At 47.9% G+C, this 70,875-nt stretch overlaps 1 protein-coding gene across 5 annotated transcripts; it reads left to right on the plus strand.

Annotated features, from left to right (window-relative positions):
- The first annotated feature begins 26,079 nt into the window (after positions 1-26,079).
- Smox (spermine oxidase) lies at positions 26,080-59,722 on the plus strand. 5 transcript variants are annotated; one of them, XR_007830523.1, is made up of 8 exons: positions 26,080-26,208; positions 45,511-45,744; positions 50,462-50,688; positions 54,598-54,771; positions 54,899-55,658; positions 56,574-56,734; positions 58,531-58,782; positions 59,213-59,271. XR_007830523.1 is itself a non-coding variant. In XM_051144665.1 (8 exons), exons 2-8 carry the CDS (start codon positions 45,537-45,539, stop codon positions 59,348-59,350), a joined length of 1,233 nt encoding a protein of 410 aa, XP_051000622.1. In that variant the 5' UTR covers positions 26,080-26,208; positions 45,511-45,536; the 3' UTR covers positions 59,351-59,722. The 5 variants fall into 5 exon arrangements, 4 of the variants coding, with proteins under 4 accessions (XP_051000622.1, XP_051000618.1, XP_051000621.1 ...); XM_051144665.1 differs by having other exon boundaries at positions 54,899-55,133; positions 58,693-58,782; positions 59,213-59,722; XM_051144661.1 differs by having other exon boundaries at positions 58,693-58,782; positions 59,213-59,717.
- Positions 59,723-70,875: the final 11,153 nt, after the last annotated feature.

Below are 70,875 nucleotides of genomic sequence, written 5' to 3' on the forward strand. Positions count from 1 at the left end.
CATTTTAATAGTATCTGTATCTAAAAGACACCTGAATCCCTGCAAAACTGAATCCAGTGACCAGGGGGAGGGACCAGAGCTATCAGCGAACAAAGAACACTTAGAGATAAAAAAATTTTTGAAGTCCCGGCAATAGGCAGAGGACACTGCAGGAGGGAGCTGAGATGCACCAGCCAGAGAGGCACCTGTGTGCTGAGTGCGTGCATTCTGCGGCTTGCCTTCTCCTTCACTTTTTCCACCACTTGCTCAGTCTAGCTCCTGGCTCCCACATCTGAAATGAACTTACGAAAACACCAGAACACACATATCCACCAAACTGTAACTTAAAAGGACAGAGCCGCCATGCAGTCAGAGGGGATCAGACAAAAACAAACATCTGGTGGCCACCTTCATTCATACACCCAACAGCTGGTTTTCACCTCTGCTTGGGAATTAGTGCCGTATTCAGCTTTCCAAGAGTCGCACAAATGCATGCAGCAGACAAACAGGATGCTTACTTAAACCTCCACAGGGTTTTTTTTTTTTCTTTCTTTCACCATCTAGGTACTGAGAACCTGGTGAAGTTCCCTCCAAACTCTGGGCTTATCTGGTTTCTTTGTTCTGAATATGCCAGTGGCCTCCAGGGTCCCAAGGATGGCCAGAAAAAGATGGTGGATATGGCTGAATACCCACAGCCCTCAAATGTTAGGTGTCTGGGGTCATCTAGAAACCTACCAGTATGATCATGAATAAATTTTAACAAAAGGGAGGCATTTATTCATATGTTGGAACCAGGGCAGCACATAGGACTCAGATCCCAAACACAGCACCTTAGCAAGAGGTTTATAAGGGCAAAGAACATGACGTTACATTCTGTTCTCAAGCAAGCAGAAGGTTCTGTTCAGAAAAACAAGCTTGTTTACAGAAGCAGAAACAACAGTGGAAGATTAACCCTTAACAGTCCTTAACATTTGGAAGTCTGACTTTTGTTTTGTAGTTCTCTTAAGCACAGAGATTTTAAACTTTTAAACATGAAGTTAGCCCTCAACATCAAGTTAGTCATCACATCTTCTCCTTAAGTTAGATCCTGAGTCAAACTCTGGACGCTTGGAGAGTACCATCAGCTTAATAGCTCCTAGGTGGGAATTTATTTATCTGGTTAAGGCACTGCTGATGCAGGGGCCAACTGTAATCAGCAGGCGCAGGAGAGCTAAGGGCTCTGTGACAGTCGATGGCAGATTAACTAAACCAGGAAGAGCCTGAGAATAAGAAGGGAACCATTTTTGTTTGTTTGTTTCTTTTCTTTCCTTTTCAGGCCTTCTCCCTTTCTTCAAGCTTTTTGTTTGTTTGTTTGTTTTGTTTTGTTTTTTCTGGAGCACAGTCAACTCTCTGCATTGAAGATGAAGTCATTACTGAGAGAGGGCTCTGTATAATATTTTAAAGGCTATGTCTGCTCCGTGTGCTATGTTAAGCAAAAGCTAGTGGCTTAGTTTCCTCTTGGGTTATCAGAGGAAGGTTATACAAAGAAGAACAGACAGGTAAGCCCTTAATTGTTTGGGTACCACCTGTCCTTCCCAAAGCTAGTGTCTGCCTTTCCTGAGATCTTGGATTATGGAGTCTCTTGATATTTTAATGACAGCAGTTATCTTGTTAAACCCATTAGCCAAGCACACACAGAGCGGCCCATTTCTTTCTGTTCTAAGATAAGCTTATGCCTAACTTTGGAAAATAAATTTTGGAGCTATGTCTATAGCATCAGAAAGTTAAGTGTTTCAGCTGCTTAGCTGCAGAATGCTCCTCCCGCCCTCTTAAATGCTTAGGTTCTTGGCTGGTCTCCACAAGTTATGCTTCTGAGTTAAAACTCAGAGAGGCAGGCAGGCTTAATAGTGAAGGTCTCTCTTAACCAATTGCATTGAAGGAGCATGTCCCACTTAGAATCTGTCACTTGACACAGCCTAGAATCGCTTGAAAAAACTGTATTAATTGAGTAATTATCTTTATCAGGTTGGTCTATGGATAGTTTGTGAGGGATTATATTAAAAAAAAAAGATTTATTTAATTTTATGTGTATAAATGTTTTACACACACACACACACACACACACACTTGAAGCCATGTCTGTTAGCATATAAGCAGCCCTAATAGCCTGCCTCTAGGTTGCTTAGCAACCTCTGGCATCATCACCTGCTGCCACTGCCAGCCCATCTCTCTTTTACAATCCTTTCTCTCTTGCAACTCTCTCTCTCTCTCTCTCTCTCTCTCTCTCTCTCTCTCTCTCTCTCTCTCTCACACACACACACACACACACACACACACAATCTGCCTCTCTCTCCCCTCATGGCCCACCCAGGCCCTAACTCCTCTCCTTCCCTTCCCCCAAATAAATCTCTCCATATCATATCGGTTGTGTGGCATATAATTCTTTATGATAACATTTGGTGTATTGCCCAGGAAGGGCTCCTCCAGTACTGTCTAGGCACACCAGAACCTCTTCTACCCGCCACATTGCCCACAACAATTTCTGTTCCATGGATCGCTAGGTGCCACTGATCAACTCGGTATGTTTTTCCTTCCTGGTCAGTGTAAACTGCAACAGATGGCTGTTTCTGTTGACCTCCACTTGGACACCGTCCCTGGGTGAGACTTCCTTCTCCTACCAGCACGGTTGTCTTTCCCTCTTTCTCGCATGCCAAAAATCCTGGCTGTGTATATATGATTCAACCCTGGTTCAAACGTTTTTGTTTTTTGTTTTTAAAGATTTATTTATTTATTTATTATACAGTGCTCTGCCTGTGTGTGTATTGGCAGTCCAGAAAGGGGCATCAAATCACATTGTAGATGGTTGTGAGCCACCATGTGGTTGCTGGGAATTGAACTCAGGACCTCTGGAATAACAGTCAGTGCTCTTAACCTCTGAACCATCTCTCCAGCCCTTCAAAATTAATGGAAACATTTTTGGTTTTTTTTTTTTTTTTTTTTTTGGGACAGGGTTTCTCTGTGTAGCCTTGGCCATCCTGGACTCACTTTGTAGACCAGGCTGGCCTCGAACTCACAGCGATCCGCCTGCCTCTGCCTCCCGAGTGCTGGGATTAAAGGCATGTGCCACCACGCCCGGTGGAAACATTTTAAGGTTATAAAGGTGTATTGAGATAAACAAGCTAATTTAAAATATATGTCTAACCACCTACGTCTTCTCTAGTTCTTAGATGCATGGATGAAATGCTGTTTCTCCCACCACAAGCTGCTCTGGGTTCACCTGCAGGATTCCTGGCCAATGGGTTTGATATAATAAATTCAAATGCAATTTAAAAATGGTTCTATAATGTTCTACTATATTGCTAGCCCTGGAAACTGTGATATATTAATTCTAGAGACATTCACTTGTTTACAATGTTACAACTTGGTTATTATGTTCTACTTTTATTCTCAAAAGCTTAAAATCACTGCCTTGTAAATGTTTATCCTTGTTTTCTGAATATGACAGTGTTATTAACCTATAATTATATCATCATTTTTATAAGTGATGGGCTTTTTATAAACTAAATCATACAGGAAACTGTTCTGATCTCCTGCTCTCTCTCTCTCTCTCTTTTTGGTTTTTCGAGACAGGGAGAGAACTGTGTAGCCTTGGCTGTCTTGGACTCATTTTGTAGGCCAGGCTGGCCTTGAATCACAGCGATCCACCAGCCTCTGCTTCCTGAGTGCTGGGATTAAAGGTGTGCGCCACCACGCCCAGCGCTGCTCTCTCTTTATGGTCTATGGTTATGATTTTTAAGGCTCCAATTTAACAGGGATTAAATTTAAAGTCCTAGTATTTAATGATTAAGATCTCATAAATGATAAAATCCTTTAACATGTTCAAAAATATATTTTTAGTCATACTAAGAACCAATGTGATTGATTACAAGATTGAGCTTTATTTAGACTCCTATACATATTTTCAAAGTCAAACATAAAAGAAAATCATGCTTACAAGATGTAGCTTAGAGCAGATAACTAAATGCAGACAAAAATTGCTTAACTCAAATATGCCAACCTTCAAGCTTGTCAGAGATCTGCTGAACATGGCATTTAACAGGTATAAACTTATTAAGATAGATAGAGAGACTCAGATTCTAATAGTTGATCCCCAAGGTCTCTGAGAAGATTTGGGCACAACAGCAGATGACTTCAACCCCAGATTGTGGTGTGTTAACCATTGGTCAAGACTGCTTTACTCCCTGCACTCTGGCTAGGGCCCAGCCAGAGCTGTGGACAAACTGGACACCTGGAGAGTTATTGTCTCATGTTACTGAAAACAAGGTAAGGTCAGACTCTTCCAAGTTCTTCCACAGAAAAACCTCCTGTCCTCTGTGCCCGATGGCCAGACTGCCTCTGCCCATAATGCCAAGGAAACCACAGGAGCCTAGGACAACTGTCTAGGTAGGTAGGTAGACATCTCTGTCATTTTGGTTGATACATAGAATCAGTTAGGTTACAATTTATCCTTCTTGGGCCTCTGGTCACACTGACCGCTAAGCTTGTTAGCTTGATAGCCAGAGAACAGGCAATTAGCTCCTTGGCCAAAAGTAATCCCCCATGTTAGTTCATTAGTCAATTCATTAGCTAGTTAAAACTACTAGATACTAAATCTGTTATTAAAAGGGCAAACAGGTTTGCCTTACTCACAGACCTCAGGTTAAAGATGAACAGGCTTGAGACATTTTCTCAGTCCTTTTTGTATGCAGGGGACCAGGCCTAAAGCATCACTCCTAGAGATACTATTGTCAGGTCTAGGATAGCCTATCTTGTAACCAGACTCAAAAACCAGGTCTCAGATACAACCTTCACCACTCTTTAGCTAAAAGGGCAGTGACTGCTCATAGCAATTTCACCTGTGTCTCATGGTAAATAATTAGATAAGGATACAGAAGTTTAAATTAAAATGAAAGCTTCTAAGAAAGTATTTGAGGGTCTAAGAAGGCATTTTAAGGTTGGTAAATGCAAGTTATGAATGTTAGAGGGTCTAAGAGATGATTTAGGGTATCTAAATAGATAAAAATGGTTCAGATTGCTTCCTGTTGCTATGCTACTGTTGTATTGAGACTGCCTAGAGCTTTGACATTAATCGGCGGGGCTCTGATTTATTAATAATCTAGTTATGGTAAAAAATAAAAAAGTATTCCACTACATGATTCACTATCATAGCTCAAGATTTTAAATTTCCTTTGGTTTGCCTTTTAAGTACAGACACAATATTTCTCATTGTAGTAAATTTTTATATACATCCAGTATTCTGGACAAAGAGAAGAAGCCCCTCTTTCATGGTGTGTACTGATGCTGAACATTACGACCAAGTGAGCTTTTGCCCCCTCCACTTCAGGGAAGGCTTCTGCTTTTCCTGAGCTCGCCTTAAAGAGTGCTTATGCTGTTAATAGGTTATGTGTGCCTACTGCCGTTTCAACAATCTATCTTTCACTGCAAATTGCAAACAGTGGTGATGCTAACATGCCTGAAACTTATTTCCTTTTGTAAACCTAAAAGGATTCTTGTAAGCTACAGGAAATCCATCTCTCAGGTCAAACAGACTCCAGGTAAGTACTGCCAACCAACAGCCTAAACTTCCCACCTGCTGCCTTTCTCAGAGGGTGGGACTCCTCCCTCCTTCCCTGGTTTTGGCATTCCCCTCCACCAACTACCAAAGCCATGGGTCCAAAAGTGGCTCATTTCCTGGTAACACAACCCTACATTCCTACATCCAACACAGGCTTGATTGATCAGTTCCTCTTCCCACTCACCATAAACGCTTCTCTGGGTCCTAGAGACTGACTGGTATCTCTCTGGCACCTTTCAAGGTGGAGGTACCTCCAGTCACAGACTTTAACATCCTTCTCGCTCACCTTCAGTTAGGATCTTCTTCCTTGGGTGAGGTCTCCTCCTGCTGGAACAGACTGCACTGATCTCATTGAGTCAAACATCTTCTTGGGATGCCTTGACAGGTCACTGATCCACTCTTCCCATGGGAATAGTCCATTCATCTTCCCTCCAGGCTCCCCTCTGGGATGTCTTCTAAAGAATTTCAAATCCCTACACCCGCATTAAGGGCTGCTGAGTTTACACAACTCGGCAGCCAAACTTGGCCTTAATATTCCTTAAATGACAGATCCAAAGTTCCAAAACAGAACTTTTAACTACTGCCAGCAATTGGGTACATGCAAGGAGGCTCCCTAGGTTCAAGCCTCTTCTCTGCTCACTCTCCCAAATGGTTCGAATGTACACCTAAAGGGAATGTTCTCCATCACTTACTTAACTTTGTCGTCTGCCCATGAGCATGTTCCAGTATCCTGCCAAATTTCTTCCATCCAAGAAAGAGCCAAAGCAGCTACCCACAGGTCCCCCAGTCCAACCTCACAGATTGTGCCAGCTGGACCTGCATAGTCCCTCCCAGCCACAGGCGTTCTCAGATCCTGGGCAGCAAATACAACAGCTGGCTCTTCCTGGACTTGGCCAACATTTCAGCACTTTGGCCCTCTATCGCCTCCCCAATATCAGCAGGAAGTTGTATGCTCAATTTTCTTAGCAAATATATTTTATTACGAAGTTATTAGCCGAGAGTACCTCACTTATAACCAGACTAACCTAAACAATAGGAAAAGAAGATTAAAGAATACAATAATGAAACAGTAAGGATATCAGTTCTGAGGAACAATTCTCCTGGCATAGTCAGCGGGATTTCTTCTGCTGGAACCTGGAGCAACCAGAACCCAGAACCTCAGCCAGAGCCCAGAGCCCCAGCAGCCTTCCCTCGAGCGGGTCTCTCTAGGAGTGCCTTGAAGTGGAGTGATGAATAGCCAAAACTATCCCAAGTCTCCAAAGGTCCCACCTCTTGTTTTTGGTTCATTTTATACCTCCTCTCAGAATTTGTTCAAGGATGTTTTTCAGCTGGTTAATAACCAATCTCCTCCACATGGTGGTTTGACTTCTAAGGAGATAAACATCACCTGCTCTCTCACAAGTCTTTTCTCATCCCCCACTTGTGATCTAAACAAAAAACATGTTTATCTCTCCTTCAGGAAGTAGCCAAAGATGATTGATTTCTTTAATCCATATCCATATATTATTAACAAAAGGTTGGAATGGTGTGCTTCAGATCCAGGATATACAGCTCCAGGTTCTCCCAGCATTCCTCAGTCTCTATCTGCTCCAGGGCATGGCTGATTTACCCTACCCTCTACCTGAACTTCCCAGGACAGGGACTTTTCCTTCCCCTTCATTATATAATCCAGACATTTTGTTGCTCTTGCCTCTCCCCCACCACCTTGCATGGCAGCCAAGAGCTGCCTCCAATGAAGCTACATTTATATACCTTAACTTGCCTTACATGAGAACAGTCTAACAACCTCATTTCTATCACTCCTCCCTAGCTCCTCATCTTTTTTTTTTTTTTTAGATTATAGGAAAAGGGAGGAATTTAGCATATAAGCAGATCTACTAGCCTGTCTCTAGGTTGCTTAGCAACCTCTGATATTATCACCTGCTGCCACCGCCAGGGGCCCAGGATAAAAAGGACAAACCTGCCACCCGTCTGTCTCTTGCACTCCTCTCTTTTTTATTTATTTATTTCTTTATTTTTTATTTTTATTTTTTATTTTGCACTCCTCTCTTACCTCCCCATCCCCTTGCACTCTATCTAAGGGGCACCCTCTTTCCTTCTCTCTCTCTCTCTCTCTCTCTTTCTCTCTCCCCCCCCCCCCCCCACACACACACTGTCTCTGTCTCTCTCTCTCTATCCTCATGGCCCACTCAGGCCCTAATTCCTCTCTCCTTCCCTTCCCCCAAACAAATCTCTCCATATCATATCAGTTGTGTGGCTCAGATTACATCTGGATTAAAGATCCGGATTTAAGGTGTATCTTCCTACCTCAAGATCCAGATTAAAGTCAAGTCTTTTTCCAGCTCAAATGATTTGGATTAAACGTGTATTTCCTACATCAAAGATCTAAGTTAGATGTAGTCAAGTTGCAGCCATCACAGGCCTTGTCTGTGGGTGGTGAGTTGCTACATCTGTGCTGGGAACTGGACCCTGGTCCTCTATGGGCAGTGAGCACTCTTAACCTGCAACTATCTCTCAATCACCTATAGTATTTTTGTTAACTTCATATTTGTAGGAATTTATGATTGTATAAATTTTTCTTTACTCCATATCTGATTTAGCGACACATTAAAATAAGCATGACAACAATTTAAGTTACCTTTCTGAAGATTTTCAGAGACAGGATCTCATTTTATGGGCCTGGTTGGCCTGGAACTTACAGAGACCCACGTGTTTTTGCCTCCTAAACACTGAGATTAAGGGTATACACCTCCACATTTAGCCAAAAAAGTTATTTATTGTATATATTTTTTAATTAAAATATCATTTTATGTGTATGACTGTTATGCCAGCATGTATGTTTGTAGACCACATGCATGCAGTGCCTGTGGAGGATGGGAGAAGCTGGCAGATCTCCTGAAACTGGAGTTACAGCTGCTGGAGGGCTGCCAAGTGTGTGCTAGGAATGGAACCTGGCGCCTCTGCAAGACCAGCCAGTGCAGAATTACCGAGCTCTCTGCAGCCCTAATTCAATTGTTTTCTACCCAGAGAACACATTTGGTGCCTGTTCCTTGCTACTGGCTGTAAATTGCTCTCTAGTCAATTAATGTGGTTAATTATGTGGTCATCATGAAAAAATGACTTTTTTCTTTTCATGGCTACAAATTTCTACATATTTCTTTCAGTTCAAGTGTATTGACTGAACTATTCAAATAACCTATGTTCTTTAGCCATGCTTACTCTGCTGTCTCAATTGTTAAGTCATTTGTTGTATGTTTATTCTTAGAGAAATCCTGAATTTGTTTTCTTGCTGTCATTTTGCTTTTATGTTTTTTATCAATTTAAACATTACATTATTAATTATTTGTGTGTGTGTGTGTGTGTATGTGTGTATCACAGCTTAGAGAAGAGAAGTCTGGTCTCTCCTTCTATGAGAGGTCTGGGGACCAAACTCAGGTTCTGAAGCATTTCAGCAAGTTCCCTTATCTGCTGAGATATCTCACTGGTCCTATTTTATCAATTCTTCTGTTGTTGTTGTTTCGTTTTTGTTTTTGTTTTGTTTTGTTTTGTTTTTTGAGACGGCGTTTCTCTGTGTAGCCTTTGGCTGTCCTGGACTCACTTTGTAGATCAGGTTGGCCTTGAACTCACAGGGACTGACCTGCCTCTGCCTCCTGGAGTGTTGGGATTATACAGGCATGTGCCACCCTGCCTGGCATTTATTTGATCAATTCTTTTTTTTTTTTCCAGACAAGGTCTCTCTGTGTAGCCTTGGCTGTCCTAGACTCACTCTGTAGACCAGGCTGGCCTTGAACTCACAGCAATCTGCCTGCCTCTGCCTCCCAAGTGCTGGGATTAAAGGCATGTGCCACCACACCCGGCCCTATTTGATCAGTTCTTAAGAGCAAGCAGTTAGTTCATGTTGAGGAGACAGAGACATTTTAATTAGATAGCAGTGGAAATACGAAGACAGTGAGAATAGTGTTTTCAGTGTCGGGGCCGGGGGGGGGGGGGGGCACGTCTGCAGCATTTCATACCTTGCTGAGACATCTTTGAAGAAAGATGAGATAAAGTCATACAAATGTTTCTCCTGAAGAACTTCATTAGAAGTAAAGTGAACCCAAATGGAGATGTGGCGCCAAGTGGTGTGTGGGAAGAGCCCAGTCGTGTTTGTCCCTGGTCATCTCTTACTGTTGCACACACACACACCCCCTTACAGATTTGCTACTTGCTCGACTCTTGGACGTTTCTGCAGATCAAAATGAAGCAACCGCTCCACACGCCTGAGATAAAAGGCCTTTAAAGGCCAGAACACCTGTTGTTATTAGAAAGACGATTTTAAAATTTGTGATAGACACTAACGTGAGAAAGATACAGCCTAAAGGGACTAAATGATAGACTCATTTCTTGGCTCTTCCATTTAGAAACTCTGAGATGTGAGAAGGAATTATTAAAATTCAACGATAAGAAGCCATTCCACTAAAAAAGTAGATAAAAGTTTTACTAGATAATTCACTGGTGGAGGTATAGGAAGACAACAGGGACGTGCCTGGGTGCTCCACGTCACTTGCCACTTTGGGATTACAAATTAAGTAACCAATGAGGGGGGAAAGGGGTTGACAGGGCAGGAGGTAGGACAGATGGATGACAGTGAACAGAAAGCATTTTCTACATGCATGGGATGTCAAGGCACAATTTTAATTAATGAAAGAAAATACATCTAGCTGGAGTTTTAGACAGAGACTCGTGACCTATTTATGGAATTTTAAACTCAATTTAGCAACAGTGCCTAGAATTAAAAAATAATGTATCCTAGGAAAATACTAGAATTTATATATGTGATTACATGTGAAACTAGGTTAGGTTATATGTATCTCTTGACATGAGCCATTGCCCAAATAGTTTGAAATTTACTACATAAAAGCCGACCTGATGGTCTCAAGATTATTAATGAGTGCTTGATATATAATTTATATTTTCATGTAAGAACTGTAAGATTAACTCCTAGGATTCATCCCAGTGAAATAAAAACGTACCGTGAGTGTGCACAGCTGTAATGCTGGCATTTGGAATGTGGGTGCAGGAGGATCAGGAGTTCAAGACTAGACTCAGCTACCTAGTAAATTCCAGACCAGCCTGGATTAAATGAGACCCTCTCCCCAATACCAAAACAACAAAAGCCAGTAACAACAACCATAGCAACCACCCTTGCTATCCTACATAATTTATGCCTAAGTATTTAGTGATTTCATTCTTTATCTTACAATACCCGTGAGCGGACGAATGGCTGTGCATCTGGCTAACTGAATGCTGTTTTGCAACCTCCGCAGACGCAGCTCAGTGGTAGAATACTTGCCCATCTCGCACAAAGCACTGGGTTCCATCCTCAGCACTACCCAGGGAAGGCCAAGAACTCTCGACAGACACATCATCATAGGTGACTCTCCAATGCATCTTCTAAGTGAAAGAGGTCGGATTCTAAAGGCATCCGCTGCGCAGCACCATTATGGTCTCAGCGATCTCTGGGGTGTGGAGTGGTGACAAAGGGAACTCTTTTGTGTGGTGATGGAACTTCTGTATATGGCTTGTGTTGGTAATTATACAACTGTGTGATGTGCCAAGGGCTGTGGAACTCAGCACTGAAAGGGTGAGTCACTAGGTGTAAGTGATACCTTAACAAAAGAGGGAAAAAAGCCAAGAAGATGGAGTCTTCAGGTCTCATGCAACCCCAGTCTCTGACATAAAAGCACACATATTCTGTCAGAGAGATGCCGAGTCACACACAGACAACAATACATCAGTTCCACATCTGCTCAATTTATTTTATGATTCATCCCCCCTCCCACATACACACCTTCACCCCACACCGGGTACATTTGTGGCTGCGGAGTGGAATTCCCAGGACGGTTGCTTTCAGGCTTCTTCCTTCAGTAGCTGATGAGTTTTCCACCTGCTTTGCTAAGTCCTGGATCAGATGAACACATATGACCCTCCTCTCCAACTTCCTCCCGTATCCATACGAGGATACAAGATAATCCCCAAGCAACTGGGGAAGTCTGCATTCCAGTGTGGAAAATAACTTTAAAAACCATAGAAAAGTACAGTAAGTTTAACAACACGTTATGACTTGGTAGGATGAGCAGACAAGGATAGTGGAGGATTATGTAAGGACTATGTAACCATTTTGAGGCTAAATGTGAGAAGCCAGGTAGACAGGCAACATGATCTAACCTTTGTGACATTATGAAAAAGGCACAGATATAGAGACAGCGACATAGGGTTTCTAAAGGAGGGAGAGATGCCGGGTGGAGCGCAGCGGACTTTTAGAACAGCAAAACTATTATTCTGTAAGATCTACAGTTAGGGTTTCCACTGCTGTGATGAGGCTGGGGAGGAAAAGATTATTCTGCTTGTAGGCCGGGCATGGTGGTGCATGCCTTTTATCCCAGCACTCGGGAGGCAGAGGCAGGCGGATCACTGTGAGTTCGAGGCCAGCCTGGTCTACAAAGCGAGTCCAGGACAGCCAAGGCTACACAGAGAGACCCTGTCTTGAAAAACGAAAAAAAGAAAAAGAAAAAAAAAAAAAAGATTATTCCGCTTACATTTCCATATTGTTCATCATCAGAGGAAGTCATGACAGGTACTCAACAGGGCAGGAACCTGGAGGCAGGAGTGATGCAGAGGCCATGGAGGGGAGCTGCTTATGGGTTTGTTCCTTATGGCTTCTGCAGCCTGCTTTCTTAAAGAATCCTGGGATCACCAGTCCAAGGGTAGCACCACCCACAATGGGCTGGGCCCTCCCTCATCAATTACTAATTTTAAAAAATGGCTTGCAGCTGGGGCCTTATGGAGGCATTTTCTCAATTGCGGTTCAGATAATTCTAGCTGTGTCAAGTTGACATAAGACTAGTCAGCACACTGGATGTCTGTTAGTTGTGTTTGTCAACACTCATAAAACACACAATATAAAGAATAAGCTCTAACAGGAACTGGACTCAGTAACCAGCCTGCCTCACGAGCTTTAACAGATGTAGCCACTATAACATAGATGACCACTTTACTTTTGACTTGTTTTTACCCAAAACTTTTTTTTTAAAGCCTAAAAAAGCAAAAACAAACAAAAACCAAACCAAAAACCTCTTTTTTTTTTTAAATCTCTGAAGTGAGGCTGCATATAAAATTGGAAGGCATTTTAGATTTAGGCTTGTATTTTTTGAGGCACAACTGTTTAAGTAAGTATAAAAATGTTCTTTCATGAGATAAAAGACTAAGCTTAGTAAGTGTCACCTCATGGGCCTGTGAAGAGGCTCAGCAGCTTACCCGAGTTCTGTCCCCAGAAGCAACAACATCAGGGAGGGAGAGGACTGACTCCCCTGAGCTGTCTTCCTGCCTCCACACCAATCCCGAGGCACTCACGTGCATACATGTACACTCACATGCTCAGACTAAATAGATAAATAAAGACAGTGCGGTGTCATGATTTCAGTGGCAACATTAAAAAAAAAATTATTGTCATGTATTTTAACAATTGTTTATTTCCAAGAACTGTGTGTATATGTGTGTGTTCACATGTTACTCAAGTCATCTTGTTGGTCCACTATTTTTCTTTTCAACAGGCCTCAAAATAATGACACATCTTGTATCATAAAATCAATCAGGTTAGATGAAATGGGGTAGCCGGGCAGTGGTGGCTCATGCCTTTAATCCCAGCAGAGGCAGGTAGATCACTGTGAGTTCAAGGCCAGCCTGGTCTACAAAGCCATTCCAGGACAGCCAAGGCTACACAGAGAAACCCTGTCTCAAAAAAAAAAAAAAAAAAAAAAAAAAAAAAAAAAAAGAAAGAAAGAAAGATTAAATCATAAAGTAAATTGAACAGATGCAGGACTGATGTGTTTTCTGTGTGTGACTTTGCATCACTGTGACAGAATGCATGATGCAAACAATGTAAAGGGAGAAAGAGTTCTTTGCATGTGGTTTCAGTCCACCATGGTGGGAGATGCCTTGGTGGGAAGCACACATCACATCATCACACAGGAAGTGGAGTAGATTCTTGACAGGACCGGCCTCAGCAAGATACAGTCCCCCAGGGACATGCCCCAGTGACCTTCTTTCTGCAACTCAGGCCTGCTTTCCATAGCTTTACCACCTGCAGATAGTCTATTGAAATGACTAGGCAGGGCTAGCGAGGTGGCAAATGCACTTGCCATCAAGCCTGACGACTTCAGCTAGAGCCCCAGGATTCTCACATGACTTCTGGTCTCTACTCGCATTTACGGAAACCCCCAAACAATGCACACAGAGGAAATATACAAGGGGGTTTGGCATAACCTGTTCCTTCCTTCCCAACCTGCTCCAACATGGCTTCCATTGAAGCATGCTAATAAAATATCAAATACCCTTACATGGCCAAATGTAGGAGTGGTCGCCTCTCTCAGTCAGTCCCTTGGAAAACTTCAGTACACTGACTGCTGCCTCCCATGGGGCAGGCTTTCTGCTTGTGGCTAATTTGACCCTATACTCTCTTAATGACCTGGACACCAGTGGCTCCATTCTGTGGGTAGATCCTGGCCTCTATCCTTCCCTCCTTTCCTATATTGCCATAAAAAAATCTTAAATACAGACAGGGCAAATGATACAACATTTACCAATGATTAAGCCTGACAGTGGCTATATGTCTTTCTAGGCAATTCTTTTCTTTTTTCATTAAAAATTTAAAAGTAGAGCCGGGCGTGGTGGCACACGCCTTTAATCCCAGCACTCGGGAGGCAGAGGCAGGCGGATCACTGTGAGTTCGAGGCCAGCCTGGTCTACAAAGTGAGTCCAGGATGGCCAAGGCTACACAGAGAAACCCTGTCTCGAAAAAAAAAAAATTAAAAGTATTTGCGTGTGCATGCACCTGTGAGGGCAGGTGTCCATGGAGGCCAGAAGAGGGCGTCAGATCTTTTAGAGCTCGAGTTATAGGAAACTGTGTGTTGCCACATGTGGGTGCTGGGAACAGAGCCCTGGTCTTTTACAAGAGTTCTTAACTGCTGAGCCATCTCTCTAGCTCTTTACTTTTTTATTTAAAGATTTAAAGCAATGGCATAGAAACTAATGAAAAAAAAAATTGGAACAACAACAGCCCAGAAATTTCCTTAGAGCAGCTAAGTTTCTTGTCTGGGGAAGTGTTCTGGGACAGCTGGGGGATGGTAGAACTTGACAGAGTTAAAAGTCAGGCAGGCTGACACAGAAACAGAGCCCACATGGTTCCAGTTTTATGAGCTGCCCACAGTTGTGAGATTTAATGAGACAGAAAGCAGAATTGCAGTTGCCAGAGGCTGAGGCAAGACTGGGCTTAGTTTTTAATGGATACAGGTTTAGTTTAGGACAACAGAGAGTTCTGGATGTGGGTAGAGATCATAGCTACCCAAACCATGAATATATTCAATGCTATTGAACTGTACACTTGAAATGATATATCTACTGTGGTGTTACCTACTTACTTATTTATTATTATTATTATTATTATTATTATTATTATTATTATTATTATTATTATTATGGATGGTGTTAATATATACCACGGTGTGTGTTTATCAGTCAGACAGCTTTGTGGCATTGGTTCTCTTCTTCTGCCTTCACATGTGTCCTGAGGATGTAATGCAGGTCCTTAGGTCTCACAGCTAGTCCATCTCATCTGCCCCAATACGGCATACACACATAGAAAGGGAATAAAGTCTGATTTGGGAGTATGATAAGATTAAGATGCTGAGGTAGCTGGGCCAGAGAGTGATCTAGGCTGTCAATAAAGATTTAGCAGGTACCATATTGGAGCCATGAGGCCAGAAAGAATGTAGGGAAGAGATGGTGGTGGTCAGGGTCTTAACTGGTGTCCAGTAAGGTAAGAGAGAAGACAAGAAAGTATAGGGTCAAAATTAGCCACCGGCAGAAAGCCTGTCCTGTGGGAGGCAGCGGTCAGTGTACTGAAGTCTTCCGAGGGACTTGAGAGAGGTGACAACTACCAGATGTGGCCATGTGAGAGTGTTTGGTGTTTCACTAGAGTGCTTCCAGAGGAAGCCAGGGAGAAGCAGGCTGGGAAGGAAGGAATGGTTGGTGGGAAGCCCTCACAACACTGAATTAGTTCTGCTGTGGCAGCTAGAGGCTAGTGAGGAGGTTCAGGGTGGTCTCAGGTATATTTTGTTGCTTCGCATTCCTTGTGCATGCTAGGTAGGTGCTCTACTGCTGAGCTATACTGCCCCCTCGGTTATTTTTAGATGGGATTTTGTGCATGGGGAGCGGCTTACTGGAGAAGGAATGGTGGGGTAAACAGGAGAGGGGGGATTGAAGGAGGGATGTGAGTGATGTAAGGACCTTTGGTGGAAGCAGGACACCTCCACCCCTGCACCTTCCAGAAGAGACCATGGTCCTGACACGACACCCCTTGCACCTTCTAGAAGAGACTGCGGTCCTCACATGGGTGAGGTCAGAGACGTGCTGATGAGAAGACTATGTCTGTGCTGGTTGTTTTTTTTTTTTTTTTTTTTTTTTTTTTTTTTTTGTCAACTTGACACAAACCAAGACCTGCCTGAGAAGAGGTGACTTCAGTTGAGAACATGGCTTCATCAGATTGGCCTCTGGGCAAGCCTGTGGGACATTTTCTTGATAAGTGACTCATGTGGGAGAGTCTAGCTCACTGCGGATGATGGCACCCTTGGGTGCATGGTCCCGAGTTGTATAAGAAAGCAGGTTGAACGTGCTATGGGGGAGTGTTCCGCCGTGACTTGTGCATCAGTTTCTGCCCTTAGGTTCCTGCTGTGAGTTCCTGACTTCCCTTAGTGAGTGTAACCTCAGAGTTACAAGATGAAACAAGCCCCCTCTTCCCAAAGTTGCCTTTGGTCATGGTGTTTAGCGCTGCAATAAAAAAATGCTAACAGTGGCTTCTGTTTTCCTCAGTGAGGTATGAAGCTGGGTCACCAGATGGGCTGGTTAGGGGGTGCAAACACTTCAGAAAGTAAAAAGAAGTCACAGAGACCGAGAAAGGCAACTTCTAGGGGAAGAGCAGTGGGCTGACAAGGCAGTGCTCTGAGAAGCCTTGTGGCCTGGATAAAAAAACCTCTCTAGTCCTTTGAGGGGTATGTGAGGAGCGCGTAGGCGGAAGTCACTTACACTTGAGGTCTAGCAGCACCAGTGGCACCTGGGAACTCAGAAACGCAGAACACAGGCCCCTCCCCCACCCACTGAAGCAGAAACTGTGGGCTGAGGCCTGGTCTGTTTAGTTTCTCACAAGCCCTTCAGTGTGTCTAAAGGCTTAGAAGCACAGAGTGAGGGGGAAGGCACCAAGGGCACATGCACAGGCAAGTCCAGGCGAGCAGAGGAGCCGTCCTCCCAGGCAGAAGTTCCTAGTGCTCTGGGCTCTGGGGAAGCTTCCATGGGGAATGCAGGGCCATTTAAAGGAACTCTCAAATGTCTCTAATAAAGTATTAAAAATATATGTATATATGTAGCAAGGTATAACTATATAAATATATGTATATAGTTATATAATATACATATGTTAGTAATAGAAAATTCTACTTGCCTATTTATATATACTAGAGATGCCTTTCTCCTGGGAGTTGTCTTTTTCAGTCTCTATGACTTCTTTTTTACTTTTTCTCTTTTTAGGGGCTTTCTTTAAAAAAAATTTTTTTTAACAATATCTTTTTCCTTTTTTAGATTTATTTATTTAATGTAAGTGCTCTGCCTACATGTACACCTGAATGCAAGAAGAGAGCATCAGATCCCATTATGGATGGTTATGGATGGTTGTGAGCTACCACATGGTTGCTGGGAATTGAACTCAGGACCTCTCGAAGAGCAGTCAGTGCTCTTAACCTCTGAGCCATCTCTCCAGCCCCTCCTTTTTACCTTCACTCTCTTTTCTCCCTCTCTTTCTCTCATATATATAATATATATTATATATAATATATTAATTACTGTTTTTACAAATGCATCCATCTGTGTATCTCTTGAGTCTGAATTTGACCGTTGAGCTTTGTGGCCTGCCCTTTGACCTTGCCCACTGTGCTCTGAAAGTCCTCCCTTCGGACTGTCCTTCCCAGGTTTCTCCTTCTAGGATAGCCACAAGGATCTTCTTAAGGCCTGGTCCACCTTTCCACATGGCTCAATTCCAGCTTTCAGCACTGTTAGGGGAAAGAAGCGACAAACAGGCTGTTACCCTGGAGGAGCGCTCTCCTCCTCAGCTGAAAGGGAAGCAAGGATGAGTCAGAGTCTCCCGGTCCTGCTAGTGACTCACATGATGGCCTGTTTACGGCTAAGTGCTTCTCCCAAGAAGCTGACAGCCCTTTCCTCCTACCTGAGTCATGAGTCCTGTGGTGCTCCCATCAAGGCAAAATTACCACCAAGACCAGGGGAGGTGAGCCAAAAACAAAAACAAAACAAAACAACAACAACAAAAAAAGCCCTGCTACATGTAGGCTCAAGAAGACAGATGAGGGTTGAAACTTAAGCTCAGGAGGTGAAATTTGATCCTGATTTGCTGGTGGCCCTGGGCAGACTGACAAAGGGTTCATCGCTTCTATATGAAAAATGGAGATATCTGTAACCAAAGGAGCCACTGAAAAGGCACAAAGGCAAACTCAGGGCTCTGGGAATCAGCCTGGCTGGAGGTGCATTTTGGTACCGAAGGGGGAAGTCTTAGGGATGATCCAACGCCTGAGGATGTTCTACACAGTCTATGGCTTGAACAAAGCCTGGTAAAGGGTAGAGGAAGGGGGTGCGGCGATTTCCAGGGGACAAGAAACAGGGGTGAGATAGGAGAAGGCCAGCTTTAGGGACCCAGTGGCAGGGGCTTGAGTGACCAGTGAGAGACACAGGAGCTTGGCAAGTACAGTCACAGCATCCGAAGACTTTGGTTTTGGGATCCTACCACCATGTCCCTGTCTCTCTTCCTCACTGTCTCTGCATCACTCTCCATGTGTTACTATTACCCACCTCCCCCACCCACCCCTGCAGTCTCCTCTGTCCTCTTCTCTCTCCTCTCCTACATCATTGAGCACCAAAGGCAGGCCTCGTGTGGGTGAAGTACTCCCTTTCCTGTTTAGTTGGTGTGTGGCATCTGCCTATAGAGACAGCCATTAGCCCATCCTTGCTGACACATAGGTTGTGGTCTGCAAGCCTACCTACCAAGGCCCCCCTCCCCCTGCCCCCCCCCCCCCCCCAGTATGGGAAGGGTCAGGATGCTGACACACACTGTGACCAGATTTGTTTGTTTCACAGGAGCTTATGCACCCACGTCTGGGACAGTCAGCTGGGCTGCTGACGTCAATGACCCAGCACACTGGGCATGGCTCAGGACTCAGAACTGACTTCTTGAGTGAGTGTACACTGCACAGCTCTTCAGAAAGTGGGGGACACCTCAGCCGTTAGAAGATCTGTGTGTGGTACAGGAATGTTGAAAGGTACCTCATTTCATGTGCTTATTTCTTGTGAGGTAGTTATGTACATATAAGCAAAGGAGCCCGCCAAATGTGTGAGTGCCTTTCTCGCACCCCCCGTCTGCCTCCCTTGATCAAGCCGCTGTTTAATGCATTTGATTTGAGGCACCCTTCTTAGTTTTGTTTTATTATTATTATTATTGTTTTTTTTAAAAAAAATTTCCCCAGATTCCAAGTATTGGTCACGATTTAGGCTTTAAGTGGATGAGGATTTATGGGTTGGTGGCAGGGAGTGGGCATACCCATGGGAAAATGGTGGTGGTGATGGGCATTTACAGGGAGGCCTGATTCTTGCCTAGGGCCAAATTCCTAAACTCTGAGCACAAGGGTCTGAATAAACAAAGATTGTCAGTCAAAAAGCCAAGGAACAAACAACACATGGATAAGCAAATAATCTAAGTGAACGCTTTGACTAATCTGAGGGAAGTCTGGGATTCTCACAGTCACCCAGAGCTTTGCAGGGAGCTGGCTTTCTGGCTTGGTTGCACACCAAGTATGAAGGTGAAATGCCAAGCATCCCTGCCTTCCTTCTAGGAGGCAGAATCCATTCTGTGCCTTTTTTCTGGCTTCCTCTGGTGGGAGAGAAGAAACCATCTATGCCCAAGGCTGCTGCTGCTGCTGGTGGTATTGCTTGCAAGAACTGGTTAAAGCTCCTGGCCTTAATTTAAACCTGCCTGCCCTAGAATCTGTTCCTGAAGGTAAGAGAGAGGTATCCCTTGAGAATTTTTCTCTCTTGTCAATTACCTGCAAAGATGCCTGCTTAAGACTTCCTACCACTTCTCTGTGCATATTTATTACATGATGGATTGTGTTTCCTCCCAAAATGATATGTCTGAGTCCTATTCCCCAACACACACACACACACACACACACACACACACACACACACACACACACAGTCTCTTTATATAGCCCTGGCTGTCTTGGACATCACTATGTAGACCATGCTGGATTTAAACTCACAGAGACGCCCCTGTCTCTGCCTCCCTCCTTACTTCTGGTATTAAAGGTGTGCACCACTACGCCCTACTCTTTACAAACATAATCAAGGTAAAATGAAATTATTATGGCCATTTGCAGATGATAGCCAAGACCAAGACCAAGGAAATGCATCTAGAAGTCATGAAGTGGCAAAGATTGCCTGCACCTTCTAGAAGACAGGAGAAAAGTACTGGCATAATGTTATCATGTACTGTATAAAGATTATCCATGTGTGATTCAAATACCAATTTCTCTGCCCTCATATCTGGGTGTAATCTGGACATGGTATTGTAATGCTTTGTCGAAGAATCTTCTGTCTCAAGTTTGTGTAAACGTTGCTTTCCATTTATTCTCTGATTTGTCAATAAAACTGACCAGCCAATAACTGAGTATTAGAGAATGGGGGATTAAGGGGATTCGGGCACAAGGAGAGGAGAGGGAGAAGGAGAGAGAGAGAGAGAGAGAGAGAGAGAGAGAGAGAGAGATTGAGAGAGAGAGAGAGAGAGAGATTGAGAGGAGAGAGAGAGAGAGTTGAGAGAGAGAGAGATTGAGATAGATTGAGAGAGAGATTGAAGAGAGATTGATATAGATTGAGAGATAGAGATATATGAGAGAGAGAGAGAGAGAGAGAGAGAGAGAGAGAGAGGGAGAGAGAGAGAGAGAATATGAGAAATAGCTGAAGCAGAAAGCTGTAAATGCAGGTGTCTGGGGGTGGGGGTGGGGTTACACTGGGATGTAGCTAGATCAGCTTAGATTTACTTTAACTGCTCAATTATTATGAGTAGAAATATGCTGAACAAAACTAAAGCCTCTGGGACGGGCTGAGCTAGATAAAAACTGACATCTTTGGGCTGCAGAGATAGCTCAGTGGTTAAGAGCACAGTCTGCTCTTCCAGAGGTCCTGGGTTCAATTCCCAGCAACCACATGCTGGCTCACAACCATCTATACTGTGACCTGATGCCCTCTTCTGGCATACAAGTGTACATGCAGATAGAGCACTCATACATGAAAATAAATAAATAAATATTAAACAAAATAAGACAAAACAAAACAAAAAAACCTGACAATTTAAAACTTTATGTGTAGGGAAGTATGAATAGCTTCTCCCTCCTGGAAGGAAGCAATCTTGCTGACACCTCGATTCTGGACTTTTACCTACCACAGTGCTGGGACAGCATGTTTTGTTATTTAAACCATCAGATCTGTGCTATTTCATAGCAGCGGTCCTAGAAAATACTCAACTCTGCTACAATGTGCAGTGGGCTTACCTTTCTCTGTTTTTCTTTTTCTATTTTTAAAAATGACTTCCTTCCATTTCTTTCCCCTTTGAGTCCTGGCTGGCTTTCTGACTTTTGGCATAAGGTGCGATAGAAATGATTTCTTGGCAGACTTGGGACAGTCTTATTTTTTTTTTTTTTTAAGATTTATTTACTATTCTAGAGTGCTCTTCCTGCATGTACACCTGCCTGCCAGAAGAGGGCATCAGATTACCTTATAGATGGTTGTGAGCCACCATGTGGTTTCTGGGAATCGAACTCAGGACCTCTGGAAGAAAAGGCAGTGGTCTTAACCTCTGAGCCATCTCTCCAGGCCCGGAGCAGAGTCTTAAGATGCTGGGAAGCTTTCCTTCTCATCCTCTAAGAAACAGGCTGCCATGTTGTAAGGAAGTCTAGCCTATTCTGCTGGACATATCCTGTGTGGCTGCAGCCAGGTTTCCATTTGCTGTCCGGCTGAGTCCAGTCAACCCAAAGAAATAGGAGAAACAAGAGTTTTTCTTAAGCCACTAGGTTTTGGGGGGAGTTATGTGGTAACTGAAAGCGCATTTTTTATTTATTGTGGTAAGTGCTCCTGCAGTGAGAATTTTTAAAATTTCTTTCTTTTTCTTTTTTTTTCAAGAGAGGGTTTCTGTGTGTATAGCCTTGGCTGTCTTGGACTCGCTTTGTAGACCAGGCTGGCCTCAAACTCACAGAGATCCACCTGCCTCTGCCTCTGCCTCTGCCTCTTTTACTTACAGGCAAATTTTGGTTTCTTTAAAAACCACAGAAATGTTATGGGAATATGTTTTTGTTATAATCCCAGGTGTAGGATATGGGGCTGCTTCAGATTGTCCACAGCAGCTGACTATGGCTTGCCTCGTGTTCCAGCAGGAGCATGGTTTTGCCAGCTGCGGATAGTTTCTGCAAGTGTATGACATTTGGAATTCTGAGGAACTCTTGAGAGAGTATGTAAATGTTAGAGCCCTAAGAGGGGCTGCACTGGCTGTGTTCCTGCTGCTGCCGGTGTTGAGGTTTGTCACATGGTTGTGTGTAAAGAGAGAAGAGAAGAAGAAATTGAATGTCCTGCCAGTGAAGACTGAACTTGCCCCAAGGAGCTCAGTACCCCTAAGAAGCAGGAAGTAGTCTAAAGACAGTATTCTCGGCCTGCTTGCTGTCACCTTGCTAGCAAGACCATCTCTTCACTGGTTTTAGAGACTACTTCCTTGGGATTCTAACATCTACTGAAGACCAGCTGAGATATCCAGCTTCCTGGACTGAGAAACTACTGGATTCATAGCCGGCTATTGTTGGACTAGTTGCATCATAGCTTGTAAGGCATTCTAAGAAATACCATATATATACAATAAATTCTGTTACTCTAGAGAACCCTGACTAGAACAAATACACACACACACACACACACACACACACACACACACACGGAGATATCTATCTATCTATCTATCTATCTATCTATCTATCTATCTATCTTGGGTTGGCCTAGGAAGTCAGGATTTTCTAGTCCTTGATTGCAGTTACTACAGCTTCTGTGCCTTGGGTTAAAACCATTGGCCCTAAAGCCCAGACAGCCTTCTAGAACTCCTCAGTGAACCAGGAGTCTTTACTACTTTGTAGGTTCTTCTTTTCCCCCACACTTTATGCCTCTGGTTTCACCCCTTATCACTACATAGGAGAGACAGAAGGATAGAGGGGAGAAAGATAGAAATCCTTTAACCTACTTTCTTTCTTCTTGTTTCTTCTTTGAGCACCACTACTAACAAACCTCAACTATGCCCCATGAATGATCAACAACCACCATGCCCACCTATCCAGGGCTCTTGCATCAATATACCCTCTGAAAAGTTCCCAGAATTCTAAATGTCACACAATTGCAGAAACTATCTGCAGCTGGCAAAACCATGCCTCTGCTACAGCATGAGGCAAAGCATAGTCAGCTGCTGCGAAGCAGCCCCATATCCCACACCTAGGATTAAAATGAAAACATATTGTTATAATATTGCTGTGTTTTAAATTAATTAATTAATATTTTTTCTTTTTTCGAGACAGAGTTTCTCTGTGTAGCCTTGGCTGTCCTGAACTTGCTTTGTAGACCAGGTTGGCCTTGAACTCACAGAGATTCACCTGCCTCTGCCTCCCGGGCGCTGGGATTAAAGGCGTGTGCCACCACGCCTAGTCCTCCCTCTGTGTTTTAAAAAGAAGCCAAAATCCCATAGTTGTCACTACAGGCCGGGGCTTACAATTCCTCTTCTCGGCTTCTTCCAGCCTTCCTTCTCTGCTTCAGCTTTCTGTTCTGTCTATTTTGATTATGCCCTTTGTTCCTGCTCCGGCCATTCTCTGAAACTTAACCTGCCTCTTTTCGAGCTAAGGAGCAGCTAGCTGCCGGGCCGCGCTCGCTCGCAGATTAGCCTGCTGATTGCTACCCCACAGCTGCTCCAGTGTTTCTGCCATCACTACCTCCTACTGTCTCTGCTGCTTCTTCCAGTACCATTAAAAGCAGACAAAACCACTTGGGAGAAGCGTCTTGCTGATTTGAATGCTGCCACCCCAGTGGAGGCAGCATTCGGGAGGGCATCTCTCAGGCACAAAGGATGCTTCCTGTTTGCACCAAACAGAGGCACACCTAGCATACAAATGGATTTTGGTGTTTACAGGTCCAGTATAGGTCATGGCAGTCCCTCTGCTAGGCCACTAGGGGAAGTGTGCTCCCTCTGTCCTGGGTGGAGATGGTTGTATCATCTGAGTTCATTTGGGCTTCAGATAGCAAAAAAGTCTGTTACAAACGGAAACAATCCTGCCTTAGTCTGTGCCTTCAGGAGGGGGGTGGGGGGGAGAAAACCCAGGGCAATCTATTTGTCCTTGGAGTGTTCCACACAGCTGTAATTGGCCTAAGCACAGAAGCAGAATCCAGCCAAGGGCTTTAGTCCTGATGCCTACCTGAGCCCAACCTCAGGAGGGCACTGTGTTTAAAAGAGGGCTGGGAAGAGAGACTTCAAGCTTGGTTAACGACTAGACATTTCTGCTGAGAAGAAACTTCACCTGAAATTCATTTGCCCCATTAAAGTTGGCTCCTAGGTGGTTCCTTCGGTCAGGGAATATCAGAACTCATTTTTGCAGGGCCACCTCTGCTCTTTCTTTCTTTTTTCAAAGACAGGGTTTCTTTGTGTAGTCTGGCTGTCCTAGACTCACTCTGTAGACCAGGCTGGCCTCAAACTCACAGATCCACCTGCCTCTGCCTCCCTGAGTGCTGGGATTATGGGCATGGACCACCTGCCTGGCTCTGTGGTTTTTGTTTGTTTGTTTTGAGACAGATCTCTTTGTGTTAGCTTTGGCTGTCCTGGACTCACTTTCTAGACCAGCCTGGCCTTGAACTCAGTGATCCGCCTGCCTCCGCCTCCTGAGTGCTGGGATTAGAGGCTAGTGCCACCACGCCCAACTTGTGGGCCCCTTTTTAAAAGACACTTTGGGGGATTGGACCCAGAGCCTTGGCTATGTTGAGAAGTGTTCTACAGCTGACCTGCATCTTTATTCCTTGTTCCTTTGAGGCAGGCTCTCACTGTGTTGTTCAGCCTGGCCTGGAAGTTGGTATGTAGCCAAGGCTAGCCTTGAACTCTGTGGCCCTCCTGAGGCTTGGATGACAAGCATATGTCACCACATCCAGGCTCTCTTCTGATAGAACCTACCAAAGAAACCTGTGCTCAGCATTGGCCTGCTCCAGGTTTAATTTAGGGGAAGCCACCCTGCTAAGACACAGCCCAAAGTAGGGGCTTTGCCGCCACCAAGGGCTTGTATTCTCTTGGATGGAGTGTTGACCTAATGTGTTACCAGTAAAACATATGGAAAACTGAATAGGGCCACAGAGATAAATAAACATGTAATTTTCTTCCTTTCTCTTTTTCTAGGGTGGGAGAATTTTTAGGTCTGGCTGTCCTGGAACTCACTCTGTAGTCCAGGCTGGCTTTGAACTATCAATCTGCCTGCCTCAGCTTCTCTGAGTGTTGGGATTAAAGGAGTGCGCCATCATGCTGCGCTTTAAGCAGCAGTTCTTAACCCGTGGGTCTCAACCCCTTCGGGATCCAACGCGACCCTTTCATAGGGGTCACATATTAGATATTCTACATATCAGACATTTACAATTCATAACAGTAGCAAAATTGCAGTCATGAAGTTGCAACGAAATAATTTTATGGTTGGGGGGTCACCCCACCATGAGGAACTATCTTAAAAGGTGGCAGCATTAGGAAGGTTGAGAACCATTAAAGACACATGCCAATATCGCCTGCTAAAAACAATTTCTAAACAATTATGAATATTTTTAAATAGAAAAAAAAGTCACTCAATATTACCTTTAGCTTTTATTTATTTGGAGTTTTACTAGGGGAACACACGTTTTTAAAAGGGCCACCTCAGACCATGGGCCTGGCAGTGACGGGTTGTGAGAGCTCTTTTCTCTTTCACCTGAGGTTCCGGGTTCACACGGACTGCGGGAGTAGAGGTAGCCCAGGATGACAGGGACTCTCTTTCCTTACCTTTCGAAAGGGCGGCTGAGTCCCAAGGCTCCTGCAGTGCCGGAAGACCTCGCCGGCTTTGCAGGGCGGGACAGCGCGGGGCTGGCTCTGTTCCTGGGCGGATGGGTGGGTGAGGCGTCCCTTTTGCGAGATAGGGGAGCGCAGGTGGCTGTGCCGGCGGCGGTGGCTCCAGGCCCGGGTGGCCTCAGGCTCCCCGCCCCCGGTAGGCGGGCCAGGGGCGGAGCGCACTGGCGGGGTGGGCCCCGGACGCGAGGCGGAGCGGGGCCCCCGCACAGGCCGCGGCGGCTGGCTCGGCCCTACGGTCCCGGCGGCTGCAGGAGGAAGCCCGGCGGCTGCGGAGGAGGGGAGGCGGAGAGGCCGAGGCCGCTCGCGAAGACGCTCCCCGGCTCCGCAGGGAAAGGTACCGCGCGGCCTCCCCGGCCCGGGCGCAAGCGGCTGCGGGCGCAGCACTGGCGAGGGGCTCCCGGCGGAGGCTGGCGGGGGGCGGTGGGCAAAGGCGGCTGCCCCGGGCGGCTGCGACCCCGGGGTCCGGGCCACATCCCCCGGGCGCCCCGCGCGGCGGCGCAGACAAAGCCGGCGAGGCACTCCGGCGGCCCGGAGGGTGCGCGCTGTGGAGGGGAGGGAACGCAGCTCGCGGCGGCGGCCGGCCGGGGACCGGGAGTCTGCGGGTCTCGTTGGGACGGCGGGAGGAATGGGGAGCAGCTTTCCCGATGGCCAGCCCGGGGCTCGCAGGCAATCCCAGACTTGGCCGGAGCCAGGCTCACGAAGGGTAGGGCGAGTTGGAGCAGTCACTTCCCCGGGAAGGGGTGCGGAGGCCGGCCGCTGGCTTGGGGGTGGCACGGCTGTGGACCAGGTGCGCGATCCGCGGACCTTTTGGATCTCGCACCGGGAGGAAACCGCACAGTGGCTGCCCCTTCAGCGAGCCTTGCCCACAGCCCACAGGTTGTTGGAGGAACCTACAGATAGTGGCACTGCATGGTCCCTCCTGGGGTCCACTTGGCCGAGTTTCGGAGGAAACTGCAGGTGCTGATTGGAGGTCAACGGGGCTGAGGGTGAATAGAAGGGTCAGGAAGGTGTGTGAATGGCCCTCATATTTGTGTTCTGCTTACCCCTGTTCCTTTCCTTTTAACATAGGAAGGAGCGTTACAGTGCCTGAAGGGCCATGCTTCCTCTTAGGCTCCTGGGCCCTGTGACCATCCCCTCTTGTGTCCCTGGGGTTTCTTACCCAACAGGTTTTGAAAAACGGGCTTTGTCCTCCTTCTCCATGACAGTTTCTCTTTTTGGCTGTGATCCTCATCTCCTCCGCCGCCTTGGACCGGATTCCCATCACGGTGCATCTTCTTGAAAGTGTTGTCTTTAGCAGTGCCCTTAAGAGGCTGGCACGCTTTCCTTCTGCAGTCCAGCCAGGGTCTCCAGTGACTGGCCACTCTAATAGGTTTTGCCGGCCTTGTAGCATCTCCTAGAAAGCTCTGTCCCAGAGTTGGATCTTTCCCCGGATGCTCTCTAGTTCTTTCCTCCCGCTTGTCTGGCCCCCCACCCCTCTAAATGTTGCAAGGCCGCAGGGCTCTGTTCGCAGCGGCTCCTCTCCTCATTTTCCCCTGTTCACTTTCTACCTCAGTTTTTATTCTTTCTTTCTTTCTTTCTTTATTTTATATGCATTGGTATTGCCTGCACGAATATGTGTGTGAGGCTGTCAGATCCCCCGGAACTGCATTTACAAATAAGCTGTCATGTGTGTGCTGGGAACTGAATCCCCGGTTCTCAGGAAGAGCAGACAGTGAGTGCACTTAGCCGCCCCCTCCCCCTAACCATCTCCCTAGCCCTGAACACAAAGCTCTTAAGTGGTTTCACGCTCATGATTTTGAATAAACGCATTTTTGTTTCTGGCCCCAACTGGAGCCCACCACTCTTCTGATGTCCTGGTTGACCAAAACACTATCATGGACGAACCAGTATCCTGCTGTACTGGGGACAGGATCCTCCTAGGCCCTGGCATCTGAGAGTGGCTGGTAATCTACCCATCTTGTAGGACAGGTGGCACACACTCCTTTCTACCCACCCTTTGCATCCAGTTCTAGAACAAGAAGGACCCAGGGCCCATTCTCCATGCTCTGATTCTGTTTCTCTTCCCTCAGGCTACCGTCCCGCACCAAGCCACCTTTCAAGTCTTCAGAAAGGTAGCGGTAGCCCTCCCCCAGGGCCCACACTTAACCTTCTTTGCATCTATTTTTAACAGAACAGCAAGAATAATGTAGAACATTTTGATCAGATCATTTTATTCCTTGATGGCTTCTTACTACACTTGAATAAAACCTTGGTGCTTTCCCTCGGCCTGGCTGACCCTCTGTCACGTGGCCACTGCTGACCTCCCAGCCTGGTTTGACTCTTGAACCTTCGTATTCTCCCTGATAAGACACATTGAGCCACTTCTGTCTCTCTGGTACCCTAAGCTTTTTTTTTCCTCACCCAGAAACTTTGCTTGTGATATTTTCCTTGGCTTGAAGGTTTTTTTTTCCCCAGAGCTTTTTTTTTTTTTTTTTTTTTTTTTGAAACTGGGCAACTTTGTTTTATATTTTTTAGTCCCGTTGAAGTATACCTTCCTCAGATGCCATCCTGGCCTGTGTAGAGGGCCCCTCCTCTACACGGCATAGAACTCGCTTTACTTTCTTTATTGTATGTGTAAGAGTTGATAACCCTGAGTTATAGTTGTCTTATCTTTTTTTTTTGGTTTTTCGAGACAGGGTTTCTGTGTGTAGCCTTGGCTGTCCTGGACTCGCTTTGTAGACCAGGCTCGCCTCGAACTCACAGCTATCCGCCTGCCTCTGCCTCCCGAGTGCTGGGATTAAAGGCGTGTGCCACCACGCCCGGCTTATAGTTGTCTTATCTTTGATTGGCTTCTTCAGGGCTAGAACCTTGACTGGCTGACCTATTACTATATCTGGAGCATCTTGCTTGGTGCCATGTAGGTAACACTCAGGAAATATTGAGCCATAGCGATGAGGTTAGGCTAGGCTGAAAGAAATGGGCATTATAGTTAGCCTTAAGTGATCCTGAAGTTTTTTTTTTTTTTTTTAATTTTGTTTCCACAAAATCAGTTGTACAAATTGATGCAAGGATGTAAGGCAGCCAGTAGGATGAGAAAAGAGGAAGCAGAGGAGATATGGGTACCTTGAGGTCGTTCCTGTCTAACAAGGGGAGACCAGGCGCATGGTGATCACGCTCAGTCGCAGCTAATTGATTTCCTCTGCTCTCTTGCCTGGAAACGCAGGGTTTGTGAGGCAGTGGGTATTGGTAATGCAGGAAGCAGATTCCCTAATTCAGCACATGGGGTCAGCCTGGAATTTATTTTCAGCCCACTCCCTTGGGTGGCTGCTGCATGCTCAAATCCAGGATGGCAGGGCACTGAGGGGAAGATGCCAGGCTTGGGGGCGTGCCTTCTTATGAACCCTCATCTTGATATCCATGGCTTCCCAGTTTGTACAGAACAGTCAGTGGAGGGTTAAGTCATGGGGTCAATACTAAAGAGTAGAGGGAGAGAGAGCCAGAGGACCGCTGATATGGAAGGAATGGGAGTTGGGATCTTGACAGTGGAACCTAGGATAGACCCAAAAGTCACACTGTGAGTCAAGTGCTCAGGCTAGGAGCTAACAGTTCGTATCTGGGATGAGGCTGGCATAGCTAGGAAGGGCTATAAACTGGCATAGGAGGGAGCAAAGAGGGCATTCTGAAGAGGGGACATCTGGCCAAAGGCAAGTGGTTTGGTTGGGCAAGGTCCTAGTGTGCTCAGTGGGCACTGGATATTGTTTGACGGACTCTGCAGATACCTCTGTTGATGCTCTTAGCAGCTTATGATTGCCTTTACTTCCATTTTATTGAAGGCAGAGTGGAGGCACAGTACTACAATTAATAGCGGCAACAGAGCCAAACCACCTGGTTCTGGAATCTAGTCTACTTCTCTCATGCCTCTAGGATTTGGGCCTTTGGAAGGCTTCTTAGTAAGCAAGGGCCCTTCCTGCCTTGCAGGGGTGCCTCCTATCCTTTAAAGCTGGGGTCCTTGCTTGGGGTAGGCTGCCAAGTTTCTCTGCTTCTGTCCTCACATTCTCTCCTGGAATGAACTCTGGACCCACACCAAGTAATTGGGGTTCATGTACACTGATATCAGTGTTCTGGACACGGGGGGGTGGGGGGGGACACACTCTGTGCTTCTAGTCTAAAACACTATTTAGATTGTCACCTCTTAGTTTATGTCCCAGTCATTACTTCTTTGAATTCTCCCTCCCTGCAGAGGACTAAGCTCAATGGGGCTTTGTAGGTAGGCAGGTCTCTTTCCGATCCTGCCTACAACAATGAGGTAGCACTTTCGGCTTGGGTTTCTGGAGCCCAGCTGGGGTCTGAGGTGGGCTGGATAGGATGTGGGGGACAGAGAAGAGGGACTGGAAGTGGCACTGACCTCTGCCTTTCTGTAAATTGAGATGAGAGGGACCTTTTTTTTTTTTTTTGCCTCTGGAGGCCATGGAAGTCAGCAGTTTTGTGGGGGCTATGTTCTTATGAAGAATTTCCTAAGGGGTGTCAGTTCTGGGACCTAGGCCAGGGCAAGAGTATCTGTGAGCCTTTCTCCAGGGACACCTCCAGGCACATGACCAACCCTAGGGCCCTGACTGGTGGTGGTGTTGGTGGTGGGGGACTGCTGATCACACAGGGACGATGTTTATTTCAAATTCTCTGTGTTTAGGGACCTGTAAGTTTAGGGATCTGTTCCTCCACTTGGGCAGATGCTCCATCTCTTCCCAAGAAGAGAAAGTAGGGTTATTGGAGATTCTCTTCTGCATTTGGGGAAACTGAGGCACACACCAAGCACATTGCTGTAGTTGTCAGGAGGTTCATGGAGGAGGCCTGTCTATACCTGCATCCTAGTTTGCTGAGTTAGAGGTTAGGGCAGAGCCTGTGCTGGACACCGGGCCTTCGTAGATATTACTGGCCCCTGGAATCTTCTGTGCCTAGCCTGGTGTTCAGAGGCAGCAGGGACAAAGGGCGTGGTCCTCACTGTTCAGTAAATAAAAGAGCCATGCCAGGTGCAGTTCGGAGAAGCTTCCTGGAAAAGCGGTGCTTTGAGAGTGCCCCGAAGCCTGGCTGAGGACTGTTGGCATTCCCCGGGGTGGGAAGGGAGGTCAAGCCTGGGGAAGAGGCTTGAAGCCAGGCTGGGGAAAACTTGATTACCCAGCTGCGAAGTCTGGACTTATACCAGGCCCTAGGGAACCACTGAAGGTTATAGGCCATGGCTGTCACGATATGATTAGAACTGTGGTTTTCAGAAAATGCTTCTCACACTTGAATACAGATGAGCCACCTGCTCAGCTTGCAGAAATCTAAGTCAGTCCTGTCTCATTGAGTGGGTTTGGGGTGAGGTCTGGGAATCTGCATTCCCCCCCCCCCCTTTCCTTTCTCTTCTATTTACTTACTTACTTAGTTTATAGGCAGTGCCTCAACTATGTAGCTCCGGCTGTCCTGGAACTCCCTATGTAGACCAAACTGGCCTCCAACTTTCAGAGACCCACCTGCCTCTGCCTCCAGAGTGCACCTCGCCTGACTGAGACTCTGCATTTCTCAGTGCTCAGGCAGCACAGAATTGCAAATCCATCGGCCACTGTTTGTGAATTTAGATTTGTGTCCTGTGGGCCAGGCTCAATTTAGATGGGACCTACTACTGTAAGTCCCCCAGTCCCTTGTGGATTGTTTTGGCAAAGTTCAGGGAGCTACCTGTGTGGGGAAAGGAGCTGGGGCAGCAAAGAAAGGTGTGTAGAGGATGCTCGGTGGTGGCCTGCTTGGAAGTAGGGCTAGATGAGGGATCTATGGGAGCTTGGGTCTCTGAAACTGGCTGCTCAGGCTTCATAGTGCCTAGGGTGCCTGGTCTCACACAGGGTGTTGTGCAGATGGCAAGTCAGGGCATCTTATCTCTGCTTGCAGCCTAGTCTGCTGGAGTAGCCAATCTGGAGTGAGCACCCTTCCTCTAGCCAGGGCGGAGTGAGAGATTGGGGCTGCAGCTGACTTCAGCTACAGTACAGCTGTGACACTTCTGACAAGCCCTCTGTCACTCTCCTTCCCCTTGGAAGTCCCTGGTGCTGCTGTTGATGGTCACATGAGCTGTGGCTGTGGTATTATTCTGCCCTGGTCACCTCCCCAGTGTATTTGGGAGTTAGGGCCTGGCTGAGCCACTGCAGGCAAGTGTCTGCTCCCTTTTGCCACCTCAGTTTCCTTGCCTGTAAACAGAGAGGTTCTGTTCCCCCATGGACTGATGTCACAGAGTTTGTTGGGTGGGGCACTGTGTATTTCCAGAGTGGCAGCTTAATACCCCTAAGTTCTGGTTTACCATTAAAACTTGTGTGCTAATGATGCAGTAGAGTGAGTAATTTGTGTGGAAAACTGTCTGGCTTGCTTTGGGCTCTCCCAGGGCTCTTTGCTCTCCTGGCTCAGCACAGCCTAAAGTCAGTTGAGGTCCCGTTTGATGCTGGCATCACCAGCATGCAGTCACCACTCATCGTCAAAAGGTGGAAAGATGGACACTGAAGGTGGACACTACCTGGTGCCCAGAAGGGCGATCAGGGCTGGCGTTGGCCTGCTTTTATGTTAAGTTCTACAGATGTTCTAGCAACTCTTCAAAGGAGGGTACAGTCAAGCCTGCTTCCCTACTTTGCCGGGCCTTTCTGAGGGGTGACGGGTTGCCATTTCCCAAGGACTGCTGGAAGCCTCCTTAGGGATTAGGGAAACAAGCAAGAGAAGAAATTGGCAGGTCTACTCCACTGTCCCGTGGGAGGGTCACGCTGTGTTTATGAGAACTGGAGGTCCAGACAAGTTATATAGGCAAGAAAGATGACCTCATGTTTCTCAAGGTGGTTTGGCTAAGGAAATAGTGTGTTTTAAAAGATTTCCTAATATCTCACTGAGCAGGAAAATACCCTTTGGGAATTGCTGCTCACAGGAACCACAAACATGGTATGAGGAAAGGAAGGGCTGAGGGCTAGCTTCCTGAGAGAGGGAGGCTTGGTGGGATAGGTACACTTAGATGGTCGGAGGTCACAAAAGGCTTGGCTCTTGTGGCCACTGCTCTCTTTGTTGGGTGAATGATTGAGGGACCCAGAAGGACTGATCTGATGCCAGGGACATGATGGTAGCAGGCTTGGATCTTCTGATTCTGGAAGGGACCTCTGCCCGGGTCACATCCCCTCCACCCCCTTCATGTACTCCTCTCTCACCCTCTCTTCTTCCGAAGTTACCCAAGCAAGGCTGTGACCTCTGGGCAAGAAGCTAGAGCTCCCTGTGACTCAGTTTCTTTTTTGTGCCACAGGGATAATACTACCTCCTTTGAAGGGCTGTGTTGGGGCACCAGCTTGAAATTTTCACTAGTGTGATTAACAAACGGCTGGAAGCAGTGTCTCCAGGATGGGCCAAGGAAAGGGCCTGCCTTGGTTAAGAGAGGGATGGAAGCCAGCAGAGGCACCACAAGGCTGGGGTGGGGCCCTGTGGACCAGTGCAGTGCTTAGGAGAAGGAAGCCTGGGGGCTAGGGCAGCAGGGATTGGCTTCCATGGCCAGTGGGGTGAGGAAGTAGGAGAGGGGTAATCACAGGTTCAGGGCTGGGAGTCGGAGGATCCCTGTGAGAAAATAGTGGCCAACCAGGTAGACTAATCTGATGCCCAAGACACGATTATGGTGTTTGCTGTGCATAATAATCCCAGTGGTAGTAAGCTGCCAAGAGTTTTAAATTGGGTTATATAGTGAGACCCTATCTCAGAACTTAAACCACAATAAACAAAATATAGCAACAACAACAAACAACAAACAGTAAGAGGCTGGTAGGAACCTGTCTTAAGTACTTAGGCCCTGGGGGAGACATTGAGGTGTTCATTTGTTTTGTTTTGTTTTGTTTTTGTTTTGACATGAATAGGACAATGATTTAGTGAGAAACATGGCAGAGTACACAGTGTAGAGGTGGGGGTACAGTATTCCCCAGGATCTGTGCCCCTTCCTGGCTCAAAGTGGGGGAGTGGTTGAGTTGCTAATGTGACTCTTATTCTTAGATTGCATCTTTCTGCAAAATATTAGGAGTGTTTGCTCTGTGGTCTTCCCAGAGTTGGCGTGATCAGCACAGGAAGGAGAGAGATGGTGTTCTAGGGTGCCTGTTCCTCACCTCCTGGTGACTGGTGGGGACCTCCTGAGGCCCACCCCCCACATCTGCAGGGTGAAGACTCTTTGTTCAGCAGCTCAGGTGGGGACACAGGGGGTGGCATACTGGCAGTCCTAGAGGAGGGGCCAGACTTTGCAGTGTCAGGTGCTGACCTGCTGCCTGGTGCCGCTGTCTTGGTCTCACTGGGGTAGAGTGGGCTCAGTCACCAGCCTCAGTCCAGACCCGTGATATTTTATGTCATCGTGTCCTTTGACTTGACTCTTTCCTCCTTCAACAGGCTGGATGGAGTCCTGAGCTCTCTGTACATCCAAGGGTGGAGGACCAAGGTTAGAGGTCGAAGAAAAGCATTTGCATTGAGACATAGCGGGGTGGCCTGGTGTAGGGTACAATACCCATGCCGTTCAGTCCTTTGGCCTGCTTCTTAGAAGAGAGCGTTAGGGCCAGGGTTAAGATTCAAGGCCAGGAGAAGCCTCACTCGGAAGTGAGTTGGGATTTATTAGAAAATGAAGCCAAGGACTTAGCCACCCCTGCTAGCTATGAGCTAGTTCCTGCCCTCCTCCCACACCCCTTCCATGATGAGATATGGGCTACTATCTTGTCTCATAGATACTGGTCAAACCCAGGTCCTGGACTGATGCTCTGTCCTCATCCAATAGCCCCCTTGGAACCTGCACGTACACCTTCAACCTTGCCCGTCTGCTCGTTGTCTTGATTCTGGGGCTGAGGGTGTTTGCCATGGAAGGCCACTAGAATCCTAGACTCCAAGTGGAGTTTTAGGATGATGCTGGCAGGAGACACCTAAGCTGGCCTGTGGGCAGACGCTGTGAAGAAAGAGTAGAAGGAAGTTCTCATTATTCAGCTCACAGGACCCCTACTCTCCCTCACTTTGGTAAATTAACTTTAGAAACCACACATGATGCAAAACTTTGTAGGTTAAACCAGAAGGGTTTGGAGCCTGGGGAGCAGCTTTGAGAAAGACTCGTTGACAGAAGCTGGAGAGCGAGGCAGGCTTAGTGTCTCACAGAATGACTTTCCATAAGCTTTCTCAACTTCCATTTCCTCCTCTGTAATATGGAAGTGTTGTTGCCGGACTAACCGGGACATTCCCCAGGAACGTGTTTATCACTATACTCTGTACCTTCAACTTGCTTAGTAAAAAGTAATAGTGACAACAATGGCCGAATGCTTTGACTTCAAACGCAGGGAGTCACTGAGTCTCTCTGAACTTCACAAAAGGACTTGAAGGGTATGTCTGTTGCATAAACTCAGCGTCATAGCTCCCCAGGTGTTTTATGGGATAAGTCACCGGCCCTAGACCCGGCTGTGGGCTTTGGCTTTGCAGACTGCTTGCTTTATGTGTAGGCTGTGCTTCCTGCATGGATAATATGAGGAGCCTCTTGGGGGCTGGTACTGCACCCTTGTTAGCAGCCTAAAGTCACTAGGGGGGACAAGTCTTGGGCTAGAGAGAGGAGGTGACTGAGTTTTAGTCGGGGTCACGGGTTGTCTCTCTTGGAGTTTCCAGTTGGCCTGGCAAAGCAGAGGGCAGGGATACTAGAGTGGTCTATAGCCCACCCTGCCTCGGCATCTGGGCTAAGAGGCAGGTGGCTTTCTAGTGACAGCCGAGGTCTTGGCTGTGCAACTGGGGTGAGCTGCCAGGCTTTGAGATGGCTCTTCCCTGCCACTAGTGCCTGGGATAATGTGTGCAGTGTCAGTACGTGGAGAGGGACGGGACAAGAGAAGTGCCACTCCTGGGATTGCTGCCCTGGGAGGGTGTGGTAAGGGTGAGGGCCTGAGAGTCAAGTAATGATTGAGCAAAGTCAGTTGCTGTGGTGGCCTCCTTTCCTGTCTCTTCATCTGTATGATGGGCGGCTGGGCGCTTGTGAGCATTAAGGATGCAGTGAACAGAGAGTCTAGCTCAGGGCTTGGTACAGAGTACAGAAATCAAATAGCAGTCCGTCTGCTCCGGTGTTCATGTGTCTTTGGATTTGGGTGGGGGCTTCTTTTGTTAATGGAAATGCTTTTTGCGGTCATGTGCCTCAGTTTTGTAATTTGTAGTGTGATTAGGGGGGTTGTCTTTGAATGGTAGTTTTGTTAGAAAGGGGTTTATTGAAGACAAGGGACTCCCTCCTTACAAATGCTCCCCAGATCCAGCTAACCTTAGACAGCTCCACTACTGTAGGGCTGTAGGGTTTCTTACTATGCAGGGAGCACAAGTCTCAAGCGGGGTGAAGTGGAGGCTCTGTGACTCAAGGTGGAAGATAGGCTTGCTGGGGACCCCTGCCTCCCTAGGACTTGAGTCACACACAGTTGAGCTTTGTGCAGAGTTAGGAGAGCCACTGAGGAATTGGGGAGTGGCGGGAGCTGGGTGGCTGAGTTGTGTTCATAGCCTCAGTCTTTGCAAGTGGTTTTGAGTCAGCAGGAAGTGCTGTCTGTGCCGGTCTCATTCGCCCCAGCGCCATGGCCAGTGTGTGGGAAGGGAGAGGGTAGGACACCGTGGGAAGCCATCCTTTCACCTGCCAGGCTACAACAGGTCCTAAGTGTCCATCTTTCAACATCCACCAAGGTAGCTAGCTCTCTGTTGCATCCAGCCCTGAGCATGGGTGACTCACATCCTGGGTGGGTTGGCCTGTGGCTGCAGGTGATGCTGGATGTATTTGCCTCTGGATGTAGGTGGTGCCTAGTCAGTGCAGGTGATGCCCAGTGTAGTTCTGCTGTGGTGTGTGTGTGTGTGTGTGTGTGTGTGTGTGTGTGTGTGTGTGTACGTACATGTATGCATGCATGCTAGGAGCTATGACCTGTAGAGGCTTGCCCATCTCTGGTGATGACCCTGGCAGGAGAACAGGGCTCAGGATCCAGAGGCCAGGCTTCACCCCTCAACCTGTGGGGCCTGAATCAGGTCCTTGGCCTTGGGTAGGTTTTGATGTTTCTTAATCTCCAAGTGTTATCACAAGGGGTAAAAGAGTCAGCTAGATGGCAAAGTACTCCTCTGGGCTCATCCCAGCACTGTCATGACTGGTCACCAGAGTCATGCTGCCTTGCACACCCTGCCTCTCAGCAAGTTCTGAGAGGTCCGCACAGCATTCTCACTTCCTCTGTGTCAGTGCCTTCCCTGCCCCTCCACCCTGACTTCTTTCTTTGTGGCCCTTGTTTAACTTTGACCTGTCAGGTTCTTAAGGGAGCAGCTCTAGTTTTTTTGTTTTTTGTTTTTTTTTTGTCTTCCTGGTGCCCAGGGCTGCCACAGAGTAGCGCTTATTAAAACCTGCTCAATGAATAAAAGGTTTGTCCTTACTACTTGGCTCTGGCTCAACTGTTTTCTCTCAGACTTCTTATGTGCAACCCAGTCTCTTCAGATCTGCCCAGACCAGACTAGAATGCCTGTGTGCTTTAGTAAGAAACCACATCCCACCCACATGTCCTGTGTCCGTCCAGACTCCACATCCACAGGGATACTACCTGTGGAGACTGTGATACCTGCATACTATTGTTTTGGTGACGGTATGACCTCTTCTCTTTGGAGGTTAGGGATGGAGATGCTGCCCACAGGGCATCCTCTTGTCCAGTGGGAAGGCAAGGCAGGGTGCGGGTGGGGCAACAAATTATCTCAAAGCTAGTAGTTTTAAAACAGCAAAGTCTTTGAGCCAGGCGTAGTGGTACACGCCTTTAATCCCAGCACTTGGGAGGCAGAGGCAGGTGGATCTCTGTGAGTTCATAGGCCAGCCTGGTCTACAAAGAGAGTTCCAGGTCAGCCAGGGCTATTACACAGAGAAACACTGTCTCGAGTCCCCCCAACCCCCCCAAAAAAACCCCAAAACATCAAACTCTTTACCCATAGTTCTCCTGTATGTCAGGATTAAGGATGTAGTTGAGCTGGGTGCCTCTTGCTCAGGGTCTCCCAGGAGGCTACAGGCATCTGAGGGCTCTGGGCCTGGAGGGTCTGCATCCATGGTGGGTCACTCCTGCTGGCAAGATGGCATGGCCACCGTGTCTTTTATAACCCAGTTTTGGATGTCACATTCCATCATTTCTCAATATCCTCTTAGCTACACAGATCAGCTGAAGAGGAGAGGCTACGGTAGGGCATGAGTACCCGGAGGGGCCTCTTGGAAGCCTGCACTCACCAACTCTTGCCTGGTGGTTGGTCCAAGCAGCTGCACCTGGTGGGATATGGGCTGACTCTGGTCTCCTGATGTGTTCCTTCTCCCTTACCATAAGACAACAGGAATATCTTTGTGGGGTGGACAGCTCCATCAGGGTTCACAATTCCTGCTTTGAAATTACTTAATGTGAGAGGAGGGTCTGTGACCTTTAGCTCTTGAAGCTCCACCCATGTCTTCTCACCTGGTTCAGTCTTCTCTGTGGTGGCTCCCACTATGTCCAAGTGGGCGCCTGTGGAAGAGTAAAGAACTGTCGCTGATATGTGCTCCGCTCTAGGCCTCTGCACGCACTGTTACACAACCGATTTTTACTGATGAGGACACCTGTCTTAGGTTTCTGTTGCTGAGGTAAAACACTGACCCAAAAACTTACATGGGGAAGAAAGGGTTTATTTGGCATACGTGTCCTGAGTCACAGTCCACGGATGGAAGCTAAGGCAGGACCTGGAGGCAGGAGCTGATGCAGAGGCCATGAGGGGTGCTGCTTGTTCCCCCATGGCTTGCTCAGCCTTGCTTTCTTGTTTGTTTGTTTGTTTGGAGGCGGGGCTTCTCTGTATAACAGCTCTGGCTGTCCTGGAACTGCCTCTGTAGTCCAGGTTGGCCTCATACTCACGGAGATCCACCTGCCTCTGCCTCCCAAGTACTGGGATTAAAGGCGTCTGCCACCACCACTTGGCCAGCCTTGCTTTCTTATAGACTCCAGGACCACCTGCCCAGGGGTGGCACCATTCACAATAGACTGGGCCCCCTACATCATTAATAATAATCATGAAAATGCCTTATGTACTTGCCCACAGGTAATCTGACAGGGGCATTTTCTCAGGTGAGGGTCCTGTTTACAGATACTCTAGTTTGTGACAAGTTAACAAAAAGCAAAAGCCACCTAATCTGTCACTCATCATCCAGTAAGGGGTGGAAATTCAGATTACTAATACTGAAAAGCTGATGACCATATCTTAGAACATACATGACAAGCTGTGATGTGGGGAGACTGTTTGTGAGCAAGAGCTATCTTTTCTTGGTGATGCCCCAGACAGGCTTCCTATTGGGCCTGCCCATCCAGGGAGCTCTAAAAGTACCTCATGTCTGTTCTACTTTGCAGTGTAGCAGGAAATTGAGTCTGGCCCAGGGCGCTCACCTCTCTCAGTGCACCGCCCACTCCTGCCCACTACTTCCATGAGGGAGATGTGTTCATTCTGTCTCCTCCAATGCCAGCCAAGGGCTGCCAGGGGTGCCTGCTCCCCTTCCCACTTCCCCCACCCCATTTTCCCCGAATCAGGTTTACAAGAACTACATTTTGAGGGAAGAGAGGTGCCTAACAAAGGCTCTGTGCTTGGAGAGAAGCCAGGCACCAGGAGGAAAGCTGGGGCCTTGCTTACTATCAGGGCTGCTGGTGGTCTGTGAAATGAGGTGCCTCTGTTTCCCTGCTGTGAACCTGGAGTTGTCTAATGCCCATGGAATCTGGGTAGGATGCTCAGGCAGAGTCAGGGTTGAGGGGCTCAGCCTCCATCAGGTTTGGGCTGTGAGTCAAGTTGTGAGTGTTTGAGTGACACCAAGGTCAAGATCCTGTGTGCGCTGGGGCCAAGGCTGATGCAGGGCTGGGTTCTTAGCTCACAGTTCTGCGGTCCTTTACATGCAGTGGAGCTCTGGGCTCTTGGAGGGTGACTCCAAGCTCTGTAATGATTTTTTGGGGGCCTTCCATCTTCACCTTCTCTTTGTGAGATAGTACTCAGAGCTCCTCTCCTGTGCCCCCACGAGAAACCTGAAGACTGGCAGCAGCTTAGGGTGTCAGGTGGGACTGAGACACGTGCCACCCCCCGCCAGGAGCTGGGAGCATGTATGATATTTTTGGGGTGAGTTCAGAAGTGTAGGCCAAATGGGGCCTAGAGAAAGGCAGGCCCTGGCCCAGGATTACTGAGGAAGCAAGCAGGATACTAAGCTGGACTGCCCTGTTCTGCCCACTATGTTTACGTCTCTGTCCCTGTTGTTGGCCTGGCCCTCTGGTTTGCTTGTGCAGTGCCTTGTCCTCACTGTGGCCTGAGAAGGCTGGGAAGGGTCTGGTTGGGAGGCTGGGGCGCCCTGCCCCGGGACTGGAGGGTGGGAGGAGCCTTGTACAGACACAGAGCCCCTTTGTTTGCCAGCACAGCAAGGCAGCTGCTGTGGGATTTCTGGGAGTGTTTCTTCTTCTTCTTTTTCTTTCTTTCTTTCTTTCTTTCTTTCTTTCTTTCTTTCTTTCTTTTTTTAACCTTAGAAGAATAATTGCATTGTCTAGGGGGTCTCAAGACTCCAAATCCCTCTGCAGACCTGCCAGGCAGCCCAAAGATGTTCCCCTAGACCAGCACCGGCTTCCTTTATGCCCCCCTCCCTCCTCCTAGAAGCTTGGAAAGAGTGTCTCTATAGGGAAGATAAAGCTGGCTACTGCCTAGCCCACTGTTGTGAGAGAGTCATGACTGCCACAGGGCTGCTTGAGGATGGTGCAGGTATTCTGTCCCCTGCAGCTGAGGGCACCCTGGATAGGTCTCTCATGAGCAAGCATAGGGTTTGGGGGGGTAGGAGGGGTGCTGGTTGGAAGGAATGCTTCTGCTAATATAGTCCTGCACTGTGAGGAGGGGGCTGGTGACCTTGATGCTTACTCTTCTGCAGGCAGCAGATGAGGAAATCCAGACTGGGATGAGCTGAGCTAAGAGCAGCACCTCAGGTGCCTGGTGGAGTAGCTCATGCTCAGAGGGTCCAGGATGCTTAAAATATTTTGTCTCTTCAAAAGGTGTGGGAGGTGGTTGCTAGTGGCATTGTATTTGAGGTAGCAACCACAGTTGGGGAGCACAGTGACTTGTGGATGAGTGGGAGAGTCAAAGGTGGCCCCAATGCTGAGGAAGGGGTGTCTGTCTGTCTGTGCTGGTTGGGCGGCCGAGCTGCAGAGTGGTATCTCTCAGGCTGTGGGCATGCTCACTTGCTGGAGAATTACCAGTCCAGCCTGGAATCCAACCTTGCTCAGTGACAGGGAGGCTGCAGCCTCAGTCCTGAGACAGTAGGCAGTAATAGATCCCTAGTGAGACACCTGTGTTCTGGGAGCCACGTGGTAGCTATTGTACTCAAGAGCCAGTATGTGGGGGCTACAGCCCACAGCTGCCTTGGGAAATGGTGGCGCAGCTCTTTTAAGTCCCTGGAGGACTGTTCGGGTTAGAACCCAGTGGCAGCTTCTTCTTTGATGTATGGCAAGGGACATGCTTCCCTTGGGCTATTAGGTGGTTGGGGGGAGCCCAAGGCTTTGGCGGAGTTAGGGGTTTGTGTTGCATGTGGTGGGGCGTATATTGTGAAGAGTTGAGGTCAGCTGGAGGACTTAGGGTTTTCCCATGTTTGGTACGGGGTAGATACTCAGTGAGTTGCTGTGTTGTATTCCGATTATATTAATGAGGCCTAGCCACAGTTATCCTTTAGAGCAGTGGTTCTCAATCTGTGGGTTGCAACCCCTTTGGGTCAAACAGCCTTTTCACAGGGGTCGCCTGAGACCGTGGAAAACACAGACGTTTATGTTACGATTCATAACAGTAGCCACGTTGCAGTTATGAAGTAGCAATGAAATAATTTTATGGTTGGGAGGTCACCAGAACACGAGGAGCTCTATTAAAGGGTTGGAGCATTAGGAAGGCTGAGAACCCCTGGTCTAGAGGGTGGAGATTGGGACTGGGTACAGGTGAGATTCAGAGAGAGGCAGCTGGATGGTCCCCGAGGGCACTGTGGGTAGAGGCAGCAGTGTTTGGGCTGTAGGAATGACTTGGCTTAGTCCAATGGCTAAAGGGGATCTTCTGCTAAGGACACCCACAGCCTTGACCCTGGGGCTGTCGATGAGTACAGGAAGTTGTGTGCCACCTCAGCTGAGTTGTGGCTCAGCAGGGTCAGGGTGGAGGTGGTGCAGACAGTGGGAAGCCGTGGCCCGTGACTGGCTGGGAAAGTGGTGTCAGGAGGCAGTGGGGGTATTTTTTTTAAGGCAGCCATTCATGCTCTGGCTGACCTGATTTCTTGAAGCTCTTTTGGGGCTTGGCCTGCTTGGGGACATGGATGCTGGGCAGGAAGCCCTAGAACTGCCCCCCACCACCCCCCAATTTACCATGGAGGCCAGAGCAAGAAGGCAAGTGTCTATTGTTCTGTGTCTCCCTCAGCTCCCCTCCTCTTCCCTCACCGCCTGGCTGAGCCAGCACTTTTTCTTCATTCCTTTATCTGTGGGCAAGTACAGGGCGTTCTGTTTCTCCTGTGCATACAGATCAAGGCGAAAGAGGGACAGGCGTGCACCAAGGACCATTTAAATTCTTCCTCAATAAGACAGTTTCCTCCCTCCCTCAAAAAAAAAAAAAAAAAAAAAATCCCAAAGAGGGGGGGAATGATAAACAACAACAACAAAAGCAACAACAAGAAGAAACAAACACCAGCAGCAGCAAAGATCCGTCGAGCCTGGCACAACAGGCTTTCTGAATGTGTCTTCTCTTATTTTACAGTTGGGCCTGAGGGCAGTAGGAGGCCATGGTAGACATCCCTCTGCCCTCTGTGGCTGTGCGTGTGGTGCCTCTGGCTGCGTGTGGTGCCTCTGGCTTCTCGTGAGCAACAAGGGTGGATGGAGCTGGTTTGGGGCAAGGCTCATGGAAGACTGGGGCTGTGGGGTTAGCTGTGAATGTTAGTGGTTGGGGGCCCACAGGGTCCTGCTCTCCCGTGATGCTTCCTCTGATACCCATGTTCAAGGTCTCTGAGAGTTGGTGTTGGGAATGGCGGGTTCTTTTCTGTAGCCATCTTTAAGGTGGCCCATAGTCCGTTCCAGATACCTACAGCACCTGTTCCTTTGTATGTGAGGTCCTTAAAAGCTGACAGTCTTGTGACAGCCTTATTTGCTGTAACAGCAGTATAGTGAGGGCCAGCCATTCTGGCTTTTAGAGAGAGCGCCTTAGGTAGGGATCCTGTGATAAGCAGGACCCCCGGCCCCATTTTTTTTTCTTTCTTTTTTAGATAATGTATTGTCATATAGCCCAGGCTAGCTTGAACCTCATGATCTTCCTGCTTTTAGCCTTCCCAGTACTGGAATTTCAGGTGGGTGTGGGAACTCCAGATCAATCCCTGTTAACCCCTGCTCTACACAGCAGCGTCTTGAGGCCTGGCCCCACTCCTAACTAAGCCTTACAAACACCGCTGCCTTCCCACCCCTTTATTGCAAAAATGAGGCTGTTGGGGTATCCCTGGGGCAGGGGTGCTGTAAAGGGGGAATCCCCACTTTCGTTCCAGAGTATGGGTTGGAGCATGCAGCGGTGTCAGGTCTTACCCGGTGCCTGGGCACCCTGGCATCATTACAGCTGACGCAGCCCTCCGTGTGTTTACTAGCTTGTCGCAGCGGTGGCTGGCCGACTTCCGGTGGCATCGCCACTGACCCTGCCAGCGCGTGCAGTCCGCCACATCCTCACCTCTAAATTTAGTTTGCAGGAACCTGGGCAAGAGCAGAGGGGAAGGGAGGGAGAGACGCCAGACAGCCTTGCTTGGCATGTTCCCTGGAGGCTGGGGACCGAGAAGGGGAAGAGGGTAGCTGAGGAGGAGGCAGGAAAGCCCTACCCTCATCTACTGGTGGCCTCCTCCTCTGGCAAAGCTGGGGTTGCCTGGGAGGGATTATGGGCCTCGAGCGCCACCTGCCTGCAGTCTGGGAAACATGTTCTACCCTGTCTTGGCCAGTTTGAGCCTAGGAGCTGCTAGGTGCAGTAAGGGAGGAAGCATTTCTGTCTAGGCCCAGGTATCACATGGGATAAGTTGGGGAGAGGCAGCCTCTTTGCCAGAACATATTTAGGAAAAAACAAAAACAAAAACAAAAAAAAGACACTGTCCCAAGGGAAATGGAAACCTCAGCTGGAAGTGGACATGCTGTGTAACTTCCATTCAGATCAAGGTAGATTCGTTCCCTTCTACCCTTCTCACTCACTTTCCATTTCCGCTAATCTTCGACCTCAACAGATTGTTTACCTCTCCTTGAACTCTATGTAAATGGAGCAGTACAGTGTGTGCTGCTGGGTGTCTGGCCACTGGCTCAGCCTCATGTTTGCAGGCGCATCTGTGCTGTGGGAGCTCAGAGGCTCGGTTCGGTCGCTGCCCAGTATTTCATGGGATGAGAGCGCTGCATGCTTAGGTCATGCATACTGTTGTTTTTGGCGGGCTTTTTGATTGTTCCAGGATTTGGTCAGTATGATAAAAGCTATACATTCCTGGGAAATTTGTATCCGGGAAAGGTCATGATTGCTTTAAGGGTGTGGGTGACAGGTTTTTCTTTGCTTCCTGGTTGTGGTTCAGCAGCTTCCCAGCAAACCCTTGCTGGGTCCTGGTGCTATTAAATTCTGCGGCGTCTGCTACTCAAACCTTAGCCAAGACAACTGGACTTTTAAGTTGCTTGAGCCAGGGGACGCGAGGGATAGCATGTAAGCTGAGTTCCCAAGTATCCCGGGCATCCTGGGAATAGAGGCGCAGCATATCCCAGCCTTGGGCCGCCTCCTCGCCCTGCCATTACCAGCTGCCCAAGTCTGGCGTCTCTTAAGCAAGCTGGCAGAGTATAACTGTCAATTTGATGTCTGGTCCCTGGTGCCACAGGTCATCACAGTCCACTGTTTCCTGGGTTCATTGCTGTTTTGTGGTGACTTGGGGACCGTGTGGATGGGGAAGGGACCTACCAGAATAGCAAGGGTTGCCGGACACTAGCACTTTCTGGAGGAGTGGGGGAGTCGCAGGCTTTTTCTCTTTCCCACCACACTGCCACCTCACTGTCTCGGAAGGCAGAGAGAAGGAAAGCACAGGGGGGACACAGGGCACTAGGGAAGAGTCAGGTGAGAGATGGGGACGGAGCCCAGTGCCATGTGTACAGGTGTCCTGGGTGCTGCGAGCGTTCTGGGGCCTGTGCCATGTGTACAGGTGTCCTGGGCTGGTGCGAGCATTCTGGGGCCTGTGCAAGTATCCCGGCTATGTGTGAATATCTTGATGTCTGTGTGAGCATCCTGGGTTTGGCACAAAGAACAGCCAATCTGAGTTGAACAAAGCGTCAATGTTAGTCTCCTGGCTTTGGCCTTTTGGCCATCTGTTCTCAGGTTGTTTCTTGTCTCTATTTTAGGACCTGTGGGCAGGGGGCAGGCAAAGCTTAAGAGACTTGAGGGCAGGATTGGTGGATTCTACCTCTTGGCTGTTGGTAGGCCCTAAAAAAGTCTCCCTCCCTGGCTCTTTCTGCCCCTTCCTGTCTTCCTTTCTGCATTTTTTGCGGGGGGGGGGGCGGGGTGTGTCTCTTCTCGCCAGCTAGCAGGGACCAGGGACTGTTTCTCGGGTCAGTGAGCTGACCCCGACCCCCTTCCCTTATTGCAGGCTCCTAGAAGGCGAGTACGGACGGTATGCAAAGTTGTGAATCCAGTGGCGACAGTGCGGATGACCCTCTCAGTTGTGGCTTACGGAGAAGGGGACAGCCTCGTGTAGTGGTGATCGGCGCTGGCCTGGCTGGTCTAGCTGCAGCTAGAGCACTTCTGGAGCAGGGCTTCACGGATGTCACCGTGCTTGAGGCTTCCAGCCACATCGGGGGCCGTGTGCAGAGCGTGAGACTTGGTAAGCACCCCTCAGGCCTGGCTGCTTCTCTATGCTACATTTTGTCCCCCCACCCCGGGGTCCTGCCTGAAGTCTTACTGATTTAATCTTTCCTTGGGATAAGTGTTTGATCGTACAAATCAAATGTGGGCATTTTCCAGATTGCACAGACATCCGTTTCTGGAGAATGCTGGCTTGGTGTAAGAGTTGGGGTTGTGGGTGTTGAAGAGATGGCTCAGCAGTTAAGAGCATTGGTTGTTCTTTTGAAGGACCTGGGTTCAATTCTCAGCAACCACATGGCAGCTTACAACTGTCTGTAATTCCAGTTCTAGGGGATCTGATACCCTCACACAGACATACATGCAGGCAGAATACCAATGTGCATAAAGTAAAAAATGTATATATGTTTAAAAAAAAAAAGAAAGGTTGACAGTGTTTATTGGGGAAGATATACCCAGAGTCAGACTATCTGACTATCTATAGACTATTAGAACTATGGGGGCCATTTCTAATGTCACAGGAGGGAGTGTTGTATAAGTTTTGAATTATTTTTTTAGTATGAATTAGTATGTCACGACTGAGGTCCAGACAAGAGGAACTAAGATTATTAAGGTGGAAGGGGGAATTTAAGCTTCTTTGTGGGTAACATGGGGGTCTTGGGGTTATCTGTAAAGAAGATCTGTCGAGGTTGCAAATGATTAAGACCCTGGAAAAATCAGCCAGATAAGAGACTTGCCCCTGGGGTGGGAAGATTTTATCCGGGTTGTAGAGCATAGGGATGCTTCCTGAGATGGAGCAGAGACTGGGGCTTCCACAGACACAGCCTGTCAGGGTGTTTTGGCCAGTAGTGGGTTGAGTGGGTTAGAAACCAACCGGAAGATGATCTGGTGAGACCACACACATGAACCTGGAGTATGTGAGTGATGTGGACCCTCTAGATTATGTGTGTGTGTGTGTGTGTGTGTGTGTGTGTTTTCAGAGGCTAGAGATCAACATCGGGCATTGCCCTCAATTGCTTTCTACCTTATCTTTTTGAGGCAGGGTCTCTGTTTCTCACTGAACCTGCAACTACATTTTCCTGCCAGGCTGGCTGGCCAGTAAGCTCTTTAAAGTTCCTCCCGCTTCTGCCAATCGCAGGTGTGCACTACCGTGCCTGGGTTTTTCGTAGGAAGTTTTGTGGCTCTAACTGATGTCCTCATGTTTTTGTGGCAAGCGCTTTGCCAACTAAGCCATCTCCCAGCTTTGTCTTCTGTTTTGAGACAGGGTGTCCATCGTCAGGCCAGGCGAGCCTTGAAACTCCAATTCTCCACCTCCCAAGTATTGAAATAGCAGGTGTGAGCCACCACAGTCACACCTCTAGGAGATTTTGTGTTTGCCGCACAGAGCGTACTTGCTTTGATAGATGGTTCGCATGAGACTCAGTGGACACCAAAGGCACACTCGGGCCTTCTCTTCTCGTAGACCTGTTGAGCACATTAAGAGTCTTTCCTTAGAACCATTCCTGCAGGGCACATAAGAGGCCTTATATCTACTTTTCAGGCACAGACTTGGCTGTTTCTTGGCTGTGAGAATGAAAGTGCCATCCAAAGTTCTCAATAAAGCTGGGGCAGCCAGGGAGCCCCAGCCCACTGTTGATTGGCTGGGTGGGAGCCTCAGGAAAGAGCATCCCCGTTTATGGATTCTCTGGGCTTGATGAGCTATTCAGAGTTTGACATAGAAACAGAAGATGGGGAGACAAGTGGTCCAGTGCCCTGAGGTGGCTGACAACTGAGACCATGCAGGGAAGGCACAGGGAGGCAGAGGACCAGCTGGAAAGCTTGACAGGCAGAGAAGGAGGAAACAGGGTGTGTGGGGTGAGAAATGGGAAGACTGGTGAGCGCATGCTGGGCGGGTGTCTGCGTCGCATGCAGACAGGCAGACCTCAGAGCCCAGTGTAGATGGACGTGCTACAACACGGCATGGTGGCCATGTACCTGTCCGTAGTGAGAGCCGGGGTTCAGAGCCAGAGGCTCTGAGGTGAGGAGGCATGAGGTGGTGCCTGGAACACTCTGCAAGAACAGAGGCGGCAGAGATGGAGGGTGAGTGGGGGGAACATCCTTGGTGATGACCTTATTCTGGTCCTCCCAACTCCTGGCAAACCTTGACCTGACCTTGCTCCTCACCTCTTCTCACGCTTGAGGAACATATAGAGACAGGAAAGACGTCTCCTTGCTTTTGACCTGCCTGGTTTCTGTGTGGCTTGGAGCCTCTCTGCTGTGCCAGGGAGAGGGTTCAGGTCCTTCTCAAATTGCTGTTTCCCCCTTTACCTCTCAACTACTGGCTATTAGTAGACTGTGGGAGAGTAAGACTCCTGTGTTCAGTCATCCTACTGCTGAGCCCACCAGCCTCCAACAGTTAGCTCTGAACCCATGGTCGGACAAGAGAGTCCTGGTTAATCTGTGGGTCACAAAACAAAATGAATAGCCATGAATGTGAGGGAGGGGTTTGGGGGGTGGAGAGAATGATTGGTACTATATTACATACATGTGTGGAATTGCCTAAAAACAAACTAAGCTAATAGTAATAACAACAACAACAGTAATATCACTGGTCTGTCTCTGCTCCTGTCGGGAGCTCAAAGTACGGCAACATCCAAGCCTGAGGCTCTAGAGTTTCCCTCAGTGGTCAGCAGGCTGCTCCTGTAGGCAAGGCGCTGGACTTTCAGGTTTTGATGCCTTCTTTTCCTACACAGGGGGGCCTGTGCATGCCTGCCCCTTTCTGAGATACCAGGCAATTCTTTTCTTGCTGGCTGTAGCATGAGGTTGTGTCTTCTCTGTTTTAGGAAATTCATATTTCGGGCCTATATTTAGTAACTGGTGGTTTAATTAGAAATATCCCAAGAAAGGGAAGGCATGCAAATAAGGAGTGCCTGTCCAGTTCTTGAGTGTAAGGGGTGGTGTTCCTGTCTCTAGACAGTGCTAGACAGATATTGCTGCAAAAAAAAAAAAAAAAAAAAAAAAAAAAAGCCACCTCAGATATAATAGCTTATGACACCTGTTTATTTACTTAGAATCCATGGGTTGGATGTGTGGGCAGGACTTGGGTAGGTGAGCCTTTTGCTGGCTTTGCCTCCGTCCCTGCATGTTAGAGTCATTTGTCACTGTTGTTTGTTAGGACCTCTAAGATGGCTTTACCCTCTTGTCTGGTAGGGAATATGGGCTTTGGTCTGGGTTCATGTTCCTAGCAAGGTGAGCCTGTTTTTGTTTTTTTTTTTTTCATCATTGTGACTTTTAGCGGGTGAGGGTAGAAGCCATGTGGCCCTGTGTTAGCTAGTTTTATGTCAACTTGACACACAATCTGGAGTCATTTTGGAAGCAGGAACCTTGATTTTGAAACTGCCTCCCACCAAATTGGCCTGCGGGCAAGCCTGTGGTGCATCTTACTGATTGATGACTGGTATGGAAGGGCTCAGTTCTCTGCAGGTGGTCCCATCCCTGAGCTGGTGGTCCTAGGTTCTATAAGAGAGCGGCTGAGCACGCAAGCCAGTACGCAGCATCTCTCTGCTGCCTCTGCATCAGCTCCTGCCTCCAGGTTTCTGCCCTGTTTGATAGTCTATACCTGACTTTCCTCCGTGATGGACTGTGAAGTGGGATGGTAGGCTGAAGCAAACCCTTTTCCCCCCGCCAAGTTGCTCATGGTCATGGTGTTTAATCACCACAGTAGAGGATGAACTAAGCCGGTCTGCTGAGGCCTTGACCCTGAAGCCACAAATAATTTTTTTTTTTAAACCACATTTTGCTAATCAGAGCAAGTCACAAGTTTATCCCAAATTCAAGGGGTAGACCCTGCCTCTCAGTGGGAGGCATGCACAGCCATTTTGTCAAGGGTATGTGCACAAGGGTAGAGGAAATTATTGTGAATTTGACAGGAAATTCACCATACAGAGCTCGAGCCTGGCCTGGAAAGCGCACACACACGCACACACACACACACACACACACACACACACACACACACTGTTTTGTTTCTCTGTGCTCTCTGAACTATTTTCACCTCTCTAGAAGCCAGGTAGGGAAAGCTGCTTCACAGCTCAGCCCTTGGCATCTGAAGAAGAAACTGAGGTTCAGGACAGAGGTAGCTTACCTCAGACCTGTTGCCTTGGCTGGGGTGAGGAGGTAGAGTGGATTCTGAGGCCCCTAACATCTTACTCAGGAGTGCTCCCTCAACTCTCCTAGACAGAGTCTCGGGGTCGGCCCCAATGTGTGGAGGGATCTCAGGGCCCAAGTTCCCTGGAGATCGGGATTATAGTCTTCCACCCTGGGAAAGTGTTCTGAATGGGAGTCATCCTCCTTTCTGTCCTAGAAGCGTTGGACCCTAGAGCCATGGGGGACTAAGGAGAAGGAATAATGTCAGGGGATATCCCCAGGATTCCTCCTGAGTGGGCGGGAGTATGGGTCTTGTGTGTAGTGTTGCCTTAGAAGAAGGTGAAACTAGGAAAGGAAAAAACTGATGGCATGAGGTGATGCTGGGGCACGTGCCAGAGCCACTCTGGCCAGCGCTTTCCCCACTGGTCGTTGCCTCTGATGTCAGGTGATGTTCCTCTGTAGGCTTTGGCTGTTCCTCAGGGAGAGCTCCCAATCCCCTTGCTGCCCTGTTGAGTATTTGTGGTTGGGGTCCTCTTAGAGAAGGAGGGGAGGCCATACTGTCCCTCTCTGAGGAAACCTCTGCCTCTCTAAGGGCCTATTGTTGTCACCACCAGGACACGCCACCTTTGAGCTGGGAGCCACCTGGATCCATGGGTCCCATGGGAATCCTGTCTATCAACTAGCAGAAGCCAATGGCCTTTTGGAAGAGACAACAGATGGGGAGCGCAGTGTGGGCCGCATCAGCCATTATTCCAAGAATGGCGTGGCCTGCTACCTCACCAACCGCGGCCGCCGGATCCCCAAGGATGTGGTTGAGGAATTCAGCGATTTATACAACGAGGTAAGGGGAATGTCGGGACAATGTGGGGATGCAGTGGAGGTGCTGAGCTGGGCGAGAAACTGATAGAGTTTCTCAAAAAGGCCTTGAATGTCATTTGTTAGACTTTACTAGGTGTTTGGGTTGTAACAATTGTTGTCACTAAAATTTTTTTTTTTTAAATGAATACTCAACTTTTTTATTTTTTTGAGACTGGGTTTCTCTGTGTAGCCTTGGCTATCATGGATTCACTTTGTAGACCAGGCTGGCCTCAAAGTCACAGCGATCCTCCTGCTTCTGCCTCCCCAAGAGCTGGTATTAAAAGTGTGTGCCACTGTGCCCAGTTAATACTCAACCTTTTGAAAATGCATTTTCTAGCTGTTCCTGGTATATAGCAATAGAGCTGACTTTTGTGCATTGATCTCAATCCCCTGATGATTATTTTAATTCAAATAACATCTATTAGAACTCTAATAATATCTTTGGAATCACATGTAACCAGCATTGTTCAGGAGAACCTTCTTTACTGATGGGGATGTTTCAGATCTGCACCATCCAGTATAGTTTCTAGCTACTTGTGGGTTTTGAGTTGTTGAAATGTAGCTAGTGAAACTGTGCAGGAACTAATACTAAATTCCAAATTGCTACAGGCATGTAGTGGTTACTGTATTAGTGTCCAGCCTCACAGTATTTATTACTCTTACTACATTGGTTAGCATCACAATCCATTTAGATAGAAGTAACAATACTGTACATCATCAAAACATCCAGGCAGAAAAACTTATCAGTGTCTTTAGTGTCTTGCAGTAGTGCTGTGGATTGCACTAAAGAAGTCAGGTAAAGAACAGGTCTTGTTTTCTTGTGGTCATGGCCTCACACCAGGTCAGTAAATAGACCACAAAGTCCTTAGTGTTACACTTGTCAGTCTCTCACTGTGTGAGGTTTTTGGTTCATGGAGGATGTGCACATTCTGTTCTGTGTGTATGTACTGACAAGTTACATGAATGCAGTAGATTTTCACTCACATACAAAGGGTAGACTTACTAATGATCAGACAGTAACCTGCCTTCTTCCAAGTAGACTTTACTGGCCTGCACACTTGACTCTTAGCTATTGTAAGTCTTTAACCCTGAGTACTTACGGTTTTTTGTTTGTTTGTTTTTGTTTTTTTTTGGGTTTTGGTTTTTCAAGACAAGGTTTCTCTGTGTAGAGTTGACTCTCCTAGACTCACTTTGTAAACCAGGCTGGCCTCAAAGTCGCAGCAATCCCCCTGCCTCTGCCTCCCGAGTGCTGGAAAGGCCTGCGCCATCATGCCTGGCAGTACTTATGTTTTTATTTTAGGTCTCATATAGCTCAGCCTGGCCTTACATTTGCTTACATTTCAAGGATGGCCTTGAAGTCCTGATTTTTTTTTTTCCACTTTCCCAGTACTGGGATTATATATGTGTGCTACCATGCCTGGCTGTGTGGATATTTCCTGAGAATGAGCCTCAGTGGCCATGCTTTGTTCTGTTTCCTGTTGGTCAGTTTCACTTTTTTTGCAAGCCAAGAGCTGGGGCTGTGGAAAATAAAATGGACAAGGTGATTGTCAAGCTGTAGTGTTGCTCAGGGTCTGAAGGTAGAAATATAGGTCAGGATTTCCTTCTGTGGCCTTTAGTCAACTCTGGTGACCATTCTAAGAAGCCGGGTAAAACCATGGCTGAGGGTAGCTGTCTAGTGAATGTTTCCAACAAAGAAGGATCTGAAGGCCAATCTAGGGATGCATTTTATCATGAGTGTGTGTGTGTGTGTGCGCGCGTGTGTGCATGCGTGCATGTGTCTGCATGTGTGTGCATGCATGCACGTGTGTGTGCATGCGTGCATATGTGTGTCTGCATGAGTGCATATGTGTGTGTGCACGAGTGCACGTGTGTGTTCATATGTGTGTGTGAGCACTCATGCACTTGTGTGTGTGTGTTTAGGTTAGATGTCAACCTTGTTGGGTATCTTCCTCTGTTGTCCTCTGCCTTAACATTTGAGACAGAGTCTCTCAGTGAGCTTGAAGCTCACTGTTTGAGCTGGAACAACTGTAGGGTGAAGCCTTTGGATCTGCCTGACTTCAGTCTCTCAGGGCTGGGTTTGCAGGTTTGTGTTGAGGATGTGAACTCAGGGCCTCATGCCTGAGCTATAAGTACTTTACCCATTGAGCCATCTTCTCCGCCCTGTTTTGTTTGTTTTTCCTCAGTGCAGTGGATTGAGCCCAGGGTCTTGGCTGTGCTGGGCAAGTGCTGCCCCATTCAGCTATATCGCCAGCCTTAGATACAGAATGTTGAGCACTTAAGGTATAGGGCCTTTCGGACCCCCAATTTTCTCATCTGTAAAAGGAACATGATTGCACCTACTTCCCACTGTTACAAGGATTGCAGTCCCAATAAAGAGTACTTAAGAAGATCCACACGATAGACTTACATCCTGGTTGACGATGGCTACATTTGTTACTCCTCAGCTGGACTCTATGGTCTTCAGTGACCATGAGCTAAAATATGAGTCACCATGTTGCTTATCTTTTAGGGGAAGACCAGGGAGGAGAAGGAGAGTCCCCAGGTTGAGTTCTTGGCAGTGATCCTGCAGGAGGCTCCAGCTACTGCTGACCACCCAGCCTCCTGTGATTGCAGGCAGGACAGGCGAACAGTTTCACTCATGTTCTTCGCTGTAACTTATGCTGCAGAGGCATCTTTACTGTGCGCGCCTGTGTCTTGTAGAGACATCTTTCCTGTGAATGCATGCTGGCCAAATTCAGACTATCTTTAAGGAGAGAGATGACCACTACTGTGCCTGGCCACAGGCGAATGGCTAAGAAGTCCTCTGCTACAGTCTTGGAAGTGACAGCAGTGGGTGGGGATCATGCTGCCCTGTAGGCCTTTCTGCCCTGGTGCCTACCTACCTTCCCAAGGCCGTTCATTTCTTACAATGGTCTCCTTGTTGCTTCTCTACCAAATCAACCCGTTTCAAGTTTCTTGAATGCCTCCCCCTCCATCTTTGTGCAATTCCTATAACCCTTTCTTCTCAGTCTCTTTGCCACTGTTGCTATTTCCCAATTTCCAGTCAGGCTTGTTGGGGTTGACCTCAGCATTCATGGGTTCTTTCCTGTTACAATGTATCATGTAGAAATTCTCTTAGATTGTCTCATCAACCTAAGTGTGGGCAAGGCTCCGGACCTTCCCTTGTTCAGTACATCTTCCGTGTGGAGCCCACAAATGCATGCTGAGTGAGAAAGTTAGGGCCTGTCTTGGAGTAGACTTGTTCAGTGTTTGTGGGGGATGGAAAGGTTATGGGACAGGCTTGCAGGGGAGGCAGAAGGACCCTGTTTAAGGGTCTGATGGTCACTGTGGGTAAGGAGTAGGTTGATATTTTGGCTGAAGAGTACCTGCCAAGTAGTTTCTGTCTCTTGGCCTACTCGGCCTCTCAGAGATGATGCTCTCTCTTCTGTGTGGTTCCCTTCTCTCTTCTTCCATGCACCTCAGACCAAATGAAGGGTTTGTTTTTTTGTTTTATTTTTGTTTTTTTTTTTTTGTCTGAGTAGTACAAGGAGGATGTCTACAGGGGATGAGCTTTCTGCATCTGGTTCTTGGAAAAGGTGACTGTGTGCAGATCAAGTTCCCCAGGGTTCCCCAGGGGAGTAGGGGCCCTTGCAGACATGTGCAGAGCCCACAAAGAGGATTCTACGGGTCTTATATGTTAGCAGTTTGTACTAGGAAGGGCTCCCTAAGAAAGCTTTAGGTCGATGGCACCTCTCTTACAGGCTTGGAGTTAAGGAGCTGCTGACTAGGGCAGGTTCCTGCAGAAGCCACAGTTGCACCAGGGACATGTGGGAACAGGTGGCTTTCCAGTTGCACCCTCTGCCTCCTGTGGAGGGTGGTAAGAGTGCTCAGTGTCCTGGGGTCTCTCTGGCAGGTCTATAACTTGACCCAGGAGTTCTTCCGGCATGGTAAACCAGTCAATGCTGAGAGTCAGAACAGCGTCGGGGTGTTCACCCGGGAGAAGGTGCGCAATCGCATCAGGGATGACCCTGATGACACAGAGGCCACCAAGCGCCTGAAGCTCGCCATGATCCAGCAGTACCTGAAGGTATCTTTGCTGTGGAGTATAGATGCCAGAGTGAAAAAGACCAATTCTGGGGGAGTCTGGGTCCAAAGTGCCATGCTGCTTGGAGCTAGCCCTGCCTCACCTGGCTTCTCTCTGGGTCTTCCCACAGGTGGAGAGCTGTGAGAGCAGTTCTCACAGCATAGATGAGGTGTCCCTGAGCGCCTTTGGAGAGTGGACGGAGATCCCTGGCGCCCATCACATCATCCCCTCTGGCTTCATGAGAGTTGTGGAGCTACTAGCTGAGGGCATTCCCCCGCATGTCATCCAGCTGGGGAAACCCGTCCGTTGCATCCACTGGGACCAGGCCTCAGCTCGCCCCAGAGGCCCTGAGATCGAGCCCTGTGGTGAGGGTGACCACAATCACGACACTGGGGAGGGTGGCCAGAGTGGAGAGAGTCCCCAGCAGGGGAGGTGGGACAAGGATGAGCAGTGGCCGGTAGTCGTGGAGTGCGAGGATTGTGAGGTGATCCCAGCAGACCATGTGATTGTGACCGTTTCGTTGGGCGTCCTCAAGAGGCAGTACAGCAGTTTCTTTAGGCCATGCCTGCCCACGGAGAAGGTGGCTGCCATTCACTGCCTGGGCATCGGTACCACCGACAAGATCTTCCTTGAATTCGAGGAACCCTTTTGGGGCCCTGAGTGCAACAGCCTACAGTTCGTGTGGGAGGATGAAGCCGAGAGCTGCACCCTCACCTACCCACCTGAGCTCTGGTACCGGAAGATCTGTGGCTTTGACGTTCTTTACCCGCCAGAACGCTATGGCCACGTGCTGAGTGGCTGGATCTGTGGGGAGGAGGCTCTTGTCATGGAGAGGTGCGATGATGAGGCCGTGGCTGAGATCTGCACAGAGATGCTTCGGCAGTTCACAGGTGGGCCCTGTGTCCGCGCTGCTCACTGGGGCCTGGCTGCTTTCTCAACGCCTAGGTCTGTAGGAGCTCTACCTTTTCCAGACTGTGGCACTGAGGTGGCTGTGCCTACTGGGAGAGCCACTGCAGGGAACCATGTTTAGCCTCTGTCTCCTCAGTCACTGACCGTCCCATTTTTTGGAGTTTGAATGACTCAAAGTGATGGCCCTTTCCGCTAAGGGCTTCATGGTGAAAAGGACTCAAGTGTCACCCACCAGCACCATGGCTGGCCATTTCCTGTTGCATAGCGTCTTACTCAGAGGGAGAATTGTTCTACTCTGATAGAGTGAATTAATTAATTGATTAATTTTAAAGATAGGGTTTCATTGTATAGCCTAGGGTGGCCTGGAACTCACTGGGTTGCATCTATGTGCTTTGAGCTCAAGATCCTCCTGCCTTAGCCTTCTGAGTGGTGGGACTACAAACACATGCTACCATACCCAGCATCTCTGACTCTTTTAGTTGGGTGTTTTCTGATGACTGTCGCAGGAGGACTTCCCAGGAGCCCGTGATATTAGAAAAGGAAACAGGATTCTCTGAAATTGTTTTAAATGCTGCCACGAATCAGCCCCAGCACCTCCCGAGTGCGACCAGGAGATCTCCCACTGAGGCACCTTCCCACCTCCAGTAATACTTTAAAGTAGGGAGACCGAGGTCTTGAGAGATGTACTGTTTGTTTTCTGGGGGGGGGGGGCACTAGGACATGATGAGTAGCAGAACATCTTGAGCCTAGCTACCCTCATTTATGCTGTCTTTTATGTCTGCCTCCTGGCCGCTTGATTGTCCTGGAGCTTAGGAGGATTGTCTGTCTTGGGGGTGCCTTCCATATATAGCTATTTCTTATGCTCCCTTGTCTTGGTTCTTCTGACTTCCCAACAGGGAACCCCAATATACCAAAACCTAGGCGAATCCTGCGCTCAGCCTGGGGGAGCAACCCATACTTCCGGGGTTCCTATTCATACACACAGGTGGGCTCGAGTGGGGCAGATGTGGAGAAGCTGGCCAAGCCCCTGCCCTATACAGAGAGCTCCAAAACAGCGGTGAGTGGACCGTGAATGGTGAGGAGAAGCCTTGGAGGGGGCGTTTTGCATGTGTCTGGTCCGGGGGAGGGTCAGGGTAGTGTTCACTAACGGTGCCATAATGAGGAGCGATGGGGGTGGTTCTTATAGGGAAAGAGAAAACAAGGCAACGCTTAACATTTGGAAGAAAAAAAAAAAAAAGTAGAATCCTATAGAAAATATTTTCTTGAGCCTCTGGAGCGTGAATCGTTGCTTGCTGGGCTGGACAGTACGCCTCCAGCCACAGTTAGACTGAATTAATTAAATAGAATTTAAAGTAATAAGTTAAAGTTTTGGTCCCTTGGTTGCATCACTTACATTTCAAGTTCAAAAGCCACATGTGCCCAGTGGTTCCCACATTGGGTTATGCAGTGCAGATGGGCTGTCGGACAGCAATAGAGTTATTTCCTCAATATGTATTAGAGAATAAATTTGAGGGACTGGGGTTGTATCTGGTAAAGTACTTGCCTGGCATGTCTAAAGCCCTGGGTATGATTCCCCAGCTCCCCCACTTAATGGTACACAACTGTAATTCTAGCACTGGAGAGGTACAGGAGGAGGATCAGAAGTTCAAAGTCATCCTTGGCCACATAGTTTGAGGTGAGCCCGAGATACATAGGCTAATAAATCCGAGGCCAGCAAGATGGCTTGGTGTGCAAGGGAGCTCACTGCCTTGAACTTGATGACTGACCTGAGTTCAATCCCTAGAACCCATAGAAAAGACAGAAGGAGCGGACGGACTGCTACAAGTTGTTCTGGTTTCCATATAACATGATGGCGCACATGTGACCCCCCGCCCCCCACCCACAGATAGACAGAAATAAGCCACCATAGTAAATTTTGTTTACTAAGTGTGAATACATTAAATGTTAAAATGTAACGTTTATATTTAGAGTAATTCTTTGGAGTTATTGATGAAGGAGATTTCTGTCAGTGAAAGTGTTGTGTAGCTATGCTTAGAGAGAGCGTCTTCCTATAAAGCAAGGCGGAACTAATAACAGAAATCTGAAGGATAGTGAGAGGGCCAAATATCATTAGCTCCTGGCTTCCATGTTCAGCAGTCACCTTGTGGTCTAAGAGGCCTGTAAGAACAGTGACCCTTATGCCTTTGACAACACAGAAAAAGTACATGGACCAGAAAGTGGATTCCTTGGTGCTGAGACAGCAGTACACTTGAAAGCTTAATTGGCCAGAATGTAGTCACATGATTACACATTGCTGACAGGGAGACTGAGCCATGTCATTTTTATCATTTTGAATGACTTTGAAACCAGTTAAGAACTAGGACTTGAGCTGGGAATGATGGTGCACACTTTCAATCCCGCCAGGAGGCAGAGGCAGGTGGAGCTCTGTGAGTTCCAGGCCAGCCAGGCTACATAGTTTTAATGTCTCAACACAGACAGACAAACAGATAGACAGAGAGACAGACAAGACAGACACACAAAAGAACCAGGGCTTGCTTAAGGAGGGAGAACAGTGAGTGTCAGAGTGGACCACTTGTGCTGGGCCACAGTACATCCTTCTGTTTACCCACCTCTCCTAGCTCTTTTCTTGGTGGGTGCAGCTCACTCGGGAGCTGGCTAGGCATGCATGTACTTAGTCTAGGCTTGGTTGACTCAGCCCTGGAGAAAGTCCACACGAGTTTGGTATGGGAGAAACTGAACCAGCCTCCGTCTCACCAAGACACCTGCTTTCTTGAGCTTGAGCGTTGGCTAGACCAGATATCTCACTGTCTTCAGGTGTGGTGACTTCTCCCTCTGGCCTCTTTACTCACTCAGCATCCTTTGAGAAGCAGTGCAAAGGTCCCGTGCTCCAGGAAGCTTTGTGGGTTTTCCCAGACACTGAACCTCTTTTCTGGGCTTTGAGCAGCTCACCCAAACACCCACCATCACATACAACACTGTTTAGTAACTGGGTTTCGTGTCTGGCTTCCCCACCAGCATGGAAGCTCCACAAAGCAGCAGCCTGCTCAACTTTTATCATCCAAGTGCCCAGAACAGTCCCTGGACCCTAGTAGGGGCTCCATAAAGGTTTGTTAAATTACCACCTAACTTTATTGTTTATGGTCGTCCATATTCTAAGTGCTTACTTACATGTGTAGTTTCACTTACTCTTCACAGATGGCCTCAGAAGCAGGTGGTATAAATCTATTTGCCTGACAGGAAAATAAAGGCTTAGACGGGCTAGGGTATTATCAAGATGTGACTGGAGCCTTTGGGACCATAGAGCCAGGACTTGTAACAACAACCGTGGGACAGGAGGAACTGAGGCGTGGGTGTATGGGGACGGAATAGGAAGGTGGTCGGGTGGGTGGGTGGGTGATGCTTCATCTCTTAGAAGCAACAACACCTGTGTCTTGCTCACCCACATCTGCCTTGTAGGAATAGGGGTTCCGGGGCAGACAGGGAGCCTGCTGCCACTGCTGCTTCTCCACCCTCACTTCCCCTTCCTCCTACTTAGCCCATGCAGGTGCTGTTCTCCGGTGAGGCCACACACCGCAAGTACTACTCCACCACCCATGGTGCTCTGCTCTCTGGCCAACGTGAGGCCGCCCGTCTCATCGAGATGTACCGAGACCTCTTCCAGCAGGGGCCCTGAGGGTGTCCTCACTGCCAAATGTGTTCCTTAAAGAACCACTAACTCGTGATTGCTGGTCCTGTCCTTTGCCCATGTACTCTTATTTCCTAATTGTCTGTAGAATGGAATCTAACCTTCTGTAGTGGACACTGGGCTGGCCTTTCTTTTTCTCCAGGCTGGGTAATGACCAGGTGGGAGTCTGCTTCCTGCTTCCCTCCTTTCTCTATGTTATTGCAAGTGCCTTCAATACTTTGCATTTTGGGATAATAAAAGAATCCCATGCTCCTTAGCTTCTGTCCTCAGTTTATAGCCTCTGTGTGTGTTTGTTTAATCACATTTCTGACTAGGGGTCGGTACAAGGAGCTGTGGCTATGCTCCTAAAAGGGAAGGTGTTTAGGGTTATTGAAGATGTCCCTTTAACCTTTCTGGTTATGTCCAATCGGTGAGATCCCCCTGGGATATGTACTTCTCCTTAGCATGGGCCCGGTTCTTCCCACTTGCCTTTCTTGAAGCTTGGTTGGATGGCAGTTAGCCTGTGTGGAATGAAGGTGAATTCCATGGAATTGTGGCTCCATACCAGGGTCTGATGAATTCATTGCTGGCCACAGGGCAGTGAGTCTGATTTAAGCTTTAAACTAACAACATGTGTTGAATGCCACCCATAAGGGAACTTTAAGCACACTGTGGGCCCTCCTTCAGTCACCCCCAGCTGCTTTCTTTCTAGTGCAGGTTCCTTTGTGGGAAGCTGCCTTTACTTCCTCGTGAGCTTGTGTCGGGAGGTTCTGGCTCTCCTGCATGGTCCCTGCGTTTCTCTATCAACCGCAGCGGAACAGATGAAAGCAGGAGGGAAGTAATTACCAGCTGTCTGAGTTGTAAAAAACTCTGTGGGGATAAGGAGCCTCAAAATGTTTATTTGGTGACTGTACCTTGGGGGATTTAGGTGAGGGGAAGGGAGAAGGGGAGGGAAGGAGAAAAGAAGGGAGGGACGCCTGACAGCATTTCATTCCTGGTTCTTACCCAAGAGAAATAAAAGTACAGATGCCCAATGAAGCTATAAATTCATCATTGCTAGAAATGTGCAACAGCCTAGGTGTACCCCACCAGGAGAAAGGATATACTAATGCATGTATGTGGATACAGTAGAGTATTGCACAGTGGTAGAGTAAAGCAAATGGCTGTTTGCAACACAGACTAGCCTCGACAATACTGAATGAAAGTCTAGGCAGAAGGCTCTGCATAGGATGCTTCGCTTTTATGGAAAGTTCAGGGACCTGCAGAACTGATCCACACTATGGGCAATGAGAGGTGGAGAGAGTTTCTGGGAGCTGATGCATTTACCTGTGGGTAAAAGTGCATCAAGCTGTGCACTAAATTTCTATACTTTTCTTTATGTGTGCCTCAATTAAAAAAAAAAAAAAAACTGTATTGGAAGGTGTCTTCCTTGCCCTCCCAACCCCAAATATGGTCCTGTTGGCCCAGCTCTGAGAGGACTGACAGCATCTTGAGAGCAGATTAAGGGAGGAAGGACTTCCACTCTGTGTTAGTTAGTTTTCCATCGCTGTGCTAAAATACCACGACCAAAGCAACCTACAGAAGGAAATATTGAATGGGCTGACGGTTCTAGAGGGATAAGAGTGGCTGCGGGTGGGGTGGAGGCAGAAGCCATGGCAGCTGGAGAAGAAGCTGAGGACACAATATCTTAGACTGGAAGCTGGAAGCGAAGAGAGTCAACAGGGAGTGATGAACAGCTTTGAAATGTCGAAGCCCAGGCTTGGGGTGGCTAGAGAGATGGCCCAGTGGTAAAGAGCACTGGCTTCTCTTCCAGAGGACCCCAGTTCAGTTTCCAGCACCTACGTGTGGCTCACAACCATCCGTAACAACTCCAGTTCCAGGGGGGGTCATCCTAACACCCTCCTCTGGCCTCTGCAGGCACTGCACACACATGGTACATAACCATACACACAGGCAAAGCACCCATACAAATAAAATACATCTCAAAGTTTGAGCCCAGTGATGAACTTCCCCCAGTAAGGCATACCACCCCAAGCTTCCCCAAATAGCCCACCACCTGGGAGCTAAATGCTTGAGAATATAAGTGACATTTCTTATTCAAACTGTCACACAGCCCACTGGTGGCTTGGTGATGAGGACTGGCCTTGAGTTCAGATAATAGGCGGTGGTTGTTGTATTTGGTCTGTTGCCTGTGACCTTTGTATCTGCAGCTATGTGAGGGAAGTGAGGGTTTCATAGCAGAGGAAACCAAAGTTCTCAAAGGGACTTATGTGGCACTGCCCTGGGCCACACAGCTTAGGGGACATGCTGTCTCGTGAAGGGAGGGAACAACCGAAGGAGGAAGCCAAGGGACCCCTGGGAGATGCGGACAGGGACAGGTGCAGCAGGAGTGGCTCTGGAGAGTCTGCTGAGGTAGCCTTCCAGGATGTCCATCAAATAGCTGTGTCCTGTGAGTTGTGTGCATGACTCAGTCTCCAGAGCAGAGTCACGGCAGATGGACAGGGAGGAGAAAAGCCCTTCAGAAGGAGACAGTACCGCTAACAGGGGCATGGGATACCTCCCACACGCCTGCCAAATTTCTGAAAGCAGATGTGGCATTTGGGCTCTGTCTAGTGTGCAGCATTTCTCTGCCAACACCCACACCAGCGTTGCCATGTCATTTCCATTGCCTGGAAGGTCACTTGCAGAGAAGTTATTTCCCGAAGTTTGTGTTTTATCCTGGAGTCTGTACACTTCGTTGCACAGTATCTTAACCTGGGGTGGTTGCTCCGTGAGAGTCTCAGAAACATTACACATGGGCCTGGGGTACTTGGCAGCCACTGTCTCTCGCATATGAATGGCTACTATTTTTCACTTCATGGCATAGGCTAGGAGTGAAGTTAGCTGCCATTGAAGTCTCTGTGTTAGTCAGCTTTCTGTTGTTGAGACAAACTGCTTGGCGGTTGCATTTGGCTACTGGGTTATGGTAAAAGCATGTGTGGTAGAGGAGATTTGCCCATCTCATGGTGGCTGGGAAACTAGGGAAAGGGCCAGGGTCCTAATACGCGCTCCCAGGGCACGTCTGCAATGATCTGGATTCCTCCCATAAGGCCCTGGTCAAGTCTTCACACGCTGGCCTTTGGAGAACAGTCTCGATCCAAACTGTTGCAGTAACTGCCATTTGCTTGGGCTTGCTGGCATGGGAAGACGGGAGCTCCTGGGTGTAGCACAAAGCAGGCTGCTGGCCAGCTCTTAACCATCACCTATCTAATGGTCTTTTCAACTTAATGACAGAGTGGCAGGAGGCTGGCTTTTCTCTGGCTCTGCCTGTTTATTGAGCTCATCTCCCATTTGTATAGCTCAGTAGGCAGGAAGTGTCCTGTTAAGGTAACCATGACAACGAACCTCATGCTGTACATTTAATACTGGACAAGTGGATTGGCCACTGCCCTGTAGCTCCACCTGAAGTGGATAAAGAGCATTATCATGTTCCTTTATTCTAGTGTTGTTGCTGATTATAAGGAACACCTCAAACCTGCTCTCAAGGAATGCGAAGGGCTGGGCATTTTATTTTACGGATTTAGTTCACATGTGATTTGGGCTGGTTGGCTTTGGGGTTCACTTTTTCTTACCATCTACTTTTTAAAAAATTTTTGTCTTGTATTTACCACTACCCCTACCCCAATATGTGGGGCCACATGGGATCACACAGCCACCTGTACACCCCAGCCCAAGGCCATGTCACCACATTGTCTTCTCATTTGTGAGTGACTTCAGCATCCGGTCTGTCTGCGTGGGCTGGTCGCTGTCTTTTGCTTATGAGTTTGGGTTGTTTGTCTCGCGCGTGTGTATGCTGACGTCGTGTAAATGGCTCTGGGATCGGCTCTTGCCTTTGCTTATGGATTCACTTGGTCTCTCAACCTTTCCCTGCTCTCCTAAAACCAGTCAGCATAATTCAGTCATGAAGCAGGCCATACCAGCAGGCTCTTCTGGAGAGGGGCAGTGCCCACTGACAAGAGTAAAGCAGAGGAAGCAAACCACACAGAACATACGACGCTGACTATGCCATCTTTCCACAGGCAAAGCAGGGCCAAGGCAGAGCTCGCCATCCCTCCCGTCCCTTCACAGTCTAATCCAGGGGCCGTCTCCTTGTCTCCTTCCTTTTGAGTAAGTGGCATTGCCACCCACCCATCCTTTGGCTTCAGGGGAACACCCAAGTTACTCTCCATTCCCCATCATCTGAGATGCCATAGGTGACTCTCATCAGCTACCCTAAAGGGTTTCGAATCTAACCCTTTCAGACACCCCACTGTTCCTGCATTTTGGCCTTGAATAGCTGCAGCAGCCTGCTAGGTGATGTTCCTCTGTAACTTCCTCTTTTAGCCTGTTTGCCACACAGCCAGTATGGCCAGTCCAGCCTTCCTGGTCTCTGGGCGGCAGCCCTCACACTGGAGAACCAGTGGGCTGCTCTCATCCCATGAGAAGTTCTAAGATGCACCTGCTACCTCCCTCTCCTTCCCTCAGACCTGGCTGCTCTTTTTTGTCAGGATCGCTCCACTTTGCTGCATGTAGAGTTGCATCGCAGTCTGGCATTACTGGAAAGCTCTGAGCTTGGTGCAAAATGAAGGACTCCCTTTGTCGAGGCTGCTTCTTCTCGGTTTGGGGATCCCGGACTGTCACACCCTCTGCCTGAAGAATGTTACGTAGTCCTTAGGGAGATGACAGGTCCAGCTCCCTATCTGCTGATGAGGAGCTGGGATCCTGGGATGCCTCTCCATGTTAATGAGGCATCTCAGTACATGTTCACCCCTCTGCCTCCCAGCAGCTGGTTCCACCTGGTTCCGGAGGAAGGTAATTCCTGTTCGTGCTTATGGGTCACCAGTTATTCCCACAGTTTGTTGATTCTGTTCCCTTGTTCCTGGGGACCGGTGGTCAACAACCCAGGAACGATGGAGAGCCATAGAGTTCTACTCACTTTCCTGGGCATACTGCTTTGAGTGTCCCTTTTTCACAATTACCCCACTTACCCAATCTGTGCCCCTTTTCCTTCACAGTGTTTCGTCCCCCTTTTTGTTATTTGCTGTTTGTTTATTTATGCAGTTGCCCGTCTGTCCCCTCACTACTGTGTAGTTCCATGTTCACTGCCACAAATCCTGTGCATGCAGAATAGTACCCAGTGCAATAGCAGGATCACAGTAGAAGTTTCCAGGATGGGCAAGGGAATGAAGACATCATGCAGAAATGATGTCAACCCAGGGACCCACTGTTAGTGCTGCTGACAGTCCTCTGGGGATTCTCTCGTCAGCTTTCTCCCTCAGGACTCCCCTCCTTCCCACAATGCTGTTCTCTTAGCTGTCTCCAGGCCAACAGGCCCTTCGGCCTCATAGACAAATAAAAGCTGACTAGAGGTCACTTCCTCACCCAAACTGCAAGCTCTCCAGCCTCCCGTGAGAGTTCCCTCATGACAAAATGAGAGAGGTAGTTGACCCTGCCTCTGCTATGATGACCCTTCACCTGCGCACCCTACCCTCTAATGCAGGGACCTCTCGCCTGACTTTCCAGTCACCTGTCCTCTTGTTTTCATTGTCCTCTGCTCTTCTCCACAGGGAAGCTTCTCACACCATTTCCTACACTGGTGCTTCCTCCATCCCACTGTGCTCACATCAGCAATCGGTGGTGGGGATCTTCCAGTTACAGAGAGACACGCGGGCAGACTGGGCTCCCCTTCTCATAAGGTAGGCTTGGAGAAGCAGAAGTTAATAGGTCTGCTCTCTGGAAGAAAGGACAAGCCGTGGACCATCCCATGACCTCTGGCACCACCTTCTGGCCATAAGGGAAACACAACGCTTGCTGCATTGACAGGATTTGTATTTTTTTCTGAGCTTTTCTGAATTCAAAAGAATGAACCAAACAAGTCGTCACAGGATCCCCTTTAATAAATACTGAACATATGAATAAATTGTATCTCTCTATATGTTGCCATTGACTTTTCATTAATAATAAAAAGAGACACTGTTGGTCTCTAGGGATTGTCTGTTGTTCATTTGTTGAATCGTTTATTTATTTTCTATTCATCTAGTAGATGTTTAGTTATTTCAATAATCATGCCAGACTCGGAGCTGAGAAAGTTTAGTTATGCTTCAAGAAATGCATTTACATCCAGGCATGGTGGCACATGACTTTAAGCCCAGCACTCAGGGAGGCAGAGGCAGGTGGATTTCTGGAAGTTCGAGGCCAGCCTGGTCTACAAAGTGAGTCCAAGACAGCTGAGGCTACATATAGAAACCTTGTCTTGAAAAAAAAATGCGTTTTCTAAATCAATAAGTAAGAAGTATGACTTTAGTTTATTCCTCCAGTGAAGCTGGGTATCTGAGATGTGCATACAATGCTGATATGTGTTGATGGAAGTGACACAAGTGTGATGAATAAGTATTTCATATAAATATACTCACCATGTCCCATTAAATCTGGCTGCTTCATGGGGACAAAATAAGGTTTCATTTAAAAATAAACCAATTTCCTGGAAAGTAGTTGTGTATTAGCTGTCTTTTTGTTGCTGTGACAAAACACCGTGACCAACTCACAGAAGAAAGGGTTTACTTTGGCTTGTGTCCTAAAGGATACGTGGGGAGGTGTGGCCAGGTGCTAGAACAGGCAGCCAAAGGGGCACATCCTCAACCACAAGCAAGAAGAGGGACCTGGAACCTCTCAAAGCCTCCTCCAGTGACAAGGTCTAGGGTCCTAAATCTCCCCAAACAGTGCTGCCAACCAGGGCCAAGTATTCAGATCTAAGCCTCTGAGGGGGGGGGGCGGTCCCATTTGAACTGTTGTGGGAATCTGTCTGGGATAAACACTGACTCCAGTGAGTGGGAGGAGAGGAGATGTCACCGGTGGACTGAAGCCAGGACAGCTCCTGAAAGGCTTCAGTGCTGGTCCAGTTTATATTCTCATTTTGTATTCTAAATACAAGGTGGGGCTGGTAAACAAGCAAGATTTAAAAAAAAATATGTTTATTGAATATTATGTATACAGTGTTTTGCCTGCATGTATACCTACAGGCCAGAAGAGGACATTAGATCACATTATAGATGATTGTGAGCCACCATGTGGTTGCTGGGAATTGAACTCAGGACCTCTGGAAGAGCAGTCAGTGCTCTTAACCTCTGAGCCACCTTTCCAGCCCAGTAAGCAAGATTTTACAGAAGCATTTGTAACAGCCAGTACTTTAAGCAAATCACTAGATAAATCAATATCCAATAATTGGTCCTTTCTCCCTCCTTCTACCTCAACAGCACAACAAATTGCACATACAATGCAGATTGTGAGGGTTGCGCTTTAGAAAACTTGAACCTCATTGTGCGATATCAAGAAACAAAAGTGCTCTTTGTGCCTCTCCCAGTCATTAACCTTACCAAGGATGTGTTAGGCAGCTTTCCGCCGCTGTGACAAATTACCTGAGATGATCCATTCATAAAGCAGAAAGGTTTATTTTGACTCCCGGTCTAGGATGTTTCAGTTTAGGGCCCTGCAGACATACTGCTTTGAGGCCTGTGGTGAGACATCATGGCAGAAAGTGTCTGGGGAGAGAGCGAGGAGGAGGAAGAGTGGCAGGGGAAGAGGGAAGGAGGAGGAAGGGGGAGCAGGAGGGAGGGAGAGAGGGAAGGAGGGGGAGGGAGAGAGAGCTCTAGCATCTTTGGGGGACATTTATTTATTTATTTATTTATTTATTTATTTATTTATTTATTTTGGTTTTTCGAGACAGGGTATCCCTGTGTAGCCTTGGTTTTCCTGACTCGCTTTGTAGACCAGGCTGGCCTCAAACTCACAGAGATCTGCCTGCCTCTGCCTCCCCAGTGCTGGGATTAAAGGCCTGTGCCACCACTCCTGGCTTTGGAGGACATTTTAGATCCTAATCAGACCAAAGAGCTGCCACTCTTAAGACCCTTGACATCTTTGTTTTAATTTTGCTCATTTCTTTAAAAATGTACTTTAAAATATGTTTAGTTTTATTTTATATGTATGGGTCTTTGGCCTGCATATATGTCTACGCACCATGTGCATGCCTGGTGCCTACAGAGGCCCAGAAATGGAGTCACAAGTGGTTGTGAGTTCCTGTGAGTGCTGGCAACTGAACCTGGGGCTGCTTTGAGAGCAGCCAGTGCTCCTAAGCTGCTCTCTGCACCTCTGCAGCTCCAGACTTGCTCACTTCTGTGTTTGATGGAAGCGCACAGTCTTAATTTCTTTTACTGTTGCATATAATGGCTTTTTAAAGAGAAAAGTGTTGGTCCCCCCAAAGATCAAGATGGGTCTCTCAGCATCAGTTAACACAAAAAAGTCAATTCCTCGAATGCATGCTCAACAGCTCATCTCCCACGTGACTGTAAACTTTATCAAAGTGATAGTTAACACTGTGACACCTCTACCCCTTGTTAACTGGACACCACATTTTTTTTTTTTTAATCTTTAGTTTTTCAAGGCAAGGTTCTATGTATCCCCGGCTGTTCTGAACTTGCTTTGTAGACCAGGCTGTCCTTGAACTCAGAGAGCCACCTATCTCTGCCTCTCTAGTGCCGAGGTTAAAATGTGTGTCAGCACACTGGGGTCAAAGCATCCCTTTTAAGCTGTAACCTTCCACCTCCTGTCTCAGTGAGCTCAGGACCATCTTAGAACATGGAATGCATTTGTCCAACTTTCAAGTCCCCCAGAGTCATTAACAGACTTGACTCTGTAAGGTCCAAAGTCCCTTAATTGTCAGCTCCTATAAAGTACAAAGCAGTTTATTTCCAACATTTAATGGTACAGAGTAAATGTTACTATTTCAGAGGGAAGAATCAGTGCATAAAACAGTCACACTAAAACAACCCAAACCCATCATGGTAAACACCAAATCCTAAATCCCCTGTCTGGCCTCTGGGTCTCCTAATTGAAAGGTTTAAGGTTAAGGAGGACACTTAGCAAAACTCCGTGGGGAAGAGATCTGTTGGAAGACTAATTAATGTTACAGACAACATGGTGGGGCCTCTGAGGGAAGTTGAGGCCCACGACGCAGAGTGGGGATCTTGTACAGGTTGCAGGGGATGTGGGCACAGTCCATAGTCTAGTTCTTGCTGTGAGTCTACCTCTGATTCTCAGGTGTTGGGTGGGGTGGGGGGTGTCTTGCATTTCTAGGAAGGAATCTGTGACTTTGAGGAGTGGGGAGGTGGGATCCATCTAGTTTGTTGTGTATCGTCTTACAGGGTGTCACCAGTAGTCCCTGATAGCTTGGAAACTGGTAGCCTGGGGCTTGTACACAGAATCAGCATTGAGGGAGGAGAGAGATACAGCAGCGTTCTTCTTTTTAAAACTCTATTTTATTATTACTGTGCACGTATGATACTGGGACGTATGCGTGTGTGTGCCTGCGGCGTGTATGTGGCGGTCAGAGGACAGCTTTGTGAAGTTGATTTTCTCCTTCTGTTGTGGGTTCTGTAGATTGAATTTAGTCATCAGGCTTTTACCTGCTGAGCATCTTGCCAGCCCCGATCTGGTTCTGACTGTGATGTGATCAACAAGGTTTCCGAAGGTTTGCGTAGCCCAAGCCTTCAAGCTCTGACACACTTGACGCAGATACGTTCTCTCTGGAGTCAGCTCTAGTCCCTGCCCAAAGCTCTCCTGTGGTCCTGGCACCTGCAAGATCTTGGACTCTGCTGAGGATTCGTCTTCACAACTGCACACGCTGGCCTCTGAGGGCCTCTCTTCGGGGACGCCGACCCTGCCACACACTGGCTGCCATCAGCTGCTCTCCATGACCCTCTCAACCTTGCAACTTTCATATCTTCAAAATGGGCACCACATGGGTGGACTCCGCCAAGCTCGGTGGCTGGCACAGGATGGACTGGGGACCCCTGGACCACAACTGCATCAGCTGTGTATGCTGACCTCCTCTAGGCAGAGCTTTAAAGGAACAAAGAAGGCCCCATCGGCTGAGATTTTTTTTTTTCTTGAAGTGAATTTGGATATTTATAAGGTGGTGCTCCCGAGAGATGGGGTTTTGCCCTCTGGACACATTTCCTGTTGTCTTAGTGCACAGTGTAGGGAGGGGGCTTCCCTTTAATGGCTCTAACCCTAACAGCTAGAGCAGTCTTGGTGACTGAGCTCTCTTGACCATAACTTTAAGCACCTTCCCCTGACAAACAAATTAACCCATTATCTTTAAATTCAACTTTACTCAGGTTCTGAGGACAAAGACTGAAAGATGCTAGATTCTGGGCCAAAATATCACACCAATGGCCCTTACCCCAGCTCGCACTAGAGTCCCATTTACCTATGAAATCTCATAGGTCAGGTTTCCATTTCCTACTTTCCTCTCAGCATTCTTGCCTTCTACGCTCCCACCAGTTGGCCATTAAGCCCCACCTCCGGCATCCGAAGGCTTTTCTAACCAAAAGTGCCAACCGCTTCTACAGTCCCACCCCCAAACAGTTGCAAAGGCTAAAGAGCCACCCCATCAGGCTTTTCACAGGGACACTCCAATCCTCCGTAGCAACTTCCATCCCAGTTTCTTTTCCTGTTTCTATAATAAAATACACAGACAACTCTATTTAAGGGAGAGAGGCTTTGTTCAGGGGTGTATTCCGTCATGGAGGGGAAGTCAAAGCAGCTCAACCTTGTGGTGAGCCATGGATTAATGCATACGTGCCAGCGTGCAGCCCAGGACCCACCCACAGTTAAGATGGTCTTCTCCTATCAATACTGTAATCTGGCAGGGCTCCCACAGACATGCTCAGAGGCCCATCTGCCAGGTGACCCCAGATTTTGTCAAGGAGACATTACTTTTATCTTATACTGTGATTCATCCGTGTGGCTCTGTGCAGCAAGCATCCGTTTGTCCTCACTGCAGATCACAGTCTGTTTTGTGATGGGCTATGATTTATATGTGCACTCTGGTGGTGGACAAGACATTGGATTCATCTCAGGTGTTTGGTTGTTAAACTAGAGTGGCTGTGAACATTCTAGTATATGTCTTCTCATGAGTGTAAATGTATTTCTGTTGGCTGCATCTAGGGGAAGAGCTGATGGGTAGCGCTGTGTGTGGAGGTTTAGCTCTAGAAGTTCAAGGGTATAGTGCTCCTTGATTTTTTTTTTTCCAGACAGGGTTTCTCTGTGTAGCCTTGACTGTCCTGGACTCACTTTGTAGTCCAGGCTGGCCTTGAACTCACAGCGATCCACCTACCTCTGGCTCCCGAGTGCTGGGATTAAAGGCGTGTGCCACCACGCCCGGCAGTGCTCCTGATTTTATGACCTCTGTGTTGTTTTTGCTTTTGTAGAAAAAACTTGCCAGCTCCCCTCCTCCCGGTGCCCCCCCCCCACTCTTGCCTGTATTCCATGAGGCTTTACTTATAACAGCTTGTCAACTCTTCTCTCTGTCTTATGCCTGCATCTTGGCCCTTAGAACCACAGCTTTGCCATCCCCAGGAACTTGTCAGAAATACCAATCTCAGGCTCCTCTTTCAACCTGAATCGTAACCTTTTATTTCCCTCCTAAAAGTGGAGCTCACTATGTAGACCAGGCTGGC

This window comes from Acomys russatus, chromosome 4, assembly GCF_903995435.1.
Source record: "Acomys russatus chromosome 4, mAcoRus1.1, whole genome shotgun sequence".
Lineage (NCBI taxonomy): Eukaryota > Metazoa > Chordata > Mammalia > Rodentia > Muridae > Acomys > Acomys russatus.

Excerpts from the sequence above, each read along its gene's own strand:
- Smox (XM_051144661.1), top strand. The coding sequence starts at position 45,537 with ATGCAAAGTTGTGAATCCAGTGGCGACAGTGCGGATGACCCTCTCAGT. Across the intron at positions 50,689-54,597 it reads TCAGCGATTTATACAACGAG|GTCTATAACTTGACCCAGGA; the intron begins GTAAGGGGAATG and ends TCTCTCTGGCAG. Across the intron at positions 58,783-59,212 it reads CTAGTAGGGGCTCCATAAAG|CCCATGCAGGTGCTGTTCTC; the intron begins GTTTGTTAAATT and ends CCTCCTACTTAG.